At 37.8% G+C, this 72,089-nt stretch overlaps 3 protein-coding genes and 1 long non-coding RNA gene across 9 annotated transcripts; 2 read left to right on the top strand and 2 right to left on the bottom strand.

The window, feature by feature from the left end:
* Window positions 1-24,713: 24,713 nt before the first annotated feature.
* Window positions 24,714-26,994, top strand: LOC145072809 (ras-related protein RABE1a-like). The gene is made up of 9 exons (XM_079019280.1): window positions 24,714-24,930; window positions 25,065-25,195; window positions 25,683-25,755; window positions 25,834-25,934; window positions 26,021-26,086; window positions 26,162-26,259; window positions 26,343-26,405; window positions 26,506-26,598; window positions 26,684-26,994. The coding sequence occupies exons 2-9, from the start codon at window positions 25,123-25,125 to the stop codon at window positions 26,762-26,764; spliced, it is 648 nt and encodes a 215-aa protein (XP_078875406.1). The 5' UTR covers window positions 24,714-24,930; window positions 25,065-25,122; the 3' UTR covers window positions 26,765-26,994.
* A 1,526-nt stretch (window positions 26,995-28,520) lies between these two features.
* Window positions 28,521-30,739, bottom strand: LOC145074706 (DNA-binding protein). 3 transcript variants are annotated; one of them, XM_079021037.1, is made up of 6 exons: window positions 30,508-30,739; window positions 30,287-30,412; window positions 29,240-30,154; window positions 29,078-29,143; window positions 28,795-28,993; window positions 28,521-28,693 (listed from the first exon to the last, which is right to left on the bottom strand). In XM_079021037.1, exons 2-6 carry the CDS (start codon window positions 30,287-30,289, stop codon window positions 28,629-28,631), a joined length of 1,248 nt encoding a protein of 415 aa, XP_078877163.1. In that variant the 5' UTR covers window positions 30,290-30,412; window positions 30,508-30,739; the 3' UTR covers window positions 28,521-28,628. The 3 variants fall into 3 exon arrangements, with proteins under 3 accessions (XP_078877163.1, XP_078877164.1, XP_078877162.1); XM_079021038.1 differs by having other exon boundaries at window positions 30,287-30,391; XM_079021036.1 differs by having other exon boundaries at window positions 30,287-30,335.
* A 12,519-nt stretch (window positions 30,740-43,258) lies between these two features.
* On the top strand, window positions 43,259-45,643 carry LOC145074133 (methyl-CpG-binding domain-containing protein 7-like). Of its 3 annotated transcripts, none has more exons than XM_079020549.1 (8): window positions 43,261-43,548; window positions 44,048-44,143; window positions 44,251-44,373; window positions 44,445-44,510; window positions 44,579-44,722; window positions 44,839-45,003; window positions 45,090-45,323; window positions 45,435-45,643. In XM_079020549.1, exons 1-7 carry the CDS (start codon window positions 43,336-43,338, stop codon window positions 45,306-45,308), a joined length of 1,026 nt encoding a protein of 341 aa, XP_078876675.1. In that variant the 5' UTR covers window positions 43,261-43,335; the 3' UTR covers window positions 45,309-45,323; window positions 45,435-45,643. The 3 variants fall into 3 exon arrangements, with proteins under 3 accessions (XP_078876676.1, XP_078876675.1, XP_078876674.1); XM_079020548.1 differs by having other exon boundaries at window positions 43,262-43,548; window positions 45,090-45,338; XM_079020550.1 differs by lacking the exon at window positions 45,435-45,643 and having other exon boundaries at window positions 43,259-43,548; window positions 45,107-45,273.
* A 14,941-nt stretch (window positions 45,644-60,584) lies between these two features.
* On the bottom strand, window positions 60,585-63,165 carry LOC145076922 (uncharacterized). 2 transcript variants are annotated; one of them, XR_013692866.1, is made up of 7 exons: window positions 62,577-63,165; window positions 62,225-62,434; window positions 62,098-62,157; window positions 61,422-61,660; window positions 61,187-61,283; window positions 61,032-61,098; window positions 60,585-60,918 (listed from the first exon to the last, which is right to left on the bottom strand). It is a non-coding gene; the product is annotated as an uncharacterized LOC145076922 (long non-coding RNA). The 2 variants fall into 2 exon arrangements; XR_013692867.1 differs by lacking the exon at window positions 62,098-62,157.
* Window positions 63,166-72,089: the final 8,924 nt, after the last annotated feature.

Raw genomic sequence — 72,089 nt, 5'->3', positions numbered from 1 at the left:
TTCACATTTAACTTCAAATCAAAAAAATCGACAGCAAGGAAAATTCATATCATGAAACAGAAAACAGATACCAAAAAATCGACAACTCCTTTGTCAAAAAAAGAGAAACATTAAATACAAATCTTAACATATTAGATTTTAATCTCTACATTTTATATATGGAATCAATTCAGTATACGATTTTTTGAGTTTCAATTCAATTCAGTATAAATATCGATTGAAAATTCAGAGAACCAAAAAATTAATCTAACAGATACAGAAAATAGGGAAAAAATGAAGATCGACAGAAGCACAAATCGACAGCAAGGAAAAAACACGAATGAAAGCAGACAGAGAAAGAAGAATGCAGACAGTAGGAACAAACACGAACCTGTGCGGTCGAAGGAAAAAGCGACAGCTCCGGTGTTGCGGTGGGCTGCGACGATCTCCGGCCGGTGACGAGGAGATGGCTAACGGCGGCGAGCAGGGGAGGATCGCTTGAGGAGTCAACGACAGGAGCAGACGATCATCCTTGGAGGAGGCGTATGTGATATGTTGTATAAGGTTATTAGGTCAAATATATTAACTTTATTTCCATAATTATAGGATTTCATGTGACATCCCCATTTTCACAGCCAGAAAAGACCGATTTTTGTTTATGCTTTATAAAAATCAGAGTACTTCTTTTAATAAAATTATTGCGGAATTTGTTCCCGGAAAAACATGATAAATACGCTATTAAAACATTTTCGAAGAAACGTATTTTATTCATTTTAAAACATTTGGGATGTCATCGTTAATACATAAACATAAGCATAAACAGAACTTACATTTATTTACACTAGTGATCTACATCTCTTTAAATCCTCAGTGTAATGTGACTTCATATCAACACCTGTGATATAAATAAACTGAGTGGGTCAGGTTGGGAAACCTGGTGAGTACACAGGGTTTTCAACCCACAATAATATAATTATGTTTAAACAATCAAACAATCAACCCAATTACTCATCCCCATTATCTTCTTTATTCTTAAGGATCTACCCTAATAATCAACCATTCCTCGTTCATACATTCCTAAGGATCATCCTAAGGAATCGGCACGAAGTCCATCGTCACCGGGGTTTAGGCACTAAGTCTGCATAGTCGCCAGAATTTGTATAATAGGCTCTAAGTCTGCATAGTCGCCATGGTTTTGGCACCAAGTCTGCATGATCACCAGGTTCTAGGTATCAAGTCTGCATGATCACCAAGGTTTAGAGTACACCGAGTGAACACATCGTTCACAACACCTACAGGTTGCGAGCCTGCTAGTGTTCCATTGGACTATCTAGAATAGTCTGTGGTTGTCATCAATACTCTGCTGAATGACGGGGACAACGTTTAGGAAAAAGGCTTCTCACATCGTACACCTTTCACCCATACCTCATAGTCTATATCACCTCTCAACTCATCGTCCAACTCATATTTCATCTATTATATCTACCCATGTTTTACCCCAACATTTTCGTAGATATAAAATACATATATACTTTAAATCATTTAAAACATGTATAAAATCTTTCACCGAGCATACACAGCAAGTAAACAGACAATATGCACACATAGCACGTAGTAAATACTTCATATCTATGTGTAAGTTGAAGGGGACCATGCAATCACCTGAAAGGTGGTGACTCAGCACTCGGACAGCGCTTCGATACTCTCAAAACAATTTCCTTTGATAAAACCTAGTACCAATACCACTAGGGTTTAGTTTAACGATAACCGCGACAAATTAATAGTCTGACTATTATTATTATTATATAAGCATTAAATAACACTCAATATAACTCATAATAATAGCCCAAATAATTATATTAAGGACCTAATAACATTCCTATAATGATTTGAAAGCTATATTAAAAATTGCGTAAGCGTAGCTCACTTACAGCGAATTTTATCGAAAACCGGAACTTAATTGGAGCAGCGTTTCGAAACCGAAAGACTCCTTTTTCTCAGGACTCCGGGAGCCTTGGGGCTTCCTTAGGGTGCTATGTATTTTTCCTAGGGCTTAGGGGTGGTTTGGGAAGCTAGAGAGAGAAAGAAATTAGAGAGAGAAAGGATTTTGGTGTGAAAAATGCGGGCAGCCTCGGCCTCCTGTTATAGCCGCGAGGGCCTCACTAGCTGGGCGTTCAGAAGCTCTACGCGGGGCGTAGCTTCGGATAAGGCAGACAAGTGGCAAGCTTCGGACGGGGCGACGTGGCTCAAGCTGGACCGAGGAGTGCAAGGCGTACGCGGCGCGTACCCGAGCTCGGACGTTGGGCGTAATGCGAGGGTGGCATGTCACTCATACGAAGCGAGTTCATCAGACGGCTGGGAGCTAGGCCACGTCATCAATCCGTGCATCGGTTTCGCAAATCTCACCCTCAACTTCTAAAAATCGTAACTTTTGCATACGTGCTCCGTTTTCGACGTTCTTTATATCCACGCGAAGGTAGGAACGTACTCTACAACTTTCATTTAGACTCCGTCAGCTAATTTTGACTCGATTTTAAATTTTATATTATTAACAGGCCGGGACAGGATTGGTCCGTTAAATTCTCATAACTTCTTCATCCGACGTCCGTTTTCGCCCATCTTTTTCTCGTTACGCTACTCTTATCGAGATCTTCGATTCTTGTTTAGGTCGTGTCGGCTAAAAATCACTCGATCTAATATTCGAATTTCGGGCTGTACACTACTAATCCGAAACTTCGAAAAATCATAACTTCTTCATACGAAGTCAGATTTGGGCGTTCTTTTTATCGATGTTCTTAGTTTAACATACTCTACGACTTTTACTTATATCACTAAGGCTAAAACTCTCTCTATCGTAAATTCACTATTTACGTTTCCCGGTGCCGTGCCGGTTCCGTCGTGAAACTTCGACGGGTCATAACTTCTTCGTTATAACTCGAATTTCGGTGTTCTTTATATGTACGGAAACCTCATGACATATACTACAACTTGGTTAAGTTTATTTATTCAAAATAATCTTTTGTCAAAAAGTCGTTTTCGACCCCTATTGCCTCTAAATTCACTAGCCCGGATCTACGGGCGTTACATTTCAATTAAATGATTTCCTTAATTAAAAGTACAAAAGGTCCAAAATACCCTTTATTGATTTATTTAATTAGTTATTATTTCTTGAATTCTCATTGGTGCATTTAGGCACACAATATTTGTTGAAAACATTTGAACCTAACTCACATCATATATATATATATATATATATATATATATATATATATATATATATCTTTACTATATTATTAAACATATTGCCCATTTATTGAAAATTAAAAGTTACACCTATTAGAACACCATGTACAATCCTATTAAGCATAATAAAAACATACTTGTGTGTGGAAAACCCTAATATCATCTACATACCATCAGTCATCGTTCCTCCCAAATCTCTTCTGGCTCTCTACTTGCTCTCTTCAATCCTTGGCAAGCCTCCGTTACCACCACCCTCATGATGTCGTCCCTACAACCCAAAAGTAGGTCATTGGCCACCCATATGTTCTTCCCTCTCAACTAGATGATCGACCCCCTAAAAGTCCACCTTTTCCGCCACCAACCTTCACCACCCCATATGTCGCTTCGCTTCTACCTTTTGTCGAGACGAGAAACCCTAACCCTATCCCGCCGTCCCCATCAACGTCATCGTCACACAACCCTGACCCTAACCCTAGGTCATGCCAAACCACACCACAAGAAAATGGAATTTTGGTATCTCAACTCTCAGGTGCTTCTTTTTTATTTTCCCATTTGTCTCAATTGCGATTTTTTTTTTCCAGCGTATCAGATTAGAATGGTAACACTTATCAGATTACTGATGTTGATTTTAGTTTTTCGGGTTCTTTTGTACTCCCAGATTGTTGATTTCATATTGAACAAATCGAGAATCCCAACACCTTGCACTGATCAAGAACACATTTTGATGAGGTAATTATGCATCAATTTTGTGTGTGTGTGTTTTTATGTTTTTCCAACTTATCAGATTACTTGTACACTGATCAAATTGTTGATGATGGCTCAACATATAGCTTGTAGAAGTCGATGCCTTATAGAGGCTGTATAGAGCACAAAAAGTTTTGTTGAGGATAGAGGGTTGGTTATATGATTGGAAGAGTGATTTTGTAGGGGAAATGATGTATTGCCCATTAGATGTAAATGTTCTAAGCCTTCATGATTTTCTTACCCTATTTGCTTATTGTATGGATTTTTGATTCAACCATCGTTGAAATATATCATATTAACTAGAAATTTCATTATTATTTATTGATTGTGTGTTTAGATCTTGTACAATGAACATGAACAATCGATGAATTAGTTTCATGTGTTTTGTAAACATGATGGTAATATTTATTTTCTTTTTGACTATTATGATTATGTCACATATACAAAATTAGTTATATTTTTGTACGTTTGATGATACATGTCTTTTCTAATACATTCTGAAATTTTATTGGGTGAACCATATGTTGCACACATGACTTCAGGAGCTCTTGAATAGGGATCTATATATGATTTTTATGGGAAATATATACTACACATTATATGTCTCTACTATTGGTTTTTAGCCGACCAAGATATATGGAATCTTCAACACATCAACACATTCCAGGTATATTACTGACTCTTTTTTTTATAAAATTTTAGCATCAATCTTTTATTTATAAAAGGTGGACCATATATCAAACAACATAATTTTCAAATTATGATATATAATATCATGAGGAAAGAAGAATTTGGCAGGAACATGAGGTATGCAAGCACGAATACTTGGCTTCTAAATGTTTAGATGTACATGTAAGAAATATCAATGTTCTTGTGTGTTGTCCATTTAGAGTTCCTTCTTGAGTTCATTATGATCACTTGAGCTTTGTTTTTTTGTTTTCGGTTCCTTTTCATTCAATTTTACTCAAATTTGGTGTAATTTTCAAGAAACTTGATTCATTTTACTGTAGTATTATAGATCTAACATCTTCAAATTCCAAGATGGTTCTAATCGCTTTAATTTCTATTCTAAATTATAGTTTGATAATTTGTTTTCTTTTTGTTTTAGGGATTTTTTGGGGTGGTTGTCCTTAAAAAGACAATTGGTGATGGGTTACATCAGTACAATTTTTATCACTAAGATTGTAATTGTATGCATCATTGGAATATACATCAATGGAAGGATTTATAAATGCATATTTTGTTAAAAAAATATATTTTTTTTCATTAAAAAAATGTGAAACGTTGAGGCGTTACATGATGTTATACGATTTGATTTGTCGATTAATATAATTAGGGTACCCTCTTAACAAAAATATGGAAGGATTTCTCAAAGATATCGTTAACACCTTCCGTCATTGCCAAGGTAATACATGCCTTGTTTCTGTTTTCTTAGTTATATATGAGCTATGCTTCTTATTTTAATTCTGTGAGTTGTTTATCTTTCTAACAGTGAGCAAAATGTGACTTCTCTTTGTTACTTTTTGATTTCCAGGTTTCTATTACTACAAGATAAAATTGGGATGAGCAGCAGGAAATGAATATCTATATTTTATTTGTTCTTCCATAAACCCCTCTATATCAGGTAATCCCAAAAAGTTTTTTTGGTGAACATTTTATCTGGATTTTTGGTTTGTTACATTCTCGATCTTCATATTTTTCAGACATGATAAAGGAGAAAGCATATGACTTCAAGCCCTAAATTTCAACTTAAAGGTACATCTTCCTTTCAAATCACATTATCAAGAGATAAAAAATGAAAGCAATATCGTTTTGGTCATTCTTTGCTAATTATCAACTTTGTTTTAAGAGCTTAGAAGGGTATTAATGTCAAAAAACTAACTTATTCTTTTTTTCCCTTTTTGTTAATCTATGTTTCAGGTATTGGTTAGTAATGCAATGATGATTAAATTTCGTAGTGTGAAGCTTTACATGGATTGATTTGTAAAAAAAAACTTGGGATCTCTACAGAAGTACAACAACAAGTAAATTCTTTGCCCTTAAAATCTTTATAATTTGATGATTTTACAGTTAAATTGTGATGAACAACTGCAAATTGATTAAGATCTTTCCAAAAGGAAAAATGGTCCTTTTTTGGTTATTATTAAAGATGACGAGTTTATTCTTGGCTTTATGGTTATGGATTGGTACAGAGGGAAAATGCAATAAAGGTACAATACATGCTGAAATTTTTGACAGCAGGTAAATTTTGTTTCAAAAAGGGACTATTTTTTCTAGGTATTGTTCAAAATGCAATAAAGGTACAATGCATGCTGATATTTATGACAATGGTTGATCTGTCTAACTCTCTTCCTTTACTGTCTTTATAACTATGTGTGTGTGTGTTTACTTGCGGTCCTGCCACTGCACCTTCACCAACTCGACCTTCTTGTTCCTCATATCCTTTGTTTTCCTATCGAGGATGGCTACCGGTCGATCAATATAGTTCAGACTGTCATCCACCTGAATATCCTCTAAATGTACCACCACGGAGTCATCTGCCAGGCACTTCCGCAGCTGGGAGACATGGAAGGTACTATGGATATGACTATGCTCGGCTGGCAGGTCCAACCTATATGCCACCTTGTCCATCCGGGCTGCAACCCTGAAAGGACCAATATACCTAGGGCCTAACTTGCCACGCTTCCTGAACCGGATGACACCTTTCCAAGGTGACACCTTCAAGAGAACCAAATCCCTGACCTAAAACTCTCGGTCCGATCGGCGTCTGTCGGCGTAGCTCTTCTACTGACTCTGAGCATTCTGAAGCCTGCTCCTAACGTGTTGTATCCTCTCTGTCTTCTTGAGTACCACTTCCGTAGTCCCCATGACCCTATGTTCAACCTCACCCCAACATATCAGGGTTCTACACTCCCTCCCGTATAACATCTTGAAGGGAGGACAGTCAATACTCACGTGGTAGCTATTATTGTAGGAAAACTCATCCAAGGGAAAGTAGGTATCCCGGCTACCACCGAAGTCGAGGACGCACGCCCGTAACATATCCTCCAGAGTTTGGATGGTACACTCACTCTGACCATCCGTATATGGGTGAAAGGTCGTGCTAAAGTGCAGACGAGTACCCAACTTGTCATGAAATTTCTGATGGGTTTTGAGCATTCTAACACTTCCTAAGTGTACATGCAACCCTAATAACCTTGGATCTATGTTTGTCTAATTATCATGCAAAGTTGAATTCCAAGGTTATATTCCTATCTAGCATACATGGAGAACAATTTTTAACTTGAATGAAAGATAGAATAACTTACCTTGTTGTTGCTTATGATCCTTGAAACCTTGTGAGCCTAGCACCCCAAGTGTGATGCCTCAAATGCTTCACACAACACCAAATGCAAAAGAGTAAACTTTGAAACAATCTTACACTTGCAAAAATCGGCCTAGCCCTCACTTGTTCATGTGTGTCCGATTTTGGTGGAGAATGGGTTCCTTATATAGTGTTGACACATCTAGGGTTACACCATGTAAACCCTAATGTGTCATGACTCTTCATTTCCATGACCCATGGTTTTGTAACTCCCATGGAGCATCCTGTGGGTTTAACCGAACTTGATAATCCATGGAGCCTCTTAGCCCACTATACAAGTTATTGATGATTTACATATTTAATTAGTTATCTTTTGATCACTTAATTAATTCCAAATTAATTCTTGATCAATACTAATTAAATAATACTATTAATATATTAGAACTTATAATATATTAATAAACCACAAGTGTTCTTTCTCTCATTTAGTCTATCTAATTGCAAGGTGTCATGCAACCCAAATGGACCATGCCGGGTCGGGTCAAGTACATACCAGAAATAGTTATGGACTTAGACACCTTGTAACAACGTAAAATTTCCAATTAAATTTTTTTATTTTTAAAACCACAAAATGTATATCATATCATAATTTCAATCCGAAACAACAGTGTTTTCAAAACAAATTCCCAAGATCTCTCAAATGTGAGCTCCATCGGTGTGAGTGTGTACGAGTCAAGCCGTCGCCTTCCCACGGTCCTCGCTGGTACCTGAGACATCAAACACAACAACTGTAAGCATAATGCTTAGTGAGTTCCCCAAAATACCACATACCACAAATACGCCACTCGAGGCTAAACTCGACCCTCTAGTCAAGATGTCTCAGCGGGACCCTCCAGTCCCGCAGCTCGTCGGACCCTCTGGTCCAGTCATAGCTCATTGGGCCCTCTGGCCCGTTCTGAATCGTTGGACCCTCCGGTCCGGTCTATATAGTCATACCGCATACAAATAACACATAGCATACAATCTCATAAATAGCACATAAGACTCTCTGGCCAACCCAGAATACCACTCGAGGTAACGTATAATGAGAAGACTCACCTCGTGGAAAGTCTAAGATCTCGCGTACTCGCTATCTCCAAAACCCAACGACGACTCTATCTCGCCTAATCATATAAAAATATCATTTAATAATCAAGACTTCCACAACTAAACTTTAACCCTTATCATCATCCTCAGAAGGTAAAAGACCATTTTACCCCTCCTTGACCCAAAATCCTCATGTTGGCCAAAACCCTAAAAAGTCAACAAAAGTCAACCATACGAGTACGCGGGGCGTACTGCTTGATGTACGCGGGGGGTACATCGCCAACCCATGGATCGGGGTCTCCACCCAGTACGCTGCGCGTACTGGAAGTTACGCCCAGCGTAACCATCAGACTTTAGCATACATCATTTCTGGTCTTAATCGGTTAAGCCATTACTCCAACTTCTAGATCCGACTCTGTTTATGCGTCTATACCCATAAACTCGAGACCTTTAAGCCTTGGCATGGCTGTAAAGGCTCCAACACTTCATAACATCACTCTATTCCAACTCAAGGACCTAGATCTCATGCATGGTGCAATGTTCACGACCAAGATTGCATTTTTATGAGTCTACAACTCAAATAGACCAGAAATACGAAGGATCTAAGCTTATGGAGACCATTTGCTCAAAAGTCTCCACCTTTGGGACTAAAACCCTAGAAAATGGTACATGAAGCATATTACAAGAACTTTAGGACAAGATCCGAGCTTTTTAGCTTGAAATGGAGCCTCAACCTTTGCTAAGCTCAGATCTACACTTGAGTACCACTTCTAGCCTTCCCCAATGAGCTCCTCTTCTCCCTTGCTACCTTGAAATGGCACCACCAAGCTTAGAATACTCACAAATGGCCTAAGAACGGCTGCACACTCTCTTTAGGGTTTCTTTCTGAGGGATGGTGGCTGAGAAGTCGAGCCACACATTCCTTTTATAGCCCTCCAATGAATTAGGGTTTTTAGGTCTGGACCGGTTACGCCCCGCGTAACCTTAGGTACGCCCAACGTACCTGAGGGTGAACGCGTCCAAATGAAGCGCACGAGTACGCGCAGCGTACTCCTTGTACGCCCAGCGTACTCGCTAATCATGCAACCTTAAAAAAAGGACATAACAAAGATGAAGGGATAAATAGAAGGGTACCTGGTTTTCGGGCTGTTACAATTCTCCCCCACTAGAACCAGACTTCGTCCCCGAAGTCTCATACCGAAAACAACTCCGGATACTGATCCCGCATCTCAGCCTCGGGCTCCCATGTTAGCTCGGACCCCTTCCGATGTTGCCACTGCACTTGTACCAAGGGTACTTCCTTGTTCCTCATAACCTTAACCTTCCGATCCTTGATCGCCACTGGCCTCTCCACATAATTCAGGCCTGCATCCACTTGAATATCATCCAAAGTCACCACGGCTGACTCGTCGGCAATGCATTTCCTCAATTGAGAAACATGAAAGGTGTCGTGGATCTGTCCCAATTCAGCAGGGAGATCCAACCGGTAGGCTACCCTGCCTACCCTAGCAATTACCCTGAAGGGTCCAATGTATCGGGGTCCCAACTTGCCCCTCTTCCTGAATCGTATCACTCCTTTCCAAGGAGAGACCTTTAGGAGCACAAGGCCACCAACCTGAAACTCGAGCTCGGACCGACGCCTGTCCGCATAACTCTTCTGGCGACTCTGCGCGGTCAACGATCTCTGCCTGACCTATTGTATCTGCTTGGTCGTCTGGAGTACAATCTCTGTGCTACCCATTACCCGTTGCCCCACCTCTCCCCAGCAGATGGGGGTGCGACACCTCCTCCCATACAACAGCTCAAAAGGTGGCATACCAATGCTCGAATGATGGCTGTTGTTGTATGAAAACTCTACCAAGGGTAGATAGGTGTCCCGACTCCCTCCAAAATCCAAAACACATGCTCGGAGCATATCCTCAAGCGTCTGAATCGTCCGCTCGCTCTGTCCGTCCGTCTGCGGGTGGTATGCGGTACTGAAATGCAGCCTCGTACCTAACTCCTCGTGGAACTTCTTCCAAAATCTGGAAGTAAATCGCACGTCTCGATCTGAAACGATCGACAACGGAACCCCATGCCGCGATACCACCTCCCTCACATACAACTCTGCCAACCTTTCAGCAGAAGAGCTCTCACTAATAGCAAGAAAATGAGCGCTCTTCGTCAACCTGTCCACAATCACCCAAATTGCATCGACTCCTCTTGCAGTCCTTGGCAATTTGGTGATAAAATCCATGGTAATATGTTCCCACTTCCACTCGGGAATCTCCAACGGTTGCAGCTTACCATGCGGACGTTGGTGCTCGGCCTTAACTTGGCGACAAGTTAGGCACCTCTCGACGAACCAAGCAACATCCCTCTTCATACACGGCCACCAATACTCCTTCTTTAGGTCCAAATACATCTTGGTAGCCCCGGGATGGATCGAGAACTTCGATCGATGTGCCTCCTCCATCAAAATGGTGCGCGTCCCGCCCATAAACGGTACCCAAATCCGACCCTGAAATGTCATAAGCCCCTGACTATCGGTAACGAACTCCAACACCTGCCCAACGACCCGCTCCCGCTTTCGATTCTCTGGTCTCGCAGCCTCAGCCTGGGCTCCTCGGATGGTGTCCAATACCGGAGTCATCACCGTCAACCTCATACAAATGCCTCGGATCGGGGCGCTCTCCGACCTACGGCTCAAAGCGTCGGCTATGACATTAGCCTTGCCCGGGTGGTACAGGATCTCACAATCATAATCCTTCACCACATCCAACCATCTCCTCTGGCGCATATTCAGGTTTGGTTGATCCATCAAGTACTTTAAGCTCTTGTGGTCAGTGTATATCGTACACCGAACCCCATACAGATAGTGACGCCAGATCTTGAGGGCAAACACTACAGCCCCCAGCTCCAAATCGTGGGTGGGATATCTCGTCTCATGAGGCTTCAACTGCCTCGATGCATACGCGATCACATGCCCTCTCTGCATCAATACCGCTCCCATCCCCAATATCGAAGCATCACAATACACCACGAAATCCTCTACCCCTTCCGGTAGTGCGAGTACAGGAGCTTCGCACAATCTCTAACGAAGGGTCTCAAACGAGGTTTGCTGCTCCGGACCCCATGAGAAACACCCTTCCGGGTCAACTTGGTAAGTGGCACGGCGATCTTGGAGAAATCTCTGATAAATCTCCTATAGTAGCCTGCCAGCCCCAAGAAGCTCCTGATCTCCGTAGGTGACCTCGGCACCTCCCAACTCATCACAGCCTCAATCTTGGCTGGGTCAACCAATATCCCGTTCTGGTTAACGAGATGCCCTAAAAACTGGACTTCCCGTAACCAGAAATCGCACTTGGAGAATTTGGCAAAGAGCCTCTCCGATCTCAGAATTCCGAGGAGCTCCCTCAAATGTTCTGCATGCTGCTCTCTGGTCCTCGAATACACCAGGATGTCATCAATGAATACAATTACCGAACGATCCAGCATCGGCCTACACACCCTGTTCATGAGATCCAACGCCGCTGGTGCATTGGTGAGCCCGAATGGCATCACCACGAATGCCCGTAACGAGTCCTAAACGTCGTCTTCTGAATATTCTCATCCCGAACTCTCATCTGGTGATATCCCGACCTCAAGTCAATCTTGGAGAACCAAGACGCCCCCTGCAACTGATCGAATAGATCGTCGATCCTCGGTAACGGATAACGGTTCTTGACCGTCAACTTGTTCAACTCCCAGTAATCAATGCACATCCGGTGTGAACCATCCTTTTTCTTGACAAAATGGATCGGCGCTCCCCAGGGAGAGCTACTGGGACGGATGAACCCTTTCCCCAACAGCTCTTGCAGCTGTGAGGATAACTCCTGCATCTCTGGCGGTGCTAGCCGATACGGCGCCTTGGCGATAGGCGCAGCCCCGGGAACCAAATCGATACGAAACTCCACCTGCCTCTCGGGAGGCACACCCGGCAACTCCTCGGGAAACACATCCGGGAACTCACGCACTATCGGCACCTCATCCACTGAACTTGGTCTCCCAGCGGCCTCTCGCACATCTGTCACATAGGCTACGAACCCCTTGCAGCCCTGCTGCAAACTCCGCCTCGCTCTAGCGGCCGAACAGAAAACCGAACCACCACGACTCCCCTCGCCATAAACCGCTAGTGCTCCCCCACTAGGATCTCAGATCGTCACCAATTGACGCTCGCAATCTATGACAGCCCCAAAACGGCTCAACCAATCCATTCCTACTATGACACAAACATCCCCCATAGCGATCGGAATCAAATCAATCGGGAACTCCACCCCGAAGATCTCCAGCATGCATCCACGTATCACCTCGGTAGCACATACCTCACGCTCATCTGCCATGGAAACCCGCAGAGGTCGACTCAACGCCTCCCTCGGAATACTAATGTGCCGACTAAAAGCCAGAGATATGAAAGACCGACTCGCACCCGAGTCGAATAAAACCAATGCAGGTATAGAACTCACAAGAAAAGTACCTACGCATAACATATAGCAATTACAATAGCATAAACTCAACATAAAAATAGATAAAGATTACATACCCGCCACGACGTCAGGTGCTGCGCGGACCTCCTCCGCAGTCAGCTGGAAGGCTCTCCCCCTAGCCTTCGGTGCTTCGGCCTTCACTGGTCGGGTCTCAGCAGCTCGAACCGCAGGTGCAGATCCCTGCGCTGACCTCTGAAGCTAGGGGCACTCGGCCTTCCGATGGCCGGTCTGGTTGCAATGGAAGCAAACCGAGAACCCCTTCGGACACTCCCTCGCAAAATGTCCTTCCTTCCCGCATTTGTAGCATACCCCAGTCTTGCACGGCCCATCATGGCTCTTGCCGCACTTCCCACAAGTGCGACCCCTCGAACTACCCGTCCTCGAATCAACGGGCTTTGCCCGCTTGGCAGCCGGCTGCGACTGCGCCGGTCGTCGATCACCCCTCTACAACTCAGTTTCCTCCCTCGCCTGTGTCTCAAGCTCGATCTCTCTCTTCCTGGCATTTGCCTGGAGCTCGGCAAATGTCAGGTAAATCGAGTTCGCCACGAACTCGCGGATGTCCCTCCTCAAAATACTCAGATAACGGCTCATGCGATCCTGCTCAGTGGACACCAACTCCGGGCAAAACAGCGCCCGCTCATGAAACATCCTCGTAATCACTGTCACCGACTCTGTCCCCTGCTTGAGGGTCAGAAACTCCTGAGCTAAATGTTCCCTCTCCACCTGGGGAACATACTCGTCACGAAACATCGCAGTAAACCTCTCCCAGGTCACTGCAGTCAGCTCAGCTGTAGAATAGCTCGCGGTCACAAACTTCCACCAGTCCTTCGCCCCCAAGCGAAGCTGGTTGAGTGCGAATCGCACCCTTAAGTGCTCCGGACACGAGCACGTATAGAAACACCCCTCCATGTCTGAGATCCACCTCATAGCGGCGATCGGGTCCTGCGTACCATCGAACTCTGGTGGTTTCGTGTTGCTGAACTCTCGGTACAGCAACGAATCACCACCCTGGGGTCTTGCAGCAGCTACAGCTGCTGTGGCTGCAGTAACAGCAGCATCAGTCAAGGCAGCATAACGCTCGTCAAACGTCTCGATCAGTGTGGTCTTAATAGACCTAAACATCTCCGGAATCTCGGCTCTGATGGCAGCAGCCACCTCCTCATGGATGATCCTACGGATCTCCTCGTCGCTCACCCCACTGCTCTCGGGGTTATGGCGTGTCCCGACCATGATCAACCTCTGAAACACAACATAAGAAATATCAGGGATACTCTCAAGTATACTCACACTCGATAACTCAAACATCCTCACTCCTGGTACCCCCAAGGATTCTTACTTGGACTGCTCACCAATCCGGTGTTTTCAATAGTACGGGCCCAATACTATTGTCCACATCGAATCAATATACAATCCAAGTCCTCCTCCTAGGATCCCAAGTCGTAAATACTCTACTCTCGCTATGCATTGGCTACCCTCAGTAGACCTATCATGAGCTCCTCACTGCTACCTACTCACTCTCAAAGTATCTCATAGCAGCAGTAGTCTCCTAGGCTAAGGCATCACAAATCAGGCCACTCTAGTCCTTATAGGAATACCTAGCCTCTCTATCATGCATAAATAATATCTCATAACTGATAACATATAATGTAAGGGTATTTTGGGGATTCACCGTTCGGGCGTTGGCTGACCGTACACACCATCCACTCTGCTTGTTTCCAAAACTTCTTTTTCTTTTTAGAAAATTTGCAGTTTTGGTTGTAAAATTTCTCAAATCCTCAGTTTGAGTTCAAATACGCCCGAAGGTGCATCCGAATCCCTCAAACCAAGGCTCTGATACCAACTTGTAACAACGTAAAATTTCCAATTAAATTTTTTATTTTTAAAACCACAAAATGTATATCATATCATAATTTCAATCCGAAACAACAGTGTTTTCAAAACAAATTCCCAAGATCTCTCAAATGTGAGCTCCATCGGTGTGAGTGTGTACGAGTCAAGTCGTCGCCTTCCCACGGTCCTCGCTGGTACCTGAGAAATCAAAGACAACAACTGTAAGCATAATGCTTAGTGAGTTCCCCAAAATACCACATACCACAAATACGCCACTCGAGGCTAAACCCGACCTCTAGTCAAGATGTCTCAGCGGGACCCTCCAGTCCTGCAGCTCGTCGGACCCTCTGGTCCAGTCATAGCTCATTGGGCCCTCTGGCCCGTTCTGAATCGTTGGACCCTCCGGTCCGGTCTATATAGTCATACCGCATACAAATAACACATAGCATACAATCTCATAAATATCACATAAGACTCTCTGGCCAACCCAGAATACCACTCGAGGTAACGTATAATGAGAAGACTCACCTCGTGGAAAGTCTAAGATCTCGCGTACTCGCTATCTCCAAAACCCAACAACGACTCTATCTCGCCTAATCATATAAAAATATCATTTAATAATCAAGACTTCCACAACTAAACTTTAACCCTTATCATCATCCTCGGAGGGTAAAAGACCATTTTACCCCTCCTTGACCCAAAGTCCTCATGTTGGCCAAAACCCTAAAAAGTCAACCCTACGAGTACGCGGGGCGTACTGCTTGATGTACGCGGGGCGTACATCGCCAACCCATGGATCGGGGTCTCCACCCAGTACGCTGCGCGTACTGGAAGTTACACCCAGCGTAACCATCAGACTTTAGCATACATCATTTCTGGTCTTAATCGGTTAAGCCATTACTCCAACTTCTAGATCCGGCTCTGTTTATGCGTCTATACCCATAAAGTCGAGACCTTTAAGCCTTGGCATGGCTGTAAAGGCTCCAACACTTCATAACATCACTCTATTCCAACTCAAGGACCTAGATCTCATGCATGGTGCAATATTCACGACCAAGATTGCATTTTTATGAGTCTACAACTCAAATAGACCAGAAATACGAAGGATCTAAGCTTATGGAGACCATTTGCTCAAAAGTCTCCACCTTTGGGACTAAAACCCTAAAAAATGGTACATGAAGCATATTACAAGAACTTTAGGACAAGATCCGAGCCTTTTACCTTGAAATGAAGCCTCAACCTTTGCTAAGCTCAGATCTACACTTGAGTACCACTTCTAGCCTTCCCTAATGAGCTCCTCTTCTCCCTTGCTACCTTGAAATGGCACCACCAAGCTTAGAATACTCACAAATGGCCTAAGAACAGCTGCACACTCTCTTTAGGGTTTCTTTCTGAGGGATGGTGGTTGAGAAGTCGAGCCACACATTCCTTTTATAGCCCTCCAATGAATTAGGGTTTTTAGGTCTGGACCGGTTACGCCCCGCGTAACCTTAGGTACGCCCAACGTACCTGAGGGTGAACGCGTCCAAATGAAGCGCACGAGTACGCGCAGCATACTCCTTGTACGCCCAGCGTACTCGCTAATCATGCAACCTTAAAAAGAGGACATAACAAAGATGAAGGGATAAATAGAAGGGTACCTAGTTTTCGGGCTGTTACACACCTTATCCAACAGTCTCCCACTTGGATAAGTCTAATAACTATAACTGCAAGTATGACTTCAGGAACCAATTAGCAATCGTAGCTCTTTCAAGGTCTCTCGAAACTGAGAAGATGATGATACGCCATTTAAGATAAGTGATCATATAATCCTCTGTTCTAGATATCAGCCGGACAAATACATAGAACAATGTCTTACTTATTGTCCAGCAGTTTGTTTCCCGATTTCCGATTTGTTTGACAAAGAACTTAATTGAACACATCAACTTAGTTCTGACCGGGCCCGGTACATAGGTCAAAACAAAATCATCGAGGGGCCCATATATCAGCTTCTAATCCAAGAAGGAATAGATAAACTTCGACTCATATGTTTGTTCTACTACTCATTGAATTATACCCAAGAGCACGTTTTATAACATCGAGTTACCAATGTGTTTACGTACAATCAATGCATAACCAACTCATAAGTAACAAATCATATCTCTAGGTTTTAAGACTTATATGATATTACCGTCTCACGATCACTCGAGATAAATTCCACGAAGTGATTCCAGTGAGCGTGGGTTGAGTCCAATGCTCAAAACTTATGAGCACTCATGATTGTTGTAGCCATGTCCAACACCTTAGACCTCTACAACCAATCATGACAGCCTTGATTCATACCAACTTCCGACATATGACCAACTGTGGAGGTTCGAATAATATGATATACCAAACATAATTATTCTGGAAGTCAAAACATGCAAAAGAAATATAGTAAACGATCGACAAGAGATAGCAACACTTTACTCATAAATAAAACACCTTTTATTCATCATCTAATGTCAATTACACTTTACAGATTTCGAGGTTATCTAACTACTAAATCTAATATCATCCTTCAGCCCTATGCTCCGAGCATGCTGGAATGCTTAACCCGAGTCAGTCCCTTCGCGGGGGGATCTGCTGGATTCTCATCCGATGATACCCTCTTTTCCAGGAGGAGTCCTTCTTCTATTCGATGTCTGATGAAATGGTATTTTTTGTCGATGTGTCTGGATCTCCCGTGATACCTTGGTTCCTTGGCTAAGGCAACTGCACTTTCACTATCACAGAAAATTTCCATTGGCTCCTTAATAGCTGGTACAAATCCAAGGTCTCCAATGAAGTTCTTCAGCCATATTGCCTCGCTAGCTGCAATATACTCTGATTTGCAAGTTGAATCAACCACTGTCTCTTGCTTGGAATTCTTCCAAGAAATTGCTCCTCCGTTTAAGGTAAAGACCCAGCCTGACTGAGAGCGGAAATTACCCTATCATTCTGAAAGCTAGCATCACTATACCCTACAACTCTCAAGTCATCACTCCCACCGAGGGTAAGGACCCAGTCCTTAGTCCTCCGTAGGTACTTAAGGATACTCTTTACCGCAGTCCAGTGTGCCTTGCCATGGTTCCCCTAATACCTACTAACCATGCTCAAGGAAAAGGCTACATCAAGTCGAGTACACGTCATAGCATACATGATCGATCCTACAGCCAAAGCATAAGGTATTCGACTCATTTCTGCTATCTCAGCCTCAGTACTAGGGCTTTGTGTCTTACTCAATCTGGCGTTACTCTGGATGGGTAACTCTCCTTTCTTGGAGTCCTGCATGTCGAATCTATTCAACACCTTATCCAAGTAGGTATTCTGACTAAGTCCAATTAGTCTTTTACTCCGGTCTCTCAAGATCCTTATCCCTAGAATATAGGCAGCTTCTCCGAGGTCCTTCATAGAGAAACACTTCCCAAGCCAGGACTTAACTTCCTGTAGAGTTGGGATGTCATTTCCTATGAGTAGTATGTCATCCACATACAACACCAAAAAGCTAACTATACTCCCACTAGCCTTGACATATACACAAGATTCATCTTCACTCCTAGAAAAGCCAAATTCTTTGAATTTCTCATCAAAGCAAAGATTCCATCTGCGAGGTGCTTGCTTTAACCCATAAATGGATTTCTCAAGCTTACACACTCTATTAGGGTACTCTGTATTGACAAAACCCTCTGGCTGACTCATGTAAACATCCTCAGCCAACTTTCCATTAAGGAAAGCGGTTTTGACATCCATTTGCCATATTTCATAGTCATGAAATACGGCTATGGCTAACAGAACCCTAATAGACTTAATCTTGGCCACTAGAGAAAAAGGTCTCATCATAATCAACTCTCGGAGTTTGTGAGAAACCCTTTGCAACCAGTCGTGCCTTATAAGTGTGTACCTTACCATCCATGTCGGTCTTCTTCTTGAAGATCCATTTGCACCCTACAGTCTTACGACCTGGTACATTCTCAACCAAGTTCCAAACTTGATTGTTATACATGGACTGTATCTCGCTGTCTGATGATATATGGTCCATTGGCATGGCCTAGACTACTCTAGCGCGCCAGCCTGGCCTGGTGCGCTCCTGCCAGTCCTGCCTGGCATTCCCTTGCGAGCCTTGCTGGGGACTCCCTTGCCAGCCTTGCTGGGGACTCTCTTGCCGGCTCGGCCAGGCGCTCCCTCGCCTGGCACTCCCTTGCCATCCTCTGTTGGTGCGCGCCCGCTAACCGCGCCCGGCGCCTCCGGGCGGCCTTGCCCAGCTTCTTGCTAGTTGGGCCTGATTTGGGCTGGCCCAAGGCATGACCTAATTTCCCTTGACCTAATTGTCCCTTATATAGTGAACAGTACCTCCTCCATGGAGAGGGGGCTCTCTTAGGTGGCTCAGCCGCCACCCGCCGCCGTCAGCCACCACACACCACTAGCACCAAGATGGTTCTCTCCAGCTATGGAGGACCATATCAAATCTTCTAGCTGATCTAACTTGACCGTCGGAGTCCGCTCCGGGGGCACAGTCCCTGGGACGGCTCTAACGACTTTGCACTGTGACATCCAGATCTCCGCCGCAGAAGAAGACCAGAAGACCCGCCGGAGGTCGATGTCGCATCATTTGGCGCCATCCCGAATTCGAGCAAGTAGCAAAAGCTTGAGTTGGTTTCAAGCTGGTTTTTCTCTCAGATTTGTTCAGATCTGTTGCATCTTACTTCAGGTTTTTTTAGATCTGTACATATTCTGCTCATCATTTGTTCAGATCTCCTTGTTTCTTGCCAAGATATGTTCAAATGTGCTTCACAATCTTTCAGATCTGTAGATCTATTTTCGTTTTTAATTCAGATCTATGGATCTACACGATTTTCTTCACTCAAATATTCCCAAAGTTTGCAAAAATCTTCTTAGATCCGTTTTTGTTCATATTTTAGGGGTTTTGATTGAGCAAGTTCAGAAAGAAAATAAAATTTTTATGAGTTCTTATTATATTTGCTTCACAATCTTTCAGATCTGTTGAGTTTTTCTCACTCAGATCTCAAGGTCTACTTCATTTTCAGTTCAGATCTTTAGATCTGCTCTCAATTTTAAGTTTAGATCTCAAGATCTGTTCAGTTTTTAGATCTATTTTTCGTTTATATTTTCTTCAGCAACTGAGGAAGGAGAAAATAAATTTTTACAAGTTTTTAGCCTTTAATCAAGCTCATATTACCAGAAAATCGCTTTTTAGTTAAGATTTCTGTGCAAAACTTCACTCCCTGCAGCAGCTAATTGTAAGAATAGCTGTAATATTTGTACATTTTACCAAGTTGTTTGTTTAGTGTTTCCTTTAGAAGTTTGAAGGAAAACGAATTTTTTTTTTCAAATGTTTTTTGTTCACATTTTAGTGATCTATTCAGCAAGGTAAGGAGAAAAGAATTTTGTACAAGTTTCTACCCTTCTTACTAGCTCATTATTTCAAGGAACATCATTTTTAGTCAATGATTTTTCGTATACAGCTTCATTCAAGTTGTTTCTACTGATTTAGTGTTCATCTCAAAAAGTGGAAAAGAAAATAAGCTGTAGAGGTGTTACTGTATTTGAGTTTATTTTTAGTTATCAAGAAAATCTTTTTTAGTGACGATTTTCTAAAACCCTCACATGCCCATTTGGTTTAACTGGTTTTATTTAAGAAAGCTCTTAGGAATATTTACCATTTTTCAGTCCATACAATTTATATGTACAAGTTTGTTTAAAGTTGTGTACATCTCAAAACCATGAGAAAAAATTGACATCAAAAATTACCTTTACCCCCATAGTTTTACCATTTTAATTAATGGTTATAAAAAAAGGGAAAATACCGTAAATAGTCAAAAAAATGGAGGTATTTTCAAAAAATAGACATAAAAATGGACTTTTACGGATATAGACATGCATTCCGCGGAATCTAATGTAGCTCCGCGGAATGGCAAAATCGTAAATAAATCAATGTATTAAAAAAAACACTAAAGATCCATTCCGCGGAGGTAGCTCCGATGAATGAATCTTTAGTTTTTTTTTTTCTCACATCGACTTTTCGGGGTTTATATTCATTTTCCAAACTAATTATTTTTAAGAAAAGATTATCATACTATTATAATCTTTACTTGAAAATAATTAGTTGGAGAATTAATATAAACCTCGAAGCTTATTATGCTTGTCCTTTTAGACCGGAAGGAGTGGGAGGGAAGTTTCTCTCATTTTTTGTGGGTCATACCTTCCTTTCCCTCACTTTTCTTTCTCTCACCTAAAACCCAAGGAATGGATGGGAAGCCCTTCCCTCACTCTTTTTTTTTAAATAAAATTAATTAATATTTATGATTTATAATTTTTAAATTAAAAACAACCAAAAAATTTAATTAAAAATAAAAAGCATTTAATTAATTAAAATAAAAATTACATTAAACCTAATATTTAAATTAGTGGAAAATTAAAAATATAGGGTTTATTTTGTAATTTTCCAAAACTATTTTTATGAAGAGAATTCAAAGTTGGGTGTATTCTACCATAAAACCAAAACATAGGGGCTAAATATGCCATTTCTTTCATCTTTTTTGTGTTAAACCTGCAACTCCAAAAAAAAAAGAAAAAAAAAAAAAGAAATTTCAATCATTCACAGGAAGAGAGAGAACGCGGGGTATCGTCCCCTCATCCATTCCCGCACCACCCTTCCCCGCACCGACGGTGCGGTGTTCTGCCGGGCGGGAACCTCCCCGCGACCCTTCCCCGCTCCCACTCGGTCCGGCCTTATAGTGCTACCTTGCCACCAATTTGTTTCACACCCAACGGTGTGCAATAGATGGACCGGCCAAGAACCTTTGTTGCTTTCTTTCATTGTTCCACACAAATCAGAATTTATACAACATTACAGCTTAGTTCCTTTTATTCTCCTCCTTCGTAATCAAAGTAATCGATTGAATTTATCCACCATATACCCCAAATAAATATAATACATACATAAAACTAAACTTGAAAATGCTAACGGAAGATTTCCAAATTTAAAAACAATATTTAAATATTCATTAGATTATTTTGTAAAATAATGACAAGTTAGAACTTAGATGTAAGAAACAAGTTGTATAAATCGAATAACAACAACAGAATCAACGGGACAAAGTTGTATAAATATATATTATTAATTAAATAACTGCTATTATATATAATATAAATACATATCTTATTTAATATATAATATGCGGTTCGGTTCGGTTTTTTTGGTTATTATGTATATCAAAATTGTACCGCACTGAAAACTTTTGGTTTTTGCTAAACTATAAACCGCACCATCGGTTTTTGTTTCAGTTTATCGGTTTCGGTTAATGCGGTTTTTTCAGGTTTTTTGGGTTTCGGTTCGGTTTTTGCTCACCCCAACCAAAATCATAAAATCTAACATACATTTACTTCAAAAAAAATCACAAAATCAAGGTAATTGACTTGTAAGGAAAGGATACCATTTTCTTATTAAGAGGAGGAATGGGAAGTGTAGAATTCAAGGTAATTGAAATAGATCCATGAGAATACAACAACAACACTTCGTTCATGCTTCAGCCAATTTTCTATCAATCTACATCATTAGTTAATTACAGTACAATAACCAAATAAGAAACAAAAAACATCCACTTCTAATCCATACACAAAACCTGCAAATCACATGAGCAATGACCAAATCATAAACCAAAAAATGACCTGATCTGAATCCAATCCTACATCAGGTCATTTGGCCTATTAAACGAAAAAGAAAATTGAAAATAAAAACCTACAAATCCAAAATCGAAAATTGAAAATAAAAATTGATTAAAACGATGACAACGGGGAACCGATCGATGGTAGAGGGGCATATAAATATATAACCAAAGGTATGAGTATTATTGGGATAGGAAGCGACAGGAAGATGTTGAAGCACCAGGTCGGAGAGACAGGGAGGCGACGATGGCTAGGGTGTCAGAGGCGATGGCGGTGTCGCTGGTGGGGCTGGCAGCGACGGTGTCGTTGGCGGGGGGAGGCAAAGGGAGCGTTGAAAATCGGAGTGGGAGGAAGAAGGGGCGGTAGTGTCGTGGAGTATAAAGAAGAGAAGAGGGATACACATGTCTTTTTTTATTTCAGACATGGTTCCAAGTCTGAATTTTTAAGAGGCTATTGATTAATTAAGAGGTTTTTATTAAGATGCTATCAAACGTACTGAATCTGAAAATTTAAAAGTTTCTCTCTTAATTTCTCAATTAAGAGGCTATCAAACAGCATTTAGACTATTTGAAAAATAAATCAAGGGCATAACATGAAACCAAGTCTAAAAGTTAAGACACAACACCCAAAGTCAAAAGTCATTGCCAAAACCAATTAAACTATTTAAAAAATAATTATTCAAAAATATGTATTTGATATAAAACAAATTCTTTTACAAAAACACTGTAACTTTATTATAAAATGATTAAAAATATTTTATCTAATTTAAACAACATAAGTTGAAAGTTAAAACGTATATGAAGGATACAAATGGGACCTCACAATTCGATGTGCCAATTTTGGACACTTTCTATGAAACGAAAGAAACCCATAACAACTTGTTTATAGTAGAAAAGATTAACAAAAGAACAAATAAATCGAAGCCCCACTTGAAAATGAAATCTTTAAAAATAAAAGCGACATGACATAACTTCTAGTACTATCATTGAAGTAGAATGTTAAAAAGTCAATGGTTGCTTAGGACTTTTTGTTATGTCCCTTTAAACAATTAACTCAAATATAACAAATAATCAGTATTTTGATTAATGATAATATGTACTTTTTTTCTTTTTTAATTGCAAATCTAATATACTCATAAACTAATCTTTAATTCAATCTATGTCCTCAACAAGATAAAGATGATTTTGTAATGATCTTTTTAATTCATAATATATATAAATAAAGATGGTTTAAAGTTTGAATACCAAAACAACTTTAGAATAGCCCACCGTTTTGAATAAATACTAAATCGTTCAGCTTTCATGTTTGATGTCAGTGACGACCCTCATGACGACCCTCAGGTGGGGTGTGCTGGCGGTGTGGTCGTACATGACCTTCGATTTTAAGGCAACTTCAATTTTTAGGACAAATATATAGTTATTGTGTTGGTATTTTTGTAAAATACATTTTATATGTTACAATTAAAGAAATTATCTATGTCCATTACTTATGTATACAATATAACATTTGGTTGCAATCTTGAAATTATTTTAATTATGAGAAAAATCAAAGAAAATAAAAAAAAAATCTATTCATAGACTTTAAAATATTTCAACAAATTAAGGAAAGTATTTATATCTAAAGAAAATAAAAAATTATTTCTAATATAAAATGTTTTCTACGGACTTACATTTGCTTCTAGTGCTCCGCTACATGACATGTAAGAGTTTTGCAAACTTATTTATCGTTTGTCAAAAATCATAAATACGTAGTATTAATTACCTAAAGAGAGTCTCACTTTAAAATCTTTTTCAAGTACATGGCGAGAAAGTATAATTAAAAGTGTAAAAGCAATTGTATATCTAATGAATCTGGTTGCCTTTAATGAGAATTGAACAAAAATGTAAGTTCTTTGGTTTTTTTTAGACAAACAAAACATGATTGAGGTTTTCTGAACGATTTCGAAACTTTGTTGGTCTTACAAGTCATTTTCCCGATATTTAATTTCATGTCATTCGTTGATTTTCATTAGCCGGTTGATCTAATAGTAACTGAACAAAAATATAAGTTAGTTGAGATTTTTTAAATAAAATATTAAGTTTGTTGGGTTTTCTTAAATAAACAAAACATAATTAAAATTTTTTAAAGATTTTTTTGAACTATTCGAAAACTTCCTTAAACTTTATAAGTCATTTTCCTAAAAAGATTGTAACAAAAATGACGACCTCAACCTTATGAAGGCTCCAAATTACAATATCCAGCTCAGATTTTAGCCCCTGCAACGCGCACACGGTTATTACCATGATCGGCCACTTCGTTTCCTTTAAATCCAACAACTGTCTACCGGTTAATCTTGTGCGCGTCAACACCGGATACTTGCTTCCCCCATCGTTCGTTCATTCGTTTACTCTTCTTTTTCCCCGTATTTGCTAGATTGCGCAGGAGAGCCAACAGCGCACCCTTAGCAAAGTACAGGCACCTGAAAACACAGAAGAAGAAAGGGGAACTGGAGCATCTTAGCCAACCGTCATTGTAGGCTGGATTCCTCTCTTTTTGTTTTCTAAGCATTCCGAGGTAATAATTTCTCTCTGTCTAGATTTTCAATGGCGGATCTCTTATCGGTTACTAGTCTGGTGTGTTTGCTGTTGATTGCGCATTCATTTACTTTGATTCTGTTTGTAATTTTGTTGGTTTAATCGATGTTACAGATATATTTACGCGGTTTATTATTAGACTCTATTTGTTGAAAACTCTTCCGATCCTTCAATGGCCGCTCCACCTGCAAGGGCACGAGCAGATTATGATTACCTCATAAAGCTCCTTTTGATTGGCGATAGCGGTGAGTCATAATTTTCGTCATTTAAAATACAATTTAACTGTTTGATTTTTTTTTTTTCGTCTATATGCTATGCTAGTGATATTGGTTCTTAGTTGATTCTGGAGGTGGTTTATTGTACGGATCTAGGTTTAATTTGATGCTTTATCATGATTTGGTCTTGTATTTGTTAAGAATTTCATTAGCGTTATCATGCTAGAGGAAAGTCAACTGTTATGAAGAATCTGTCAATTGCTGCTATAAACTTGTGTATGTAATTGATCATCATTATCGATTTCATGTCTGGAATCTGTTCCCAATCTTCCATTCATCGACTGTTACTTGTTTTGAATGTCAGTGTTACTTCCATTCATCAACTGTAACTTGTTTAATGAAGAATCTGTGAATTGCTGCTGTAAACTTGCGTTTGTGATTGATCAATGATCGAGTTCATGTCTGATATCTGTTCTCAATCTTCCATTTATCAACTGTTACTTGTTTTGAATGTCAGGTGTGGGAAAGAGTTGCCTTCTTTTACGATTTTCGGATGGTTCTTTTACTACAAGTTTTATCACTACAATCGGGTGAACTAATTCATCTTTTCTACATCAAAATATCATCTTTTTTTATACAAACATTTCTGACATTAATCTTTTTTGCAGTATCGATTTTAAGATAAGAACAATTGAACTTGATGGGAAACGGATCAAACTCCAAATCTGGGATACAGCTGGCCAAGAACGATTCCGAACAATCACTACCGGTATCACTATGAATCTATGATGATATGATTTTTTGTTTTAACATGTCAATTTAAGTTATAATTTACATAATCTTTTTTCCCTCCAGCTTACTATAGAGGAGCCATGGGAATTTTGTTGGTGTATGATGTTACAGACGAATCATCTTTCAACAGTAAGATTTTCTTTCCTGAATAATTAATTAACTAATTAATATTATCATATTAATCTAATTAATATGATGTTACAGACATAAGAAACTGGATTCGCAACATCGAACAACATGCATCTGATAATGTGAACAAGATCCTTGTTGGGAATAAAGCTGATATGGATGAAAGCAAGAGGGTAATTTTTATAGATTTTAACCTGATTCCATTAATCCATTATTATTATTATTTTATTCTTATTTAGTTACGTAATATTTGTAGGCTGTACCTACCTCAAAGGGCCAAGCACTAGCAGATGAGTATGGCATTAAATTTTTCGAAACTGTAAGTAAATAAAAATACATTTTCAATTTGGATTATGTTTATTTTTTTGTAAATAAATATTGTTATTGAGGAACATAAGCTGTGTTTTTACTTTTTACAGAGTGCGAAAACCAACCTAAATGTGGAGCAAGTTTTCTTTTCAGTAGCAACAGATATCAAGCAAAGACTCGCAGACACTGATTCTAAACCTGAGGTTTTTTTTTTTTTTTTTGCTTTCTAAATATGTGTTATATTTAATATTTATATTTACAAAGTATTTGGTTTTAATATTATGGCAGCCATCAACAATCAAGATTAATAAACCAGAGGGTGGAGGTGCAAACAGTCAATCTGAACAGAAGTCAGCATGCTGCGGTTAGGGTTATTGTCAGTGTTGCCCAGTTTGAACTGAACTGATTTAGTCATTGAATTTTATTTCTGGTAGTGTGAAAATCTATGTCGTTTACACCATTGTTCCATAAATGAAACGGTCTTTTGTTTTTTTTTTTCATGATGTGACATTGACTTTAATTTTTGTAATTAATTTTCTTCTCTGCACGTGGATAAACAACATTAACCTTGTAAATTAGTAATAGATTTTCTTGAATTATGATTTTCTTTTGCTCTTTAATTTACACCCACATTGATCTTGAAAGAATACTTAGTAAATAGATTAACGGGGTATATGGTGCAAGGAATGTGTCTACCAATCCGTTGAACTTTTCTAATCTTTATCTAATGTTGTTTGTTTGTTTATAATTGTTTATCTTATTACATGCATGAAACTTTGATGTGCTTGTGGTCAACTAACAATAATGCATTATAAATTTGAATTAGAAATATGCAAAATGGGAATCTTTTATTATTTCCCGTGTTCATTAACCTTTACAAAAGTACCAAAAGTTTACACAATGGCCAACTTTTTGGGTGACCATCTCCAAGGCATTCAGAATCTGAACAATTTCTTGTTCATTTTCTTAGCCTTCAACACGCACACTTCAACAAAGTAGTAACATTCAAAGTAGGAAAAGCTTGAAGTTAGGGTTTACAAACATAAATTCATAATGCATAAAATCGGCACTTTCTATGAAAACTAAACATTATACACAACTTATTAACACTAAATTTACCAGCAATTTTGGGAGATGTTCTTGGGGATTACATATACGGAAACCAAGTGTTAGTAATGACTTTTTTCAAGGAAAGTGTATTAAAGTAGCTTACACACACGCGCGCGCACACACACATAGGAAACTACATGGTCGAAGGGTTTTTAAAGGGTTCCATTAATTATCATGTAATTTTATAGTTTAAAATCCACACTATGAGAAATATAATTTAGTGACCAAATTAGGCTAAAAACCATTGTTTAACGGTGACAATAACCCTTTTTTTTAACCTTTGCCCTTTGCGGAATATGAAACATAGTTTTTTTTTTGGCTAATTTTATACATACCTTCAATTGTTTCGTGTACTTTGTGAGTGAATGTGTATGAGCCATGATTTTATTATGTATAAGTGAGGGTGGTAGCACCTTTTTTTTTCTAAATGTTTCACGTCTACTATTTCAACTGAGTGTGTTTGGCTTAACTTTTTAAATGACTTTTGACTTTATCTTTTAGAAAAAGTCTCAAAAGATGTTTGGTAAAGGGAAAAGGACTTTTGTAAATGACTTTTCCTATAGAGTAATTTGAGTCTTTTTGAAAAATCACAATTACCTGACTTTTCCTAACTTTTCACCAGCTAAAAATATTAAATTACCAATACACCCCTCATCTACCCTAAACATGTCTTTTTTTGTCATTTTACATGTAAAAGTTAAACTAAACACTTTAATTTTTGACTTTTTCCCTTCAAAAGCTAATCCAAACACATTTTTAAAAATAACTTTTGTAAAAAGTTCTTTTACAAAAAATCCTTTTACAAAAAGGACTTTAAAAATAACTTCTTAGGGATGTTTCGCCAAAATAGCTACTTATAGTTTTTATTTGTGTAGAAATTCTTAAGAAAAATAGTTGTACGCTTTTGAAATTTGTAAAATTAGATAAAAACATAAAAGCTAAAAGCTTTTAGAAGCTCTCAAAAGCTACCCTAAAAATGATATTATCAGAATCAAATTTGACAAACACTGCAGCAAAAAAAAAAAAATCAAACCTATATATAAAAACTCATGTACAAATGGTTATCAAAGTTGACAAGCATCATAGTTGATTCTTTCTTACATTTTAAACAATCTGAAAAATCCTATATATTGAGTTCATCTTTTCCATAAATGCGTTGAAGTTCACGAGTAGCTGCTTGAAAAGACTCTACACAAACACAATCAAATTATCAAAACCAAACATAAACACCAAATCCCAATCATCTGTTTATATCTAAATATCTATAATCAATTTTAGTAAATTATTACCTTTCCATGTGCGAAATGCTTTCTGATTAATGGGTGACCCAGTTACAGTTTGAATTGCATCAAACAATAAACTCTCAGGGGTGCTCCTCAACTCTTGAACTATTTGATATATTGTCTTCCCACTCTCAAAATATATGTGATTGTTTGGATGCTTTGTTTTGCATCCCGCATGTCTCTCAAATTCATAAGCATTCAGTGCCTAAATCGATAAAATGGTGTAAACTAAATTTTTGACAACAAAACATATAGAATTGCATAAAGATTATGAAAAGTAAGCTCTCACCTTAGAGTGATTACATGATTGACAACCACACAAGTATCCAGAACCTTTTATAATCCCACAAAGCTCCTAATTATACGGATTAAATTCATCAGGATTTGTCAGATTGTTCAAAAGTCGAGTATGATGGTTTGAAGAATGCAAAAAGATGTTTATTTACTTTACCTCCTTTGAAAGTGAAACGTATTTGACAGGGACTCCATCAAGTATACCAGTAGCCATTAAGCTTCTGACATTTGAAGGGAAACTATTAGGTGCTTCTTTTTTAGCTGGTTTTGTTTCTAATTTGCTCTTTGATTTAATAACACTCTGAGGTGTATTTGCAACAACACCGAGCACATTGGCTACATCCAACTCTTTAATAATCTCTGGAGACTGCAATGTCTTGACTGTAGATTGATCAAATGATAACCCATAGTTGTTCATGGCTTTGATATAATACCCATTTATTGGCATCTCAGATTCATCTTGAAATCCACCAAAAGATATGGAATTCTCTTCATCTTTGCTTGTAGCAATGGCTGATCTAGGAGCAGGATCGAATCCTGTATAGGAATGTCCCATTAAAGTTACATTTCCATCTTCATTGCCATAGTTGGTGTTAGGCCCCATTGTGATGAAACTGGTGTCGTTGTTATCAGTGTCCTTAACTTGATTCACTTTAACTTTCCTAATCCCTCCATAGATCAAACTATCGGGGTCTTCAATGGTGTAGGACATAGATAAACCAACTGAGGATCCGTTTTCAAGTTGAACTTGATCATGGACGATTTTTTTATTCAGATTTCCATCAGGAGATCCCAATAAACGATCGATGAACTGATTTGGGGATGATTGGAGAGCAGAAACAGAAACATTGTCCCACGACAGATGAGAAGTTGGATATACAGAAATTGATTTGCTGTTTGGAGATTCTATGGCTTGTCTTTTGTGAGGGAATAATTCTGCTTCTGTTGCATCTGCAAACCATTGGTGCGAGCGTTTTGATTCTAGTCTGGATGAGTTACCAAATATGGCGTCTCCATCGGTCATATGATGATTATTCCCTTTCGTCATCCAAAATCCTTTCTCATGGAACGACTGGATCATGAAAATCATAAGAAAAATGCTTAAATACTAAACTAAATTTGAACACTAGGAATAAAAACGTAAACATGCATGTCAACAAAGGAATCAGAGAGTGAATTGATCATAAATGCTAAGGAAACATACCATTGTGTGATGAATATTCCTCGATAAGCCAGGAACAGGCGGAAAGTATCTATGAATAGCGGAGAAAGGAAAAGTTACGAGACGAAGAAGCTTTCGAGTTCAACTCTAGGAACCAAAAAAGATGAACTTAAAATGAAGAAGGAAACAGTCAAATTTCAAAACCCTAACGCGGAACTCAAATGCATAGAACGGAATAGAAAAAAAATTTGGTTAATTTTTACCTGCGAATGGACAGCAGTGATCTATGTGATCAACTGAAGGTCCAGACGAGATCCATTGCCGGCGGCGAACGGCCGGCGATTGCGAAGTTGGAATATTTTAGGTTACTTACGGTGGATGAGGAGCACAGGATTTTTTCTCTTGGCGAAGGAAAATTAATTTTGAGTATACGGATGGGATCGGGTGTTACCCTACTGAGAGCTCCTGTGTTATTTCCATCAATTGTGGCCGTTGGATTGGATGTCCCAATGAGTTGATGCCTACATGGAGCTATAAATAGCGTTGAAGAGTTTGAAATCAAACTCTATATGGGTGCGACCCTAATTGTCTAGTGTTCAAAGATTTACGGGTTTTAATTAGGGGCATGCAAATATTAATCAATTTAACCGATTGGATTGGATGTTGTAATTGAATTGTATCGGATATGAAATTATAATCTAGTTGAATTAGATCTAATTTATCATCATAAAAATCACATGATAACTGATTCGAACCGATTCAAATGTCCAATTTTAATCCAATAAATTTCTAATATTATCATCCACCTCCAATTATTATTAGTTATTCAATAAAATATAAATGGTTGACTTGAAGTTAAAGTTACATTGTTAGTCTTATTTAACGTAATTGTATGTGGTTTTATTTTTAGTTATGATAGTTATATTTTACATTCTATAGAAAGGAATTAAAATTGGTTGGATGATGAAAAACCAATGGATTAAATCAAAAAAAAAATATCCAATTGATAAATCCGATCAAATCTAATATCTAATTGGATCGGTCCGGTTCGGTTTTTTAAACTCAATAAGATTGGATCGGTTGAAAAAATTTAACATCCAATGGATGAACACCATTAGTTTTAATCAATACACGACCAAAAGAAATGTGTGCGATAAGGGTGAGTGTGGTCCATGAATCGGATAAGACTTGAGTTGGATCAAAACATAATTAACATTTCATATAAACCAAATATGTATGTATGGTTTTGGTTCGTTTTTGATCTTTTTTTTTTTTGGTTCAATTCTCGGGATCACGAGTAGGGTGTGGTCCAGGGAACGAACCAAGATCGAATTAACATTTTTTTACAAACCAAAGACCAAACTGAGTATATATGGTCTTGGTTTAGTTGGTTTTCAGTTTGTTTCGGTTTTTGTAACATCCCAAAAATATTGAGTAAAATTTTCATTTTTAAATAAGCCAATCCATTCATTCATTAACTAAAAGACAATCAGAATAAAAATATTTTCAAAACATCAAAGTAATTCGTAAACATTCAGTGCAGAATAAATCTCTAGAGGATGTAGTGTAATCAAGTCAGACCCTTCCTTTTGAACCCAAAAATACCTGAAAATGTTTTAAACATAAATTGTAAGCACAAAACTTATCGAGTTCCTCAAATACCATATACCATACAAATCAGTGAGTCCAACCCTGGGGCATATTCCAACCCAACATACAATCATGGGCCCAGCCCTGGGGTATGTCTCAACCCAATACATATCAATGAGCCTAGCTCTATGGTTTATCTCAACCCAAACATACAATGAAGGGCCCAACCTTGGGGTGTATTTCAACCTAATCATACATTCAAGAATCACAAAGACAAGTAACATTCCACATAACACAATCCAGTGAGCCGACATTGGTGCCTTTGACCCACAATGTAACATTCTATTTCCTGTCCTTTCTGGGCCATGGACTGGAAGTCGGTTGTGTGAGGCTTTGGACCTTAAGGAGGCAAAGTTTAGTCCTTGTGGAAGGAGGTAATGTTGGTTAAAAGATTTAACCCTTGAATTGTGTTTTGGGTCGAATGGTAGAAAGGGGAAAGTCTTAGGTTGTGTTCTTGCATGAAATATGGAATTTTGTTCGAGAAGTTTTTAGTCCAAGATATTTAGATGATATTTTAGAGATCTTCGATACCTTTCCGTTGATATAAAGAACGTCGAAAACGAAGTTGAAACGAAGAAATTACGATCGTTTGAAGTTAGGACGATTTTTGGGTCAGCCGTGTACGCTGGGCATAGTGAGTATGCCTGAGTACTTGGGGTAAATTGAGTATGCTGGGCGTACGTGATCAGTGCCCAAACCATATTTTCATGGTTTGAATCTCCACCTCTCTAACACCCTCTCTTGTAACCCTGACCCTAGATCGAGCCTTGTGAGCAAAAAGAAGATGTTTTTAAGTGATTTGGAGTGTTCTTGATGTACCTTGTGTAACGTCCCAAAAACAAGACCATAAATTTTTTCTTTTTTAGATTAATAAGACATCAAACCATATCATTACCATCAAACCTAGGTTATCAAAATGTATCGATACATCATCAATATCAGAGTAAATCATAAAATGTGGAATCGAGTGGTGTGTGCTCTGCAATCATTCCGAGCTCTTCCCTTTGAAACCAGAAGCACTTAAAACATAAACTGAAAACCGTAAGTCCAAAGCTTAGTGAGTTCCCCAAAACACCACATATCATACATACATAAATAATGTAACATTCGAAATGCATGTATCTACCCTTTTAACCCTTGGAATGAACCTTATTTGCAAGGAGGTCCCTATGTACGTTGGGCGTACATATGCGTACGCTTAGTGTACTAGGGTGGTTTGGACGCGAACATGCACCACGTCCGCGGGGCGTACGTTGGGCATACATATGCGTACGCTTAGCGTACTAGGGTGGTTTGGACGCGAACATGCACCACGTACGCGGGGCGTACGTGGCCTAAGACAAAAACCCTAATTATAGGGCATGAATCCTATTTAAACACTCTTATGCCATTTGGACCTAACCCTAAACAACCTCCATTGCCTCTTATCATCCCTAAACCCTAGTTTGCAAGTAAGTGTGATTCTTGAGCTTAAAAGTGATTTTGGTGGCCATTTTAGTGTGTTTGCAAGAAGGAGAAGGTGGTAATCAAGTCTTGGACGTGGTTGAGCTTCTAGATCCAACATCTACTTCATCTTGGGGAACTTTTGGAGGTAAAAGGTCCAGACCTTGCTTATCCTTTTGCTAGTTTGAGTTAGGGTTTGGTAATAAGTCCATTTTTGGGTCTAAGGATCATCTCTTGTGAGTTTGAGCAACTCCAAAGGTTAGAAATGTTAGATATGAGTTCCTTTGGCATGGTGAAAGCATAAAAATGCTAACTTGATGGTTTTTATGGCACCATGCATGAGTTTAAGATCTTAAAGGGAGTCTTAATCGATAAAATGAGGTGTTGGGTGTAACGCCCGTAGATCCGGGCTAGTCAATTTAGAGACGATAGGCATCAAAAATGGATTTTTGATGAAAGATTATTTAGAATGAACAATCTTAACTAAGTTATAGTATATGTTACAAGGTTTACGTGCATATAAAGAACACCGAAATCCGAGTTATAACGAAGAAGTTATGACCTGTCGAAGTTTTGCGACAGAACCGGCACGACACAGCGCGACGTAAATAGTGAATTTATGTTAGAGAGATATTTAGTCTTAGCGATCTAAATGAAAGTCGTAGAGTTCGTTAAACCATGAGCGTGCATAAAAAGAACGTCCGAATCTGACTTCGTATGAGGAAGTTATGATTTTTCTAAGTTTCGACTTAGCGGTATGCAGCCCGAATACTCGATTTGAGATCGAGCGGTTTTTAGCCGAAACAATCTAAACGAGAATCGAAGATCTCATCAATTGTAGTGAAACGATTAAAAGATAGGCGAAAACGGACGTCGGATGAAGAAGTTATGAATTTATAACGGAGTTTTCATGTCCCGGCCTACTAAAAATAATATAATAAAAATAAAGTCAAAATTAGCCAACGGGGTCTAAATGAAAGTTGTAGAGCATAATCTCACCTACGCGTGGATATAAAGAACGTCAAAAACGGAGCTCGTATGCGAAAGTTATGAATTTTTGAAGATCGTGGCACGCATACCAAAGCTTATTCGAAGATTACGCCCATCGTACTTTATGTACGCCCAGCGTACTCCAAAATTACGCCCAACGTAATCCCAGACCCATCAGCCTATAAATAGAACCTGTGATCAGCCATTTCCCTTGCTAATTTTCTTCCTTTCTCTCTAAGTTTTGCATCGTTTTGGGTGCCAATTATATCCCGAAGCCCCGGTATCATTCCCGAGCCCCGAAGCAAGTTCCGAAGCCCCGAGGATCCCGATAAGTGAGATTCCCGAGCCGAAGCCCTGCCCGCGAGGAGCCCGGTTTTTGTGAAGATCCTCCAGATCTACCCAATAATACTACTTCTACAAGTCGTAGTGCTGTCCGATCAACTTCTAATCAAGTAAGTGTATAGTCACTTTCATCTTACACATAGATATGAAGTATTTGCTATGAAATACATGTTATGTGTTTATACATTGTTTGTTTACTTGATATGGATGCTGAATGAATGTTTTATACGAGTTTTTAAATAAGTTGTATATGTAATTTTTATCTACAAATATGTTGGGTAGAACATGGGTAGATGAAATAGTTGGTGTGTGATGAAAAATAAATGTGATGAGAGATAGGTGAGGATATAATGGTGATGATAATTAGGTGATGATATATAGGTGATGAATTACGAGTCCAGGCGATGTTGTGGCTACGTATTCATGCGATGATAGTCTAAACCTTATTATGAATTACGAGTCTAGGCGATGTTGTGGCTACGTATTCATGCGATGATAGTCTAACCCTTATTATGAATTACGAGTCCAGGCAATGTTGTGGCTACGTATTCATGCGATGATAGTCTAACCCTTATTATGAATTACGAGTCCAGACGATGTTGTGGCTACGTATTCATGCGATGATAGACTAACCCTTATTATGATTTACAAGTCCAGACGATGTTGTGGTTGCTAATCATGTGATGATACCCTAACCTTTGCTAGACACATATTGAGGGAGTAATCCCCGAATTAGTATTGTCTATGCAATGTAGGCGATGATCCTTAGGAAAAGTTCGTAGGAACAAACATATAAGGAAATACAATGTAAGGAGATGAGAAGTAAATATGATATAGGAGATGACCCTTGAGATAATATCTTTAGGGAAGACTAAAAGAAGATAATGGGGATGGGTAATTGGGTTGATTGTTTGATGATTAAATATAATAATTATATTATTGTGGGTTGAAAACCCTATATGCTCACCAGGCTCCCAAGCCTGACCCACTCAGTTTTCTTTGTATCACAGGTATCAATGCGGAGACATATTTCACTGAGAGATTAAAGGAGATGTAGATCATTAGTGTAAATAAATGTAAGTTCTGTTTATTCTTATGTGTCTGTATCGGAACATGACATCCCGAGATTTTGTTATATAATGAAAATACTTTTCTTTAAGAAATGCTTTGATAAATTCTTATCATATTTTGTTTTGGGGACAAATTCCGCAACAATTTTCTTTAAACGATTACTCTGATTTTAAAAACAAAGCATAAACAAATAGGTCTTTTCTGCCCATGAAATTGGGGATGTCACAGTTGGTATCAGAGCATTAGTTTAAGCGAACTAGGAATTTGTAGGAAATTTCTTGACTTAAACTTAGAATGCTAAGTAATGATTGTGAGGAGTGTGTCTAAAATATGTTAGGTAGTACACCGAAATTGACACAAGCACTAGTTTATTTTTGGAATGATGCCTAAAATACTTTTATGTGCTAAATGTTTTGTGTGATAGCTATATTGATGCTATTATTTGTTCGGATCTATGGTCTGTTGCCGACCGGATCTGGAAACCTTATGTGTTTAGGATTCTAAGCGTATGGCTACGATATTAGAACTAGCATATAAACGTTTCGAAGTGATAAGGACGATTTGATTTCTATCGTGATTGAGGATCTAAATTTACCTTATTCGGTGTATAGATCAAGAATGGCAAGAACAAGAAGCGGAGTTGGAAACACGAATGAAAACAGGAATCGACCACCTGTAATCGAGCAAATACCTGTTGTAGCTGCTGCACCTGAGCCAGTGACGATGGCTGGTGTACAATTAATGATTCAGACGATGTTGGATCGTCAAATGGAAGAAACTAGACGTATGCTTCAACAAAATCGTGAAGAACTTACAATCCAAGTTGAAGAGCCCGAAGTGAATGGAGGTCCATCGGAAGCTGGAAACTTCAGTGGTACCGTTGGTCAAGCCAACCCACCAATTGTTAGACAAAACAATTGTGATGGGGGAAATGATGGAAAAGGATGTAAATACAAGGATTTCATGGCATCCAAACCACCGTGTCTATCTGGGAGCCCGACGCCGATGCAAGTCATGGACTGGATCTCCGAGATGGAGACAATGTTTGAAAGTTGCGAGTGTAGCAACAGACAGAAGACTGATCTTGCAATTCCTCTATTAAAATCTGGAGTACTGAGGTGGTGGAAGTTACTGGCCGGTTCGATGCCCAAGGGGGAAGCTAGCAAGATGTCTTGGGAAGAGTTCGTGGTGCAACTAAAAATGCAATACTGCTCTGAGCAGGATCTTCTGGAAATTAACAATGAGTTCCAGAATCTGAAGAAAGGAAAATTGAGCGTCACTGAATACGCTACAAGCTTTACAGACAAGATGAATCTTATTCCATACCTAATTCCAACTGAAATTTCCAAGGTCAACAAGTTTGTCAATGGATTACCAGTAGACTATGGTCCGATAGTCAAGCAAGCAACCACTCTGAAAGCCACCATCTGGGCAGCTAAAAATGTTGAGACCCAAATAAAAGAAAAGGGTCTGGAGAGAGCTGAAGTTGGAGGGAAAAGGAAACATGAGGGATCTTCAATGATCGATAAAGAAACCAAACTCTCGAAATCGGGAGGAAGAGATGAAACCAAGTGGTGTGAAAAGTGCAAGAAGAAGCACTTCGGAAGATGCGATGGAGAAGTGACATGCTATAAGTGTGGTAGGACTGGTCACTATTCCAGAGATTGTACGTTCGACAATCGGAAGTGTTACGAATGTGGAGATGGTGGTCATATTTCGAAGAACTGCCCAAAGAAGGACAAAGCTGCAAAGAAAAACGTACCGCCACAGCCAAGGGCATTCCACATGATCCTCGACGAAGCAAATCAAGAATGAGGATTTTATATCCAAGGATCAAGTTATGAAGTAGCAATGTGAATATTAACTTATGATGTAGCCTATTAAAGGCATAGTATAGGGTGAACTTGAACTTTTGTGTAATAGTTTCAAGGAATTAATATAAACCCTAGTTTTGTTATATGGTGTGTTGAATGATTGTCTGATTTTCTTGTATGGTGACTTGGTCGACTGTGGGACAATACTTGGGACGAGTATGAGTAGGTGTGAAAGGTAGTAGATGCATATACTATCGGAAGCACAGGACTCACACTTGGATCAGGGAAAGTCACAAGGTTACCAAGAAGCTAGTGATTGATTCCGTTTTATTCGGATATGTCATTACCCTTGTTTCGGTAATTACTAGTAAGATGGTTGTTATTTCGACCCTAGTGGTCATATCAAATTGAGTCCGACTACGATGACTTTGTTACGTGGTTCATTGAACCAAGTTCGAGGTAGCATCTGACTCAAGTCAAAAGATTGAAATCAATGTGATCGATAGCATCACGCTCGTTGTTAAGGAAGCTTGTAGCTAGAAATGCTAAATGTAAAAATGTGATTATATCACATTAGAATGTGAAGGAAGATATATTCCATTATGGAATTTAACTCTAAGAGATCTAAGTCTAAGCATTGCATCATTCGATGAGAGGTCAGTAGAACACGACCCATCATTCAGTTACAATAGATAAATGAATGTATTTATCCTAAGAAGAAGAAGGAGTCCACAATAAGGACTTATTTTATAAATTGAAGGTTACGATTGGAAGTCCAACATAGTATGAAGAGCAGATGTAAGATTGAACATCACGGTTATTAATTAGGATGGAAAGTTAACGTATGGAATCATTATACAAGCCCTATTTCGTTGATGATTCCGGGACGTAATCATCCTAAGGGGGAGATAATTGTAACGCCCGTAGATCCGGGCTAGTCAATTTAGAGACGATATACGTCAAAAATGGATTTTTGATGAAAGATTATTTAGAATGAATAATCTTAACTAAGTTATAGTATATGTTACAAGGTTTACGTGCATATAAAGAACACCGAAATCCGAGTTATAACGAAGAAGTTATGACCTGTCGAAGTTTTGCGACAGAACCGGCACGACACAACGCGACGTAAATAGTGAATTTATGTTAGAGAGATATTTAGTCTTAGCGATCTAAATGAAAGTCGTAGAGTTCGTTAAACCATGAGCGTGCATAAAAAGAACGTCCGAATCTGACTTCGTATGAGGAAGTTATGATTTTTCTAAGTTTCGACTTAGCGGTATGCAGCCCGAATACTCGATTTGAGATCGAGCGGTTTTTAGCCGAAACAATCTAAACGAGAATCGAATATCTCGTCAATTGTAGTGAAACGATTAAAAGATAGGCGAAAACGGACGTCGGATGAAGAAGTTATGAATTTATAACGGAGTTTTCCTGTCCCGGCCTACTAAAAATAATATAATAAAAATAAAGTCAAAATTAGCCAACGGAGTCTAAATGAAAGTTGTAGAGCATAATCTCACCTACGCGTGGATATAAAGAACGTTGAAAACGGAGCTCGTATGCGAAAGTTATGAATTTTTGAAGATCGTGGCACGCATACCAAAGCTTATCCGAAGATTACGCCCAGCGTACTCTATGTACGCCCAACGTACTCCAAAATTACTCCCAACGTACTCCAAAATTACTCCCAACGTACTCCAAAATTACGCCCAACGTAATCCCAGACCCAGTAGCCTATAAATAGAACCCGTGATCAGCCATTTCCCTTGCTAATTTTCTTCCTTTCTCTCTAAGTTTTGCATCGTTTTGCGTGCCAATTATATCCCGAAGCCCCGATATCATTCCCGAGCCCCGAAGCAAGTTCCGAAGCCCCAAGGATCCCGATAAGTGAGATTCCCGAGCCGAAGCCCTGCCCACGAGGAGCCCGGTTTTTGTGAAGATCTTCCAGATCTACCCAAGAATACTACTTCTACAAGTCGTAGTGCTGTCTGATCAACTTCTAATCAAGTAAGTGTATAGTCACTTTCATCTTACACATAGATATGAAGTATTTGCTATGAAATACATGCTATGTGTTTATACATTGTTTGTTTACTTGAGATGGAAGCTGAATGAATGTTTTATACGAGTTTTTAAATAAGTTGTATATGTAATTTATATCTACAAATATGTTGGGTAGAACATGGGTAGATGAAATAGTTGGTGTGTGATGAAAAATAAATGTGATGAGAGATAGGTGAGGATATAATGGTGATGATAATTAGGTGATGATATATAGGTGATGAATTACGAGTCCAGGCGATGTTGTGGCTACGTATTCATGCGATGATAGTCTAAACCTTATTATGAATTACGAGTCTAGGCGATGTTGTGGCTACGTATTCATGCGATGATAGTCTAACCCTTATTATGAATTACGAGTCCAGGCGATGTTGTGGCTACGTATTCATGCGATGATAGTCTAACCCTTATTATGAATTACGAGTCCAGACGATGTTGTGGCTACGTATTCATGCGATGATAGACTAACCCTTATTATGATTTACAAGTCCAGGCGATGTTGTGGTTGCTAATCATGCGATGATACCCTAACCCTTGCTAGACACATATTGAGGGAGTAATCCCCGAATTAGTATTGTCTATGCAATGTAGGCGATGATCCTTAGGAAAAGTTCGTAGGAACAAACATATAAGGAAATACAATGTAAGGAGATGAGAAGTAAATATGATATAGGAGATGAACCTTGAGATAATATCTTTAGGGAAGACTAAAAGAAGATAATGGGGATGGGTAATTGGGTTGATTGTTTGATGATTAAATATAATAATTATATTATTGTGGGTTGAAAACCCTATATGCTCACCAGGCTCCCAAGCCTGACCCACTCAGTTTTCTTTGTATCACAGGTATCAATGCGGAGACATATTTCACTGAGAGATTAAAGGAGATGTAGATCATTAGTGTAAATAAATGTAAGTTCTGTTTATGCTTATGTGTCTGTATTTGAACATGACATCCCGAGATTTTGTTATATAATGAAAATACTTTTCTTTAAGAAATGCTTTGATAAATTCTTATCATATTTTGTTTTGGGGACAAATTCCACAACAATTTTCTTTAAACGATTACTCTGATTTTAAAAACAAAGCATAAACAAATAGGTCTTTTCTGGCCGTGAAATTGGGGATGTCACATTGGGTTCCCATATGTCATGCAAAGGCATAAAGTTTCCAACTTTATGCCCTAGGACCTTTAAAATGACCAAGATCTGGAATTTGACGAAGTGGCTTCATGAATTAAGTACTTAATGGCTTTTTGTGCAAAGCAACTTGTACGTTAGGCGTACTAGTTTGTACGTTGCACGTACTGCCAAAGAACCCACTACGATAAGCATATTGATGATGTACGTTGGGCGTACTCTTCTAGTGGGTTTTGGGCTTTCGTTGGGCTTTTGAGCCATTTGGACCCTACTTAGCCTTAGGCATGGATCTATTAGAGTATTTGGGCCTCAAATCTTGTTGTTGGACCATAGATGGCATGGTTGGGCCTTTTAGGCCTTGTGGCCATTATTGTTTTAGACCTTGGATGTTAGACCCATTAAAGCAGAAAGACTTTTGGGCCTTATCGGAGGAGTTTGGACTTAGGGTTTTAGCCATATGCCTTGAGTTTGTGACTTGATTCTAATTAGGTTAACTTGTGTATATTCAGTGCGAGATATTCGAACCGGTAGTCGAGCAGTATTTTTATCAACAATCTGAGGTGAGTCGAAGGCACCAATGCCGACCCATTATCTGACATGTGGATTGATATTTGTTATGCAATTAATTGTCTGGAGACCCCGATGGTAGCCCGTGGCACTTGTGTGAAGACCATATGTAATGCATGGTTCATGGTACATATTAATTTATAATTTATTCTATTTTTTTGAGCAACTCGACAAGTTGGGAGCCCCAAACTTGTCGAGTAGAGATCATAAGGGTTGCACCTTTAAGTGACCTACTCGACGAGTTGGGAGGCCTCAACTCAACGAGTAAGCTGGCAGAGATGAAACCCTAATTTCCGGGGTTTGCACCTTATTTAAACACCTTAAACCTTTCATGTTGGCCTCATTTCCAGCCTCCAAGTCCCAAACCCTAAATCTCGAAACCCTAATGCTATTGTGAGTGTTTGTGAGCCATTCTAAGTGTTTTAGTGTATGGATTGAAGCCATTGGAAGAAGGAAAAGCTTGAGGACACAAGAAGGAGTTTGTAGATCCAGAACCCCTTGCCTCATCCACAACATTTTGTTGGTATAAAGCTTGAACCTTGATTTGTAGTTGATTAGACATTTTGTAATGATATATGTTGATGAAGATGAAGACGAACATGTTTCAATTCTTAAAAAAATAAAATTCAACTCCGTTTTTTTTTTCTGACATAGATGAAGATGAGCATGTTTCAGGTGAAGATGAATATACCAAAAGATGAAGATGTACAAAATCGTGTTCATGTTCATTCTCTTTTTTTTGGCAGATACATGTTTCAGTTCTTAAAAATTTTGAACTCCATTTTTGGTGGATGTTTTTCTACAAATCACACACTTGATGAGACAACTATGTTTTCTTGTGGATTTTTTTGGGGTTTGAACTCTGTTTTCGGTGGTTTTTATGAGTGATCAGAAATTTTTTTGGTCTTTACCGGAAACAACGCCGAAAAATCGAGTTTGACCGGAGAACTCATGTTTGGCCGGACATAACGCCGGAAATCGGCAAAACCTACTATTACTGGTCATACTTGTATAATGTACACGTTTCAACAATTTCAAAAGTTAATAAATCACGAAAAATAATTTAGTGACCACATATGACCAAAACCTAAAACAGGTTACCTCTCAAGTCATTATCCATTTTTTTATAGGGGTCCGTGTGGTGGCGGGGCATGGTTTCCCAAACCGCCTCGATATATTTCATGTATCTTATCGGGGCGCCCCATTGAGGTTCGGGTTTTTCCGTCGGGTTTCGGGTTTTTTATCGGGTTTACAACAATTCAATTTTTTATTCTGTTTTAGGGTACCTTGATGTCTTATAAAAAATACTTGTTCTAGCTTCCATTTTAAGTTAAATATATGATTAATCACTTTAATAAAATAAACTGGACGTATATTAAAAATTATTTGTAATACGTCAAAACATAAAAAATGATCATTCACACCAGATTGTTAATAACCAAAAAGATTATCCACAGTAAGTATTTTATCTTTGAATGCGTGAAATTAACATCAAAATGATTCGAACCCGATAAAAAACCCGATAACGACCTGAAATGATCGGGTTCGGGTTTCCCTGTCGGGTTCGGGCTTTTTTGCCATCCCTATTTACTACACACCGCGGTGCCACATCATATATGCACACCTTAAGAACTTTAATTAACCATAAATACAAATACGCAAAATGATAAAATTGACCTTTTTTTTAGTAACTTTCGGTTTGAAGAGGATAAAACCAAACATTTAAACAAACTTCATGACTTTTAAGACATTAAACCTATATTTAATATATAAATATTTTATTATACAATTTTATTCTTATACAACACACAAACATACGACATATGATACCTCGGTATTTTAATGTTAATAACTTTAGAGATCTTTTTTAATCATACAAATCACATTAATCGCCGTAAAAAAAGGGACAATAAAACAGTAAAACACCATGCCCTAACCCCCAAATTCAACTTGTCTGAGTATGGTGTTTGACTGTTAAACAAGCAATGACCAGCGCTTGTCACGACAGTCGATGCGTGTCACGATAAGCAAACATATGGAGGAGCCGATCACCGACGGCGATGATTACGCCCACCACCGTCAGCTTGTTCTCGTGGACGTCGTAAACCCTATTTCTCATTCCATTTCCAGTTCATCTTCTATCACTCCATTATCCCCAAACTCCCCTAACGACGGTTCGGCCCTCCAAACGGTCCCCAGCTCCGATGACATTCGCTCCAATCCGGTATATCTATCCATATACTTTGACCTTATTCTTTAATGCATTTTAGTACACTATTTAATTCGATGAAAGATTGCGTTTTTTCAACTTTCTGCAATTAATTGAGGCAAGAAGTTCCCATATGTTGGATCTAAATGGTGTAAATCACTTGTGAGTTGCGAGTGTGAGATTTAGGTTTGTTTCTTAGAGAAGTTTTGGAGCAAAATTCCCCTTCCTGACATCCATATTTATAGTCGAACTGTTCCAATCATTTGATTTTTGCTTGAAAAAAAGGGATTAATAAGCATTCCCCTAGTTTCAACTATACATACATGGTCACTTCGTTTGGTCCTTTTGATTTCCTTTATTTGCATCTTCCATGGCGAAGTTCCTGCATACACTTTACCACTTTTTGCATCTTATAAGGGTCAAGACCCATTCTCATTTCTCCCCTCAAAGGTTATCTAGATGGAAGTGATGCCATTTCCTCAAAGTGAAATACTAAAGGGAGTGGTTATTGCAGGCAACTCCAAATATGATAGGCACCTCCAAGTTTACTCTGCCAAAAGACTGGTCTGTTCAAAAGGTACACCGTAAGTATGGAGGCACAACTGACAAGGTAATTCCAAATTACTTTAAAGTGCTTTATATCATAATCTGTGTTGTAAAATGTAAAAGTAGGATTGATATCAAAAACTAGATATTGATAAAATAGTAATTCTGCAGTATTACCGTGATCCAGAAAGTGGACGACAATTCCGATCCCTTAAAGAGGTGGAGAGATACATAACTGAAGGAGTCACACCTACAAAATCCAGACTCAAGAAGCCCAACAATCATCGTGAAAAGGTCATTCATTTATTTCTATGCTTATAATTAATGTACAATAATATTTCACTTACTTTTCATTAATTTTACAGAATTCGGGTAGTCAAGATATGATGATTGTCGCCGAGTGTCAAGATATGATTGTGGCCAATGAAAAGGTAGCTTTAAAAAAAAATAATAAAACACGTAGTTTTTATAAATTATAATAGTAACATAGAGATTGCAGATGTCAGATGTGGAAGAGGATAAAGATAAGGAATATGAGTTGGGTATTGTGTCTCCTACGACTACAAGTGTTTCACACTTCCAACTTCCTTATGGTTGGGTTGTGAAGGAGGTACCCCGTAGTTCTGGAGACTATGCTGACAAGGTAATACTGTATGTCTTTTTGTAAATATTCCCTTCTTTTTCTATATGTTATATTGGGATTTAAATTTGTTAAATTTGAAATCAAAATCATAAAAGTGTTACCACATTTTTTTGAAGTATTACTTTGAGCCTGGAACTGGACAGAGATTCCGATCTTTGGTAGCAGTTCAAAAACACTTAACAGAAGTTGAAGAAAACTCACCGTTATCAGTCGCTCTTGAAGAAATCAGAGAAAACAGTTTGCCCATTTCCAAGGCTTTCAAATTAAGCACTACCATAAAGGTCATCATCAATCGTATTTTGACTTTTTTTGTTTTTGACTTTTTGTTATTGAACTGATTGGTATTATGTTTTTTTTAATTTATTAGAACCATGGTTCATACAGTTCATGGAAGAAGAGCATGATATCTAGAAAAGAGAAGACCTCACCTCCGAACAAAATCAATTGGGTGATTGATCAAGGTAGTGGAGGAGATGACACGTGGAATGCTTTTATGGATGATACATTGGTTCAAGACTCTGTTAAGAAACAATGGAGTGACTCATTTATGGTGGCCATTACAAATGGAAAACATCATAATAATTAATACTCCATTTTCTGGGTAACAACTAACATGGTATTTATTTAGTTAACTCTTTTCTTTTCCAAAAATTTTAAAAACATTTTTCCCATATGTTACTTAAATAGTTAAACTACCTTTTTGGATTTTTAGGATGCAGGTGAGAGGGTTTAAGTTGATGGTGTGTTCAAGGTGATGTTGTAGTAGTTGTACAGTGGTGTGGTGTTGTCATCTTTTATTTATTTTTTTCTCTATTTATTTCTATTTTATTTTATTCTGTGAAGTCAGAGATATGATGGTATTTATATTTATGGTGTTTGACTTTTAGAGTCAAATGTGGATGGTTAGTTTTTGTTGGTTTATCAAGGGTCTGCTTAAAAGTTAAAGATTAGATTTTTTTTTTTGGAAAACGGCAAATATATTAAAACCCCAACAAGACGATGGGGAAAAAGAGTACAACGTAAAGCGAAAAAAGAAAGAGAAAAAAAAACGAGCAAATTACAAACAAAAGAAAGGATTAATGTTCCACACTCTCCAGTCAATTTTCCTGAATGAACCTCTATGTTTGCACCAAGAGAAAGTAGTAACCTTTATTCTTTCTACAATACTCGCCGGATTTGTTGGAATTTTATCAAAGATCCATTGTTTCTAGCTGTCCAAATGCCCCATAAAGCTCCGCAAAGAATTACATTTAGCAAGCTCCGTTTCTTTCTACACCTAGACCATCGAGAGATAAAAAGGACCATGTCTTTCACCAATGTAAAGCATTCGCCTCTGATTTCACACCAAGATAGTATCGATTCCATCATTGATTTTGCACTATGACATAAAATCAATGCGTGATCACTAGTTTCCTCTCCAACATTACATATACTACATATAATGATAGGAAGGGTAACTCCCCTTTGACTGAGTGCCACAACAACTGGAATTCTTTCCTATTTGGCCCTCCATATGAAACATAGAATCTTGTATGAGATCACTTTGCACCAATCAAAGGACCCATCACTAACAATATGACTCGCCAACTCGATTCGTTCTCGTAACAAACTGACAATAAATTGATTCTCTGACGAAAAACTAGAGACCCATTTGTTTATCTCCGGATTCCATGAAACAACCTCACTACGATCAATGTTGAGATTAGCCAAGCACCTGCTAGACTTCATAATGTTTTTCCAGACCCTGTGATCGAGTAGTTGCCAAACACAGTCCAGTGTCTTCTCGATAATCCATGTAAGCAGTTGATTTTTGGTCCGAGGTTAATTTGATCATAAATTTTAATATTTTAAGCAGACCATTGTAAGTTATTAATTTACTAAGACAAAATTGCAAGGACATCGAAAATTGTCACTTTGGGCCAAACAGGTTTTGACTAGCATTAATGGTCCAAAAGTTTCCATTTTGTCGCGAGTTTGGTCCATTTTGGTTTAATTTTTTATAAAAGGACGATTTTGCCCTTTGTATTTTCTTTTTCTATTTTTTTAATTATAGAAATAAAAAAAGGAAATACTCTCTCTCTCTCTCTCTCTCTCACACACATACATACACATTCATCCATCCTACACACATCTTTTTACCTATTTTCTTCTTCCTCCTCAAGAGCACTCAAGAACATCTACCACCACCCCCGTTCGACCACCACCACCCAAAGCTGAACAAGCACACACAAAATCAGATGAACACATACACACATACACGAAATCTGAAGAACGCATAAACATATCAACACAAACATACATCGATTTATCAACAGACTCAACACAAAAAAAACACACTTACACACAGATTAAACACACACACACATATACAAAACCAAAAAATCGATTCTATCTCTCTCACACACAGATATAAAACGCCATTTTTCTTATTTTCCCTCTATCTCTCACAAATTTGAGGTGGTCTTTGAAACCAGACCTGGAATGGTAGTGTTCGTTGTGAATCCGGTTTGCCCAAGGTCTCGTCGTGGGTTTAAAAAACCCTAGCTTCGCCGTGTAGTACATCGCAAGTGTCTCACCCTCGATTTCTAGTCACGAAATGCCTCATCTGAAAATCCTAGCTGCCATTAAACCCTAACTTCAGATCTTGATCTACTTTCTCTTGTCGTCGACTGTCGAGGTCCAAAGGGCAGTAAGGATCGAAGTGGGTGTTTGGGGTGGTGTTACTTGGCCGAAAGGAGACAGAGGGGCAACCTAGGCTGGTGACAGCCGCCAACTTCTTCTTTTTTAGCTGGTTGTAAGCAGAAACGAGAGAGAGAGAGAGAGAGAGAGAGAGAGAGAGAGAGAGAGAGAGAGAGAGAGAGAGAGAGAGAGAGAGAGAGAGTATATTTTCTTTTTTCTTTTCTTTATTTTTCTTTTCCGTAATTAAAAAAATAAAAAAATAAAATACAAAGGGCAAAATCGTCCTTTTATAAAAAATTAAACCAAAATAGACTAAACTCGCAACAAAATGAAAACCTTTGGACCATTGGTGCTAGTCAAAACCTGTTTGGCCTAAAATGACAATTTTCTACATACCATAGGGACCTTTCTTACAATTTTGTCATTTACTAAACCTTGAAGAAGCTAAAATATTATTGATTTTTGGTCTGAGGTTAATTTGTCAACAACAAAAAAAAAATGATCTCATTACAGAATTTTTGGTTGATTCAAATGACTTTTTTGAAAGCGCAACACATTAATACTCTAATTTACTCCTAAAATATTTCTGAATTACCTTATTTTTTTTTTCTATCATATTTATCTTCTCTAAATCCGTTGAAAACAATATAATAGGTATATAACTATATTGAAAGTTTATAACCGATAGATTTTTTTAGAAACGGAAAAATATATTAATAGAACCGAAACCTAACAAGAAACTAGACATTTTTTTTAGAAACGACAATATATTAATAGAACCCGAAACCTAGCAAGAAATTAGGCAAGGGCAAAACAAGAAAACAAAAGAAATAGTTTCTAAAGTTATTACGAATGGGAAAGAGGGAAGGAATTCAAATCTATCCAACAGGAGAATCTTAAAGTAAAAAACCAATAAAAAAAGTAGTTGATAATAAATAAGAAACCGATTAAATCCAAAGTAGAGTTTATCCAAAGTAAACTTAATCTCCCTGCATCCTCATCGCACGTCATGATTTTTGCTCATCTATGATTTAATTTGTTAATTATTTGGTGTTTAGATAATTATTGAAAACTATTTAGGTTACGTGATTATTGATACAAATATTTATACATGACATAGAACAACGTTTTAGAATGTACAAATTAGAAGCATTTTTGTTACTAATCAGAAGCACTCGAATGTCCAAGTGATTATGGTTTGTGTTAAAAAAACTGTAGTTTATTGTGTTATGTTTGGGTTGGCGGGTCAAAATACACCAACCCGAACACAACCAATTTAATTATACAAGTCACGGGTTGACAGGTTTGAAACATAAACCTATATACGAACCATCAACCCATTTATTTATACGGGTTTACGGGTTGGAGGGTCAGATTCGGATTTTTGGGTCAGATTTTGGTTCGTGGCTTTCACTAGGTAACACTTATATATATATATATATATATATATATATATATATATATATATATATATATATATATATATATATATATGGAAAAGTTCAATAGAGAACCATAATTATGGGTTCTTCAAGAAACCAATTTTTTTTTTTCAATTTTTAGAGCTTATTCTTTATCGAAAAAACAATCTAAAAATATCTAAATTCATATATTAACATTGTGAATGTGAAAAATACTTTTCGGATTCACCGTGAGAATCCGGATTCATGTTGTGAATTTTCGAAGATTCACATTGTGAATTTGTCGTAAAAAAAAAAATCGAAATATATATCATTGGAAAAAGGATAAAAAGTTATGAATTTCTGTATTTTTAGTTTTTTTTTGATAAAAAAATAAGTTTTAAAAGTTGAAAAAAAGATTGGTTCCTTGGTTAATTATGGTTCTTTATTGAACCCCACCCATTTGATATCTATGAAGAAAGTTGTAGTGGTCTTGGCAAGGTTTCAGAATATATAAAGAATGCTGAAATCCGAGTTATAACGAAGAAGTTATGACCTGTCGAAGTTTCACGACAGATCCGGTACGACACTGTGTGACGTAAATAGTGAATTTACGATAGAGCGATATTTAACCTTAGTAATCTAAACAAAAGTCGTAGAATATGTTAAACCGATAGCGTGCATAAAAAGAATGTCTAAATCTGACTTCGTATGAGGAAGTTATGATTTTTCGAAGTTTCGACTTAGCGATATGCAACCCAAAGTTCGAATATGAGATCGAGTGATTTCTAGCCGAAACAATCTAAACGATAATCGAAGATCTCGTCGATAGTAATGCAACGATAAAAAGACAGACAAAAACGGACGTCAGATGAAGAAGTTATGAATTTCTAACGGAATTTTCATGTCCCGGCCTACTAAAAATAATATAATAAAAGTTAAAGTCAAAATTAGCCGACGGAGTCTAAACGAGAGTTGTAGAGTATAATCTCACCTACGCATGAATATAAAGAACGTCGAAAACGGAGCTCATATGCGAAATATATGAATTTCCGAAGTTCGGGGCACGAACTTCCACCTATGTCAGAGTTCACGACGTGAACACAATGTTCACGACTTGAACATGTGATGGAAGCTTCGAGAGCAAGTGGCCTGATGACGAAAGCAATAACCTATTCCCAACCAAACTCACGACGTGAGCGTTAGTGGCTCACAACGTGAATTTAGGATTTCAGCCCTATAAATAGAAATCGAAGGGCAGCCAGCCATGGTTGCTAATTCCCCCCTCTCTCACTCCCGATACCCTCTCTAGCTGTCTTGAAGTACCCTCGAAGCCCGTGTATCATCCCGACACCCGAAGCAAGTCCCGAAGCACCGAAGATCCCGAGAAGAAAAGAGTTTTCGAGCCGAAGCTCTGCCCGCGAGAAGCCCAGTGTGTGAAGATATCACAGTTTCACCGAAGAATACTGCTTTAAGAGCCATAGTGCTGTCCGAGCATCGTCTTATCAAGTGAGTACATAGTATCTTTCATAAACACAATTTAATATAAGTATTGTTGAATGTATTAAGTATACGTTTTGATTAAGTGTGTAGTTGCTTTCTTCTAACACATAAATACAAAATATTCTCCATAAAATACATGCTATGTGTTTATATATTATTTTTTAGTGAAATGAGTATCGATTGAATGTTGTATACATGTTTTAAATTGTATATATACTTTTATCTACAAATATGTTGGGTAGATAGTTGATGTGTGTATATATATGTAATTCATATGTGATTTACTTGTCATTTACATGTGAATCACATGTAATTCATATGTGATTCACTTGTGATTCATATGTGATTTACATGTAAATCACATGTAATTCATATGTGAATTACATGTGAATCACATTTAATTTATATGTGAATTACATGTTATTTACATGTGAATCACACGTAATTCATATGTGTTCACTCGTGATTTACATGTGAATCACATGTGATTCATATGTGAATAACATGCGAATCACATGTAATTCATATGTGAATTACATGTGATGTATATGTGAATCACATGTGATTCATATGTAAATTACATGTGAATAACATGTAATTCATATTTGTTCACTCGTGATTTACATGTGAATCACATGTGATTCATATGTGAATTACATGTGAATCACATGTCATTCATATGTGAATTACATGTTATTTACATGTGAATCACATGTAATTCATATGTGTTCACTCGTGATTAACATGCAAATCATATGTGATTCATATGCGAATTACATGTACTTTACATGTAAATCACATGTAATTCATATGTGATTGACATATAAACTAAACTTTAGTGCTTTTAAAGATGATCAAATAAGTAACTTACTGTGAGGAAATAGGGAGACAAGATGAGTGTTTCAACAAAGTAATCAAACACATAGCTCTGGGAGTAAAAATAGTAATTTTAGGTGATATGCAAATATATCATGTATTGCTAACATGTGAATATACCACATTATATTCTCATGTGAATATATAAAAATAAGAATTTTGGGTGAGTTTATCTCTATAAAATATTTGATATCTCATTTATTTTTCTATATCTGGAAAAACAAATTCACTTAATTTGGTAATTTCGAATGCAATAACATAAAGAAAAGCGAGAATTACAAATAGCCATGGAAATGAAGCTACAAGAGTTGATGCTTCCTGACTGCTGACATAACAATTCTAAAACATGAATCCCCAAAGCTACCTAGCAACAAAAATCAACCGCACAATCAAAATCTCGAGCTATATCTTAATACATACCTTATAATCCATCAAAATACTCTCATTTATAACCATAGAACCCTAGAGAAATAAAAGTCTATATGTCAAAAGATGACTATATTGGGGAAATTGAACGCAAAAATAAAGGAAACAATAATAAGGCCAAATTCATAAAACATTTGGGACTTAAAGCGGAAAGCCTCCTTTCCCAAATTTTCTCTATTGTAACTTCTTTCTACATTAAGTATAAAAGAAACACTTATATAAAGTTTACCAGATTAAGTCGCATTCCCATTAAGCCCACTAAAGCATCAGAAATATTTTTGTTTGCCAGATGATTAAAGCTCTAAAAAGAGAATAACAATTTTAATCACACCTTCTAATGAACCATTTGGTGTTTGAAATTGTAAGTTTTGTGGTCTTCCCTTCTTTCTTTACGGTGTGCTACTTCCATCTTGTGTTTCACTAGTTCCTGTTAAGAACAAATGAACAAATAAAACATTTAGCTAAAGTTATACAAAAGAATTCAATGTTTTTTTACATCTAGTTTTTGTGTCAAAAGAATCAGATTCCAAAATCAAACATTAAGCTATATATTTAATCTTCCTAAACCATCTTACAAACCACTTCTTCTTTACTTATGACATAAAGCATGACTTAATAGAGAAAGTAAATGTGGATTTCCAAGTTAACTTCTAATAGTTAACAAATATTTCCCTAATATGGCGTTGTAGCATCATCTTTAGTGATTAGCTGGTCAACAAAACCTTGCCAATCATTTGGTTTGGAAATATCCTTAGGTGGCAGGTCACAAGAACCACATTCAGTGGGATGAAATTACTAATACAGAAGCACAATTAACAAAAGGTAAAGGGTGAAAAAAATCATTTGAAGCATTTCAAAAAACACGTTGTGTGCTAAAAACAAACAAAAGATATTTTCCAATTCTGAACGGTTGAGAATCCATCAAGGTGAAAAGGTCAAATAAAATAATAATAAAAAAAATAATAAAAGCTCAAACCAACTATTCACGCATAGATTAAAAAGGTCTATGTGAAAGAGGTGATTGTTTTTAACAAATGCAATAAAAGTGACGTTTAGAGATCTCCAATAATCATGCACATTGAGAATCTCCTGCAAAATGATAATCATAAAAAACATTAAACATCTCCAATAATGATTATGATCTATTGGTGTAAAAATCACCTAAAAACTATAATTACTACTAATAATCAAGCACAAAAAATGAGCAAAAGCAGAAAACAACAACGTATACAAATTTCAACAACTTACGCAAATGAGGATAACTTTCAACATTCTCAAACCACATTCCAGCTTCATGAGCTTCTACCGTCGACTCATACCTTGTAAAATCAAAGAACTGTGTAGGCAACAGATTTGACCATTTTTAGAACGACATGATTCCGTAAACTGGTATAATGATTTCGTAAACGACACTGTCCAACAACCCTATGCGACCCTTCAAACCAGATTCTCCGTTCCACAAGTAGTTAAAAGATATTATAATAACACTTTGTATATTATATTTATAATATATTTAGTATTTATAAGTTTATAATAACGATATTGAACTTAAACATAAGCTATACTTGCAGTAAGGTAAGCATAACTCACTTACCGGGAGGTTTGGCTAGGAATCGGGCTCTGTGAGGGCAGAACTTTCTAGTAGAAAGCTCTTCTTCTCATAGCCTTCTAGCGCTACAAGGCTTTACTATAGCGCTCCGAGGCTTTCCTCTAGCAATTAGGAGTTAGTGGGGCTTTTGGAAAGGTTTAGAGAGAAGTTAGAGAGAGAGAGAGAGAGAGAGAGAGAGAAAGGCTAAGGTGTGAGGAAAATGGGGTGCTCTCACATGGTATTTATAGGCTGAAAAATTGCCCAACTCGGTGAGTTTGAGCCTCCAACTCGTCGAGTTGATTGCCAAGTATCACCATCTGGTGGCAAGGCATGGGGAGGAAGCAATGGTCCAGATTAAGCACATCACCCCTTTCGCAGCAGCACCTTTCCGACTTCTAAATTTCGTAGCTTTCGCATACGAGCTCCATTTTCAACGTTCTTTATATCTACGCGTTGGTATTGACAAGATATACAACTCTCCTTTTGACTCAATCGGCTAATTCTCGATTGATTATAAATTTAATAGTATGAGAAGATTACATTGTTTAACGACCATGTAAAATTCATAACTTCTACATACGGACTCTGTTTTCGATTGTCTTTTTATTGTTGAGATCCTATTAATGAGATCTTCAATTCTAGTTTATGTTGTGTTGGCTAAAAATCGATCAATCTAAATTCCAATTTTGGGCTGCATACTACTATGCCAAATCTTAGAAAAATTACAACTTCCTCATACGAAGTCAGATTTGGACGTTCTTTTTGTGTACGTTCTCGATTTAACATATACTAAGAATTTCGTTTAGATCCCTAAGGTTAAAAAGTATTTGATCAAAAATTCACTGTTTATGTTACGCGGTGTCGTGCCGGTATACCGTAAAACTTCGACGGGTCATAACTTCTTCGTTATAACTCGGATTTTAGCGTTGTTTATATGTACGGAACCCTTGTAACACATACTATAAGTTATTTAAGATTATTTATTCTAAATAATATTTTAACAAAAAGTCATTTTTGACACTTATTATCTCTAAATTGACTACCCGAATCTACGAGCGTTACAATTATCTTCCCCTTAGGATGATTACGTCCCGAAATCATCAACGAAACAGGGCGTGTATAATGTCTCCATAAGTTATATGTTCATCCTACGTAATAATCGTAACTTCTATGTTCCTTCGAAGGAGTATCTAACTTTTGGACATCGGTGCTCAATCTTGCACCCGCTCTTTATTCTATGTTGGATTTCCAATCGTAACCTTCGAGTAACAAAATCGATCCTTATTGGAGACTCCTACAGACTTAACTTAAGAGAAGTTCCTTACTTTGATTATCATGACAGACTGATGGGTCATGTTCTAATGACCTCTCATCGTATGATGCAACGCTTAGACTCAGGTCTCTTAGAGTCAAATTTCCTGAATGGAATATACCTTCCTTCATGTTCTAATGTGATATAATCACATTTTAGCATGTAGAATTTCTAGCTATAAGCTCTTATGTTAACAACGATCACAATACTTCTATTGATCGATTCGATTATCTTTCACTTCAATCGCCTGGCTTAAGTTAGATGCTACACCGATCTTCGTTTTTTTGAACCATGTAACATACTCATCTTAGTCTGAATCGGTTTCATATGACCACTATGTTTGGATTACCAATCATCTTCTTAGTTATTACCGAAATGATGGTAACGACAGACATGAACAAAACATAATCAATTACTAGTGCCTTAGTAACCTTGTGACTTTCGCTGATCCAAGTACGAGTCATGTGCTTCCGATAGTATAGGCCTCTACTACCATTTATACCTACTCATACTTGTCCCAAGTATTGCCTCGCATTTTTCTAAGTTACCATAAAAGAATTTCACATAGTTATTTAACACATCAGATAACATAACCAAGCTTTATATTATTTCTTGAAATGATTACATATATGTTCAAGTTCAACCTATAATATGCCTCTAATAGGCTACACCACATGATACTATCCGCATGGCTACTTTATATCTCGATCTTCAGATATATAGATCTTCACTCCTGATCCTTTTTCATTGTCACCTGCTTTGTCGAGGATCATCTGGAATGCTCTTGCCTTTGGCTTTGGTGGCACATTCGGTCTTGCTGCTTCATTTTTCTTCAGGAAATATTTTGACATATGTCCCTTGTCTCCGCATCTGTAGCATACATTATCATTAAGCGTACAATCCCTGGAATAGTGACAGATCCTCCCACACTTGTAACAAGTCACTTCTCCGTCGCATCTCCCATAATGCTTCTTCTTGCACTTTTTACACCACTTGGATCCATACTTTTGGTCATCCAGGTTAGACTTCGAGAATTTTCCTTTCTTATCGGATATTGAGGATCCTTTAAGCTTCCTCTTTTTTCCTGCATTATCTTTTTCTAGACCATTTTCTCTTATCTAGGTCTCTATATTTTTAGCTGTCCTAACCGCTGTCTTTAAAGTAGTTGCCATTTTGATCGTTTTGCGAAAGTCCGTTTGCAATCCGTTAGCAAACCTATCTGTCTTGGAGAATTCAGTAGGCACCAAGTAGGGGAATAGCTTCATCCACTCGGTGAATGTGGTGGTATACTCATCAACACTCATCTTCCCTTTCTTCAGGTTCTGAAACTTGTTGTTTAGGTCTATCCGATCTATCTCTGAGCAGTATTGCATTTTCAACTGCTCCATGAATGCTTCCCAAGGCATCTGCATGGATTCTCCCCGTGGAATTGTATCTGCCAACAACTTCCACCAACTTAAAACAATGGTCTTTAGTTTTTTGATTACGAAGACGGTCTTTTGCTTATCACTGCAGTTGTAGCTTTCAAATACCATTTCCATCTCGAAGATCCAGTCCATAATTTCCACTGACTTTGGGCTTCCAAAAAGACTTGGTGGTTTGGCACCCAAGAAGTTCTTATACATGCGCCCATCCCTGTTAATCATTCTGTACGGGGTCGTTCCTCCTGACCACTCAAGTTCCAACTTGACTCGCAATACGATTGTAATTTCCCTCCTCTAATAGTTCTTCATTCAGTTTGGGGTACGCAAAAGGCACAATAGGTTCATCCCTATCAAGAAACATTTGCCTCATCTCCTCCCTTTGTTCGGCCAGCATAGCCTGAATCATTGCTTGGACTCCTGCCACCGTGATTGGCTCGGGTGCAGCTGCTACCTCTGGTTCACGTTCAATCACTCGTGGTTGTTGGTTTCCATTAGCATTTCCTAATCCGCTGCGAGTTCTCACCATTTCGATCTATACACCAAATCAGACGTTCGGTGTGCCGTGACGAGAATTTAGATAGGGGAATCAGACGTATAAATCTTCTTATTACTCCGAAAAGTTACATGCTGGTCTAATACTGTAATTAAATGTTTAGAAATCTGAACACATAAAGTTCCAAGATCCGGTCGACAACAGACCATAGATCCGATCAAACGATATCATCATAAAGCATCATAAATCATTTAGCACAAAAAAAGCATTTTAGGCACTTTCCTTAAATAAGCTAGTGCTTGTGTCTATTCAGGTGTACTTCCTAAAATATATTAGAGACACTCCTCACGATCATCACTTAGCATTCCAAGTTTAAGTCTAGAAATAAATCCTTATTCCTAGTTCGCTTAAACTAATGCGCTGATACCAACTGTGACATCCCTAAATTCACAGTCATTTTAAAAATTTTATTTATGCTTATTTGAAAATCAGAGTATTCATTTTAAAGAATAATATTGCGGAATTTGTTCCAGAAAACATGATAAATATATTATCAGAGCATTTCCGAAGAAATGTATTTTTTTATATTAAAACTTTGGGATGTACAAAAACATAAGCATAAACAGACCTTACATTCATTTACACTAGTGATTTACATATCCTTAAATGAAATATCTCAGTGTAATGTAGCTTCGTATCGATAATTGTGATACAAGTAAACTGAGTGGGTCAGGTTGGGAAACCTGGTGTGTACATAGGGTTTTTAACCCACAATAATAAAGTTATTATGTTTCATCATCGAAGAATTAACCCAACTTTCCATACCCATTATCTTCTTTATTCTTAAGGATCTACCTTAAGAATCGTTTATTCATCATTCATTCATTCCTAAGGATTTTCCTAAGGAATAGGCACGAAGTACATCGCTGCCAGGGTTCATCCAACAGACACTAAGTCCATAGCGGCCGATGCTATCTGCTAGACACTAAGTCCATAGCTGCCAACATCTATTTATAGGGCACTAAATCCAGAGCCGCAAACGTTCATTTGTAAAGCACTAAGTCCATAGTTGTCGGGTTTATCTATTTGGCACTAAGTCCATAGTTGCCAAGGTTTATCTATCATGCACTAAGTCCATAGCTGTCAGGGTTTATCTATCATACACTAAGTCCATAGCTGCCATGGTTTATCTATAAGACACTAAGTCCATAGTTGCCAATGTTCATCTCTATCATCTTTCATCTTTCATCTCATCTCAACTTTAATTTACCCATTTTACCCATCAAAATTATAGGTATGAAATACGTATACAATTTAAATCAAGTAAAACATGTATATTTTGTTCATCCAACATAGATATCAAGAACACAGATAATATACACACATAGCACGTAATTTATATTAAATACTTCATAACTATATGTAAGATGAAAGTAACTATGCACTCACTTGTTAAAGTGATGATTCCAAACTCGGACGGTATTCATCGTGACTAATTACGAGCATTATTATTTTATAAGTGTTAAACAATACTTTTCAACCACTATGTACAGACAGGGGCCAGACATGAAACACCGGAGGGCATGACTATTTTGGCATTATAACATTTCTAAAATCCAACAACCCTATGTGGCCTTTCAATCCAGATTTCCCGTACCACGAGTAGTTAAAAGATATTATAATAACACTTTGTATATTATATTTTATAATATATTTATTGTTTATAAGTTCATAATAACGATATTGAACTTAAACATAAGCTATACTTGAAGTAGGGTAATCATAACTCACTTACCAGGAGGTTTGGATATGAACCGGGCTCTACGGGGGCAGAACTTCCGAGCCGAAATCTCTTCTTCTTGGAGCCTTCTAGCGCTCCGTGGCTTTCCTCTAGCAATATTAGGAGATACTAGGGCTTTGGAAGAGGTTTAGAGAGAAGTTAGAGCGAGAGGAAGAGAGAGAGAGAGAGAGAGAGAGAGAGAGAGAGAATGGTTAAGGTGTGAGGAAAATGGAGTGCTCTCGCATGGTATTTATAGGCTGAAAAATGGCCCAACTCTGCGAGTTTGAGCCTCTAATTCTTCGAGTTGAGTGCCAAGTGTTACCATCTGGTGGCAAGGCGTGGGGAGGAAGCAATGGTCCATATTAAGCCACGTCACCCCTTTCGCAGCAACACCCTTCCGACTTCTAAATTTCGTAACTTTCGCATACGAGATCCTTTTTCGACGTTCTTTATATCCATGCGTAGGTATTGACAAGATCTACAACTCTCCTTTTGACTCTATCAGATAATTCACGACTGGTTATAAATTTAACAGTATGAGAAGATTACACCGTTTGACAACCGTGTAAAATTCATAACTTCTACTTACGGACTCCGTTTTCGACTATGTTTTTATCGTTGAACTCCTATTAATGAGATCTTCAATTCTCATTTAGGTTGTGTCGGCTAAAAATTGATCGATCTAAAATTTGAATTAAATTCGAATTCCGGGCTGCATACTACTATGTCAAATCTTAGAAAAATCATAACTTCCTCATACGAAGTCAGATTTGGACATTCTTTTTATGTACGTTCTTGGTTTAACATATACTATGACTTTCATTTAGATACCTAAGGATAAAAAGTAATTTATCAAAAATTCACTTTTTAGGTTACGCGGTGCCGTGCCGGTTTAGCCGTAAAACTTCGACGAGTCATAACTTCTTCGTTATAACTCGGATTTCAACGTTCTTTATATGTACGGAACCCTTGTGACATATACTATAAATTAGTTAAGATTATTTATTATATATAATCTTCTATCAAAAAGTCATTTTTGACACTTGTTGTCTCCAAATTGATTAGCCCGAATTTGTGGCCTTTACAATTACAAAGGGAGAAAATGAAGAGATCTCTGATAATATGGAGATGCAATGTTGGTTTTGGAGAAAGAGAGAGAGAGAAAGAGAATCGACGTTCACCTTCCTCAATTCAGTGAATAAGGGATATAGTAGACGGATGAGACCATTGATAAATCAGACACTGGTTCTGGATTAGGGAACGAACGACGATGAAGCTATGAGAGAAATATGGATGATGAGAAGATCGAGGGATTTGGGAGAGAAAGAGGGTATCGATTGATTTGGGAGAGAAAGAGGGTATTGATTGATTGGGGGGGGGGGGGGGGAGGGGAGGGAAGGATTTTTAGTACCATAAATGCCCTTAGATTAAGTTCAGTATCATACCCCCGTGTTTAATTTTTTTTCAAATATATACAACAATGCCACAAAACATCTTAACCTTCTATTATTTTAATCTAACGGCCCTCGTTTGGTTTTCGGGAAACTATAATTTCTCAAATGATCATTCATTCCTCTCTCTCTCTCTCTCTCTCTCTATATATATATATATATATATATATATATATATATATATATATATATATAATGCTATAACATAAGAACACCACCTCCACTTCATATTATAAATATTTGAGTGTGAGGTGGTAAGGTTTAGGTGTTGTAACATTCACTCTCAAAAGGCCACCTCTTGTAGCCTCATGACATATTTTTTAATGAAAAGATGAACAAGTTCGACACTTCAAGGGTGTTTGACATTTCTTTTGAAATGTCTTTATGGACTTTTGGTTTTTTCAAAAAGTCAAAAGTTTAAAAAGTTGTTTGGTAACTTCAAAAGATCTTTTTAAATTAGCTTTTTGAGAAAAAGAAAAAAAAGATGGTTAAAAAGTCAAGAATCTGTGACTTTTATCAAATTTTGGTTTTTTTTCTTTGCATCCTCAAAAGTTTATACAAACATATTTTAAAACTTTTTTTTGAAAAAAAACATAAATCAAAATGTCTTTATCTAAAAAGGACTTTTTAGTTTAAAAAGATATCCCAACCACCCTTCAACCCATATGGAAACTAAAATGGTAATAGATAATTGTAGATACGAACAATTAGTGGGTGTTCGATTAACATAATGTTTTTAATGAAATAGAATTAATCAAAATAATCGGAATTTGAAGAAACTAAAATTCAAATGAATTAAAATTTTAGGGTGCATTTGGTTGACATAAAAGGGAATTGAATTTTATATTGTTTTCAATTTAATTTGAAAGTATATTAGATGAATTGAATATAAATAATGTAAACTAGGGAAGGATCACCGTGTTGCGGTGGTTACAAAATGTATAGTGTTTTTCTTATTAGGACATTGTAGTTTGAAAAACCCAATTAAATTACATATAAAGATCACACACTGACTTCAAGGCTGCACAACTTCAAGCAGTTTCTCATATACCTGTCTGCCTATGAAATCTTTCACGTGTTCCACAATATATCCATCAAATTCACATGCTATATCCATCTTTTTTATATTATAAAATACACAAAGAAAAAATTCAAAATAAAGAAACAAAATTTACAAAAAAGTTGTTTCAATCACCACAAGAAGCCTAGACTTGCTATTCCATCCTCTCTGAAGTGTCATCTAGCTTAGTCTCTAACCTAACATCTAAAACCAACAAAACAAAATCACATCACATATATGATATTCTCCACCTACACAATTCAAAAATCTCAAATATTAAATAATAAAATAGAAAAATATAAAAAAAGGAAACAAACCTTCCCCATAATTTCCAAAAGTTCGTTGTTCGCTTCCCCACATGTTGTAGGTGCAGCGGCAGTAAGTCTAATATCATCAGCGAACACAAAAATAACATAAAAAACAACACTTAATATTATAACATAAACTAATTTTGGCAAAAATAAAGATTTACTTGTGATTGTTGAACGTTGTGCTCGATCTTCGACTTCAATTGCCACCTGGATAAGGCCTCCTTCTAACTGAGAAATGCAAGATGGTACAGGGGCATCCTGTAACATAAAATCATATAAAATTTTATTTTAGATTAAAAAAAGAAAAAACTAAATTGAGGATTTAAACAAGTCCAGATCACTCAAAAACTTATAATCTTTTGAGTTGTATTGCAAAATTAAGGACCTGAAACCCACCTAATCCCCTCCCACTTCTTTACTCTGCAAAGTAGTCGATCGAACGGCTGAAGTCTATCAGAAGGGGATAACGCGGATTCGGGTGAGAAGCCTTTAGCGGCGAAACTGTCGCCGCTAAAAGCCTGTGTCACCGCTAAAGCGATGGTTTCTTGAAGTGAAACCAAATGTTAGACTCTACTTTAGTTAATTTAGTTGCTGGAGCAAGCAATTAAGCAGATGGCATTGCAGGGCCAATAACCCTGAAAACTCAAAAGTAGATTTGCATGAGTCAGAATTAACAAAATTTATAAAGAAAGAATACGAGGAGCAATGATAGAAAAAGGCAAACCATATTTGAAACATGATTGCTCTTTATAACAGTTATAAAACGAACCAAAAAATAGAATTTAAAATCTATAGCCTTTAATTTTGAAGTAAACAAACTTTGTCAATATCATCAATAAATAGATAAATCATAAAAGGAGAAGTCGATTTTTGCATTCAGGTTGATATAAAAAATAAAGGAAATGCTAAAACTCATTTTTATATGAATTATGGTGGAAAAGTTTATGATTTTGCAACTATATCAATAACTAACATGACAATTTGATGGTTCCAATTCAAAAGAGTACGCATGGATGAAAAAATCAATCATATTTCAAATTTAGCTAGGAGTTCTAATAGGTTTAATAGATACCTTATTCATTTACGTTAGCTTGTATCTCACAAGCACTAACTATGATCACAATAAGAATTCCTGAAGAAAAAAAAATCAAACGAATATATCAACTAATAAATCAGGTAAAGTAGGGTGGAATGAATACCTTAATTGGCTCAGACATTTCATCAAACGTCTTATAGGCATGTTTCTTGTCCAAAACAAATATCCTTGTTGAGCCTTCCCATTTCCCAAACTGTACTCAGCAAATCCTCCCATTTAATCACAAGATTCTCTAACTGTGACAATTGCAAAGCTGAAGGAACGACATATAGCAAGAACCGATTCGGGTTTAGCCTTGATTTTGCGGTTGCCGCTGGTAGTGTTTGATAAAATAGTATAAAACCAGATACATTTGTCAAAATTGTTACATAAACAACAAAAGACTAAGAAGTAATACACGAAGAAATTATGAACACATCAGATTTTTGCTTCAAGAGTTTGTTTGTGTACGATACCGTTTCTTTGGTTCCTTGTCGATATTGGTGGAGAAACGGTAGGAACAAACAGAAATCGGTGAAGGAAGAACCAAAAAAGACCCGAACCCATAAATAGGGTTTTTTTTGCCAACCTCTTAGGCCTGTCTTGGACACCATCGATAGTAGCAGAAGAAGATCATTCATGAAGCATCGACAATTTCAAGTTAGTAGGAAGAACATCGAACGCGAAGAGGGAACTGATTTCGTGAGAATCATCAACAAAGAGAAGTAGAGATATCCGCCTATACACCAGTTTGCCATCGCGTCCTCCTGAGAGAATGCGTGTAGACGCTGACGAACTCACCAACAGAGCATGTAGAGAAGGAGGGTAAAGATGAGAACCGATGTGAGGAGATCGATGGGAACCTTCTGTGATTTCTGAGCACCTGATGATCGGTTGAGAGAAGAGTGAGAAAGGACGGTAGATGAAGTAGAAGAAAACCAGGTTAAAAATTAGAGCAATCGGGAAGATATCGGGAAGTGGAAGCGGTTTGGAAGAAGGGAAAGAGGGATTACACATATCGGAATTCGATTGGAGAAAAAAGCGGTGAAGCAAAGGAGAAGCAACACATATACACAAACAAATGAATATTGACATAAAATGACCCTGGAGATAGATTTGAACACACATAAACAGGGTAGTAGAAGGGCCGCAATTGACAAAATAGATAGGAGTTTAGTGTAGCTAAGCAAAGAGAATTTTAATATATATATATATATATATATATATATATATATATATATATATAGGGTTATGATTAAATATGAACTACAAATATAGTGTGAATGTATGACTATTTTTGGCCCATTAGATTAAAAATAATAAAAGGTTAAGATCTTAAGGTACATGTTAATAATATAAGATAACATGTATTATAGAATTACATTTAATTAATTATAAGGGTAAATTAGTCATAGTGGTTAACAATAATTTATGGAAAGTGAAGATATTAAAAGATGCAATTAAATTAGCTTTCAAAAAAAAATTATTATTTTGCATTTAAAATTAATTATCGTGTCTGAAGTTTTTTTTTTAAAGGTGATTATTATACGTACATTCTATAAGAATATGGTATAACAAATTATGCATATTGTAAATTCTTTGAGAATTCATCTTTTCTTATCGTTATCATTCTTGAAAAATAAGTTGTTATTGAAGTTTGTTTTGAATGTCTCCAATGATGCAATTCAATTTTGATTAGTAATAAATTATAAGTTCATATATGATATTCTTTAAGAATAATAGTTACATTTCGGAAAAAATAAAGGAAAATAAAAGACTTTTTTGAAGACTAAAAAATTAAATATAATTGGACAACTAACATTCTTGAAGAATAATATAACATTTTTGAAATAATAAAATACATTCGTAAAGAATAATACAAAAAAGAATACAATAAATTTTAAAGAAGAATATAGCACTTCTCTAATAAACATGCATATGATCTTTTGTTCTTGCACCTCATGACATCAAGTATAAGTTTTAGAGTAGGTTTTGTACTTCCAACATCAAAACCTTGATAGACCTGTCATGAGGAATATCATCAAAATCCAATTGAAAGTAGATAATATGTATTATAAATGAATCAATAATATAGAATTAGCACAGAAAAGAAAAATGTGATACTGACATTAGATTGAGCACAAAGTGTGAAAAACAAAATGAGATTGTAATACCTTGAAAATATTGCCAACGGAAGATGTAACGCATGTGTTTCTGGGCTTGCCATTTTTAGCAATGTAATGGTCTAGGTTAACCTTTGTAACCCGTTTTGAAATAATAAGATTTTATTATTTGAGTATTATGTGTTTTTTGCTTAATTGCTTAATTATGTGGTTTGATTAATTAAGAATAAAAATAAGCGTCAAAATTTAAGTGTAAAATAAACTTGATATCTTTTGTTAATGTTGTAGTAGTTGAAACGAGGTTTCTGAATATATATAGAACGCCCAAATCTGACTTCGTATGAGGAAGTTATGATTTATTGAAGTTTCGACTTAGCGGTATGCAGCCTGAAATACTCGATTTGAGATCGAGCGGTTTTTAGTCGAATCGATCTAAACGAGGATCGAAGGTCTCGTTGTTGGTATCGAAGCGATGAAAAGTTAGGCGAGAACGGACGTCAAACGAAGAAGTTATGAATTTATAACGAAGTTTTTCTGTCCCCGGCCTATTAAAAATAAATAATAAAAATAAAGTTAAAATTAGCCGACGGAGTCTAAACGAAAGTTGTAGAGCGTAGTCTCACCTTTGCGTGGATACAAGGAACGTCGAAAACGGAGTTTGTATGAAGAAGATATGAATTTCCGAAGTTTATTAAATATTTTGTATTTAAATTTAATTTTTAATTCGGATGATTATCCGAAGGAGTCACCGATCTGATCCGAAGTACGCCCCGCGTACAGCGAAGCATGACGACCTTCGCACTCGAGTTCTGCGGATGACGAACGCCATGACGTTTCGGAGTGGTACGCCCCGCGTACTCTGAGGCTCCAGCCTCCTATAAACAGGATGCGAGGGCAGCCGAGTTCTTTTGCTATTTTCTCTATTCTCTCTCCCATTTTGCATCGTTTTGCGTGCCAGAAATACCCCGAAGCCCCGGTATTATTCTCGAGCCCCGAAGCAAGTCCCGAGATCCCGAAGATCCCGAGAAGTGCGGTTCCAGAGCCGAAGCTCTGCCCGCGAGAAGTTCGATTATTGTGAAGATCTTCCAGATCTGCTGAGGATTACTACTTCTGCAAGTCGTAGTGCTGTCCGATCATCTTCTGATCAAGTGAGTGTATACTACCTTTCATAAACACGATAATAATACAAGTATGGTTTGAGTGTATTAAGTATATTGTTGTTTATAGGTGTGAGTGTGTGGTCACTTTCTTCTAACGCATAATTATAAAGTATTTTATATAAAATACATGTTATGTGTATATTTTGTTGTTATATGCATGAATGTATATTCACCCTCTTCTATCTCATAGCTCTGATTTGTTTTCTATGAAGATACGTGGTATGTGTGTGTGCCTCATCTGTTATGTGGAATATGTATTGATTAAAGCATGCTATACAAAATTTTAAACTATGTATAAAAATGTATATTTTTATCTACTAATATGTTGGGTAGAACATGGGTAGATAGTTGGTGTGTAATAAACAGATGAGAGGCCTCGTTGTTGTTTGATTTAGTCATCTAGCGGAGTTTAGATGACGACCACAGACTTTTCTAGATAGTCTTGTGGAAACATTAGCAGGTTCGCCACCTGTAGGTGTTAATGAACTTGGGTGTTCATTCGCTGTACTCCATCCCCCTCATGGTTGCCTTATTTGACTTATATTGCTGAGGAACCCCCGAAGCATGTGTTGTCGCCCCGATGAAATATTCTTAGACTAGGTCTCTTATGTTAGTTGTCTTAGGGACATAAAGTGAGAATAACGGGAATGGGTAATTGGGTTATTGTTGGTTGGTGGAAATTAAATATGATTATTTATTGTGGGTTGAAAACCCTATATGCTCACCAGACTCCCAAGCCTGAACCACTCAGTTTTATTTGTATTACAGGAAGTGGCGCATGGGCATGTGATGGATGAGCCATCAATTTGTTTTGTTTTCAGGTCTGTATATGTATATATATATATATATATATATATATATATATATATATATATATATATATGTTGAATGACTTGAATGTTATCGTTTATGCTTATTGGTCTGTATCGGAAAATGACACCCCGAGTTTTGATTATATAATGAAAATACATTTCTTTTATGAAATGCTTTGGTAAACATTGTTCTATCATGTTTTGTTTTTGGGAACAAATTCCGCAACTCTTTCAAATAAAAAGGATTTACTCTGAAATTATTTAAAAGCATAAATGAAAATCGGTCTTTTCTGGCCGTGATTTTGGGGATGTCACAGTTGGTATCAGAGCATTAGTTTAAGCGAACTAGGAATTTGTAGGATTTCTAGACTTAAACTTAGAATGCTAAGTGAAATTTTGAGATGTGTGTCTGTGATGTTTTAGACACGAGCACTAGTGTATTTTAGGAAAATTGCCTAAAATGCTTTTATGTGCTAAATGTTATATGTTGCCATATATAATATTATTTGTTCGGATCTATGGTCTGTTGCCGACCGGATCTAGAAACCTTATGTGTGTAGGATTCTAAGCGTACGTCTACGATATTAGAACTAGCATGTAAACATTTCGGAGCGATAAGGATGATTTGAATACCTATCGTGATTGAGGATCTAATTTCACCTTATTCGGTGTGTGGATCAAAATGGTGAGAACAAGAAGTGGAGTTGGAAATGCTGATGAAAACAAGAATCAACCACCAGTGATTGAACAAGTACCTGTCGTAGCAGCAACACCTGAGCCAATAACCATGGCTGGTGTGCAAATGATGATTCAGACGATGTTGGATCGTCAGATGGATGAAACTAGACGGTTGCTTCAACAGAATCGTGAAGAACTGTCAATTCGTGTGGAAGAGCCTGAATTAAATAAAGGGCACTCGGAAGGTGGAAACTTTAGTGTGTCTATTGGTCAAGCCAACCCACCGATAGTTAGGCAAGATAACCATGATGGAAGGAATGATGGAATGGGATGCAAGTACAAGGACTTTCTAACTTGCAAACCATCGACCTTCAATGGAAAGGAGGATCTGATTGGAGTTATGGATTGGATCTCAGAAATGGAATTGGCCTTCATGACTTGTGGCTGCAGAGGCAAGTTGCAGACTATCTATGCAGTGCGTCAATTCCGAGGTGGAGCCGTTCGTTGGTGGAACACTCTAGAGAAGACGTTAAGCCCTAATGAGCCGCTGCAATTGACATGGGCAGAATTCTTGGTGCAGTTCAAACGCAAGTTCTGCTCAGCCCAAAATCTGTTGGAACTAGAGAACAAGTTTCCGACATTGACGAAAGGCAGCATGTCAGTTGATGAATACACCAATAACTTCAGCGATAAGATGGAGTTTGCCTTGCGTATCGTCCCAGACGAGTTGACAAAGGTGGACCGGTATGCGAAGGGACTCCCATGGGAGTATGAGGTGCCAGTAGGTCAGGCACATACTCTAGAGGCAGCTATCTCGGCTGCCAAGTCTGTTGAGAACATGATTAAGGGGAGAACCACCGACAAGGTTGAGGTTGGTGAGAAAAGAAAGTTTGAGGGAACATCTGGTTCTGGTAAGAATGGCAAATTTTCGAAATCTGATTCGAAAAAGTTTGGAGGAAAGGGAGGCGAAGCGAAGTGGTGTGATAAGTGTAAGAAAAAGCACTTTGGGAAATGTAGCGAGGATGTAACCTGCTACAAGTGTGGGAAGGTTGGACATTTTGCCAATGAGTTTCCGAACAACAAGAGGATGTGTTTTGGTTGTAATGAAGAGGGGCATATTTTGAAAGACTGTCCGAAGAAGAAGGAGGCAGCAAAGCCCAACATTCCACCAAAGCCGAAGGCGAGAGCCTTCCAGATGACACTCGAAGCTGCGAAAGATGAAGCTGATTTCGCTTCAAGTACCTTTCTTGTAAACGAATTACCTGCTCAAATTTTGTTTGATTCTGGAGCCAACTACTCCTTTATTTCGCATGAGTTTGGTAGAAATCTAGCCTTGACTGTTGATAGACTAGATAATGCTTTATTAGTCGAAGTTGCTATTGGCAAGTTTGTACCTGTTAGCCATCGTATGAGAAACATCTTAATCGACCTTAATGGGAATAAGTTTCACGAGGAATTATTGCCTACCGAGCTTAATGGTTTCGACATCGTGTTGGGAATGGATTGGATTAGCGCCAATGATGCCGAAATTTTATGCAAGAAGAAGATAGTTAAAGTAAACCCGCCTGGGAAGGATTCATTTATGGTGTACGAGGACAAACGCAGAGTAAATTTTGGGATCATTTCCCTAATGAAAGCCAGGAAGTGTTTGACCAAGGGATGTACATCATATTTAGCATTCGTGATTGATGCTAAGAAGGAAAAGAAGGTGATGCAGAGTATTCCAGTGGTGTGTGATTATCCGGAAGTATTTCCTGAAGATCTTCCTGGATTACCACCTGATAGACAAGTAGAGTTCAGAATAGACTTGTTACCAGGGACCACGCCAATAGCAAAAGCACCTTATCGATTAGCACCGACGGAGATGAAGGAGCTGATGATGCAACTTCAGGAGTTATTGGACAAAGGTTCCATTAGACCTAGTTCATCGCCCTGGGGAGCTCCTGTGTTATTTGTGAAGAAGAAAGATGAAAGTATGAGAATGTGCATCGATTATAGAGAGCTGAATAAGGCAACAATAAAGAATAGATATCCGTTGCTGAGGATTGATGACCTGTTTGATCAATTGCAAGGTTCGAGCTATTTCTCGAAGATCGATCTTAGGTCAGGATATCATCAGCTAAAAGTAAGAGAGCAAGATATCGAGAAGACTGCATTCAGAACACGATATGGACACTACGAGTTCTTGGTTATGTCGTTTGGACTAACCAATGCGCCAGCAGCGTTCATGGATTTGATGAATAGGGTTTGTAATCTGTTCCTTGATAAATCCGTGATAGTGTTCATAGACGACATTCTGATTTACTCGAAAAGCCAGGAGGAGCATGGCAGACACTTGCGAGAAGTGTTGGAAGTCTTGAAGAAGGAGAAGCTGTATGCTAAGTTCTCCAAATGTGATTTTTGGATTCGTGAAGTCCAATTCTTGGGTCACGTGGTCAACCAAGAAGGGATAATGGTTGATCCAGCAAAGATTGAAGCTGTGATGAAGTGGGAACAACCAAAAAGTCCCACGGAGATTCGAAGCTTTTTAGGATTAGCCGGATATTACCGAAGGTTTATCCAAGGTTTTTCTTCGATTGCTACTCCATTAACAGCTTTGACCCACAAAGGAGCTACTTATGCTTGGAGTGATAAGCATAAAGAAGCATTCGAGAAGCTAAAGAAGAAGCTATGCGAGACACCGATACTTTCTTTACCCGATGGAGTTGAAGACTTCGCTGTTTATAGCGATGCGTCTGGGGTTGGATTGGGTTGTGTTTTGACCTAAAGAGAAAAGGTGATAGCATATGTGTCTCGACAGCTAAAGGAGCATGAAAAGAATTACCCGACTCATGATTTGGAGTTGGCAGCGGTAGTTTTCGCTCTGAAAATATGGAGGCATTACCTCTATGGCACGAAGTGCAAACTTTTCACTGATCATAAGAGTCTCCAATATCTCTTTAATCAGAAAGAATTGAATATGAGGCAACGACGCTGGCTAGAATTACTTAAAGACTACAACTGCGAGATACTTTACCACCCCGGTAAAGCTAATGTTGTTGCTGATGCTCTCAGTCGGAAAGTCAATCTTGAAAGGAAAAGGCCAAGAGCGTTGAGAATTGAAGTTGTCTCGACCATTGTGGAAAGTATAAAGAAAGCTCAAAGCGAAGCTTCTGAAAAGAATGATCGAAAGGAGGAACGTTTGGGCAAAACGTTGGTGTTCGGTGTAAACAATCATGGACTGAAGGTGTTCCAAGATCGGATTTGGATACCTAAGACAGGAGGAGTCAGAGATCTTCTGATGGAAGAAGCTCACAAGACCATGTACTCGATTCATCCCGGTAGCACTAAAATGTATAGGGACTTGAAACCCTACTACTGGTGGCCGACGATGAAGCTTGATGTTGCAAAGTATGTGGCTGAGTGTGTGACTTGTGCGAGAGTCAAGACACAATATCAAAAACCATATGGGAGTTTAGAGCCTTTACCTATGCCTATGGGTAAATGGAAAGACATTGCTATGGATTTTGTCACTAAACTGCCCAGAACAAAGAATGGTCACGACATGATTTGGGTGGTCGTTGATCGATTCACTAAGAGTGCGCATTTCATAGCAGCCAAGGAGAAATGGTCTATGGAGAAGCTTGCGAATTCTTACGTGAAGGAAATTGTGAGGCTTCACGGTGTTCCGTTAACGATTGTATCGGATCGTGATAGCCGTTTCACCTCAAGGTTTTGGAAAAGTCTACAAGAGGAAATGGGTACCAAGTTATGTTTAAGCACAACTTACCATCCGCAAACTGATGGTCAGAGTGAAAGAACAATACAAACACTTGAAGATATGCTGAGAGCATGTACCCTGGAATTCCTAGGTAATTGGGATGAACATTTACCATTGGTAGAATTTTCCTACAATAATAGTTTTCACTCGAGCATTAAGATGGCACCTTATCAAGCTTTGTATGGACAGAAGTGTCGTACGCCGTCTTGTTGGCTTGAGGATGGGGAAAAGCAGTTTATGGGACCGGAGATGGTTCATCAAACTGCTGAAAAGTTGAAAATAATTAGGGAAAGAATGTTAGCAGCTCAGGATCGTCAAAAGAGCTATGCTGACAAGAAGCGAAGACCGATGACTTTTGAAATTGGAGATTCGGTTTTGCTTAAAGTCTCGCCGTGGAAGGGACTTATAAGATTTGGTAAAAGGGGAAAGTTGAGTCCAAGGTTTATTGGACCGTTTAAAGTTCTTCAGAGGATTGGGAACCAAGCTTACAAGCTCGAATTACCCAAAGAACTGAATGGAATTCACAACACTTTTCATGTGTGTTATTTGAGGAAGTTCACAGGAGAAGTTCCTGACATAATTCCAATTTCTGAATTGAGAATTGATGAGAACAAAAGGTTGATTGAAGAACCAGAGGCAATTGTTGACCGAAAGACTAAGAAATTGCGACGCAAAATGGTTGGATTAGTGCTTGCCCGATGGAAACACACGAATGGGCCGAATCTCACATGGGAGACGGAGAGTGACATGTTGAGTTGCTATCCGCATTTGTTTGTTGATGTGTGATTCCGGGGACGGAATCATTCTAAGGTGGAGAGAATTTTAACGCCTGTGTTTCTGGGCTTGCCATTTTTAGCAATGTAATGGTCTAGGTTAACCTTTGTAACCCGTTTTGAAATAATAAGATTTTATTATTTGAGTATTATGTGTTTTGTGCTTAATTGCTTAATTATGTGGTTTGATTAATTAAGAATAAAAATAAGCGTCAAAATTTAAGTGTAAAATAAACTTGATATCTTTGGTTAATATTGTAGTAGTTGAAACGAGGTTTCCGAATATATATATATATATATATATATATATATATATATATATATATATATATATATATATATATATATATATAGAACGCCCAAATCTGACTTCGTATGAGGAAGTTATGATTTATTGAAGTTTCGACTTAGCGGTATGCAGCCTGAAATACTCGATTTGAGATCGAGCGGTTTTTAGTCGAATCGATCTAAACGAGGATCGAAGGTCTCGTTGTTGGTATCGAAGCGATGAAAAGTTAGGCGAGAACGGACGTCAAAGGAAGAAGTTATGAATTTATAACGAAGTTTTTCTGTCCCGGCCTATTAAAAATAAATAATAAAAATAAAGTTAAAATTAGCCAACGGAGTTTAAACGAAAATTGTAGAGCGTAGTCTCACCTTCGCGTGGATATAAGAAACGTTGA

The sequence above is a fragment of the Lactuca serriola genome, chromosome 9, assembly GCF_051521515.1.
Source record: "Lactuca serriola cultivar US96UC23 chromosome 9, Lser_US96UC23_V15, whole genome shotgun sequence".
In the NCBI taxonomy this organism is placed as follows: Eukaryota; Viridiplantae; Streptophyta; class Magnoliopsida; order Asterales; family Asteraceae; genus Lactuca; species Lactuca serriola.
Note: the sequence above shows the minus strand (reverse complement) of the source record. Positions and strands in the feature narration are given on the sequence as shown.

What these genes read in the sequence shown, in the direction of transcription:
- LOC145072809 (XM_079019280.1), top strand. Translation starts at nt 25,123, where the DNA reads ATGGCCGCTCCACCTGCAAGGGCACGAGCAGATTATGATTACCTCATA. An exon ending in ATATGGATGAAAGCAAGAGG is followed by an intron (nt 26,260 to 26,342) that starts GTAATTTTTATA and finishes TAATATTTGTAG; the next exon opens with GCTGTACCTACCTCAAAGGG. An exon ending in GCATTAAATTTTTCGAAACT is followed by an intron (nt 26,406 to 26,505) that starts GTAAGTAAATAA and finishes TACTTTTTACAG; the next exon opens with AGTGCGAAAACCAACCTAAA.
- LOC145074706 (XM_079021037.1), bottom strand. An exon ending in ACGTTTCACTTTCAAAGGAG is followed by an intron (nt 29,144 to 29,239) that starts GTAAAGTAAATA and finishes CCGTATAATTAG; the next exon opens with GAGCTTTGTGGGATTATAAA. An exon ending in AATCATGTAATCACTCTAAG is followed by an intron (nt 28,994 to 29,077) that starts GTGAGAGCTTAC and finishes TTATCGATTTAG; the next exon opens with GCACTGAATGCTTATGAATT.
- LOC145074133 (XM_079020549.1), top strand. Translation starts at nt 43,336, where the DNA reads ATGCGTGTCACGATAAGCAAACATATGGAGGAGCCGATCACCGACGGC. An exon ending in CTGGAGACTATGCTGACAAG is followed by an intron (nt 44,723 to 44,838) that starts GTAATACTGTAT and finishes ATTTTTTTGAAG; the next exon opens with TATTACTTTGAGCCTGGAAC. An exon ending in AATTAAGCACTACCATAAAG is followed by an intron (nt 45,004 to 45,089) that starts GTCATCATCAAT and finishes TTAATTTATTAG; the next exon opens with AACCATGGTTCATACAGTTC.